The 64,217-nt window shown below is 46.2% G+C and overlaps 1 protein-coding gene across 1 annotated transcript; it reads left to right on the top strand.

Moving 5' to 3' along the window:
- Positions 1-18,429: 18,429 nt before the first annotated feature.
- On the top strand, positions 18,430-34,801 carry LOC138663589 (zinc finger protein OZF-like). Its single transcript, XM_069749849.1, has 6 exons — positions 18,430-18,556; positions 18,686-18,865; positions 18,950-19,073; positions 19,157-19,251; positions 19,450-19,540; positions 33,127-34,801. The coding sequence occupies exons 1-6, from the start codon at positions 18,479-18,481 to the stop codon at positions 34,119-34,121; spliced, it is 1,563 nt and encodes a 520-aa protein (XP_069605950.1). The 5' UTR covers positions 18,430-18,478; the 3' UTR covers positions 34,122-34,801.
- Positions 34,802-64,217: the final 29,416 nt, after the last annotated feature.

Raw genomic sequence — 64,217 nt, 5'->3', positions numbered from 1 at the left:
TCTGCTTGTCTTAACTTTAACTGCATCTCTTGTGCAGCGAAGGAGGATCTTACCTTCGCCGCCTCAGCTTCTGCTCGGGCGAGGGTGACAGACCTTTTCGAGGAAGACTTGCTAGAGCGGTTTGTTTGAGACCTCGTCCTGACTGAGGATGCTCGACTTGCAGACATCGTGTGTCCGTTTCCAGGCTGTAGGACGTCTCAGAGCAGGTAGGAATGACTTCAGCGTAGACTGAGACGTGTAGCGCTTGGCGGGCAATATGGCGGCCGCTGCGGTATCTGCAGGCTGTGCGGTGAGGTACAAGCGGCTGTGTAAGTGGTCTTGTTATTGCTGGTGTCTAGCCTGGTTTTGCTAGCCTCCGCTGGTATTTAGCTTCTGTTTTACTGCTTGCTGGTATCTAGCCTGCGTTTTACTGGCCTCCGCTGGTATCTAGAATCCGTTTTACTGCCAAGCTGGCGTCAAGGATCCGTTTTACTGTTCTGTCTTCATACACGTTGATACGGTGTGTGATCCGACATACGGCATAAACCACTTCTGTCTCCCAAATAAGCAGACTGTTCTCTGTGGTCTAACTTGTTTATTGGTAAACATGAGCGCGGTAAAACTATAAGAATACAAATGATTTGAGTAAGTATTGGGCAAATAATAACATGACTGCAACTAACAGGGAAAGCATACAGGATGATGCAACTTCTATAATAGCTACATACAGCAGGTAACTGAAATCACATTTCCTGTGTACTGGCTGCTATACAGTTAATCACACTCTGTACAACATTACATAGCAAGAACAGGGATAATGGTCTTACCGGATAATCTTAACCGGAATGGCAAGTAAGTGAGGTAGTTCAACACAGCAGATTAACACGTGTGTCCAGGGAAATACACAGAGAGAAAATGGAGTTTCCCCTTCCCATGATACCTTGGTGAATCCCAGAATGCAACACTCTAATAGTTACTGAAAAACACAGGTAATAAATTTAACCACCACTAGGTGGTGCTATAACACAGCAAAACCAAAACTATGGTATTAAACCTTTTAAAAGCTAGACACGAAGCCTGACCTTCGCTAGAATGGGCAGAACAGTGCCAGCAAGAGTCTAATCGGACTTCAACCCTAGTTGGGGTTGAGTTCGCTGACTACTTGCTCGCCTTCTATGTGCGGTACCGCGATCCTGTGACGCAACAGGATCGCTTCCTTCACGCTGGGTGAAGTTTAACCCACGTGTGTATACTTATGAGTACCGCCATATAGTCCGTCATTACTTGGCAGCAGGTTCCATCTCTGCACGGTGGACCCCGGGCTGCGAACGCACCATACACTATCTGTCTTATTATTTGGTGCGTTCCGCTAGCCCTAACACAAACAATGTGGCTATCCCAAGATGGTCATTTCTACCACATTTCAGCGGGCTCGACAACAAGATCAAGCCTCATTTCTTTCTCCGCGTATTCGTGAACATGAGTCCCGGCCCCAAATTCATCACTGATTACAATAACAGCTGGCACCAGGTAAGGAGTATATTATCTAGGCATCGGCCAATCCTCTCCACGGATGGCCAGACTTCTGCAGTAATAAGTACACAACCTCTCCTTACAGCCAGAAGAGCACCTAACTTACCGGATCTCTTCACCAGGAGCAATTTTTCTCGGCCCACTTACAAATTGAACAGGGGGATTATATTGAAGGGATCTTTCCCATGTGGAGACTGTAATGTCTGCCCATTTATCATACCGACACAGAATGCTTTTCATAATCCCCTCAACCTATGGAAAAATTCCCTAAGATCCTTCATCAATTGCAAAAGCAAAGATGTGATCTATGTGCTCATTTGCCCCTGTAATAAGGTGTACGTAGGGCAGACTTCACAGGAGTTAAGGAAAAGGGCCCAGAAACAGATCTCTACCATCCATTTTGCTGCAGCGGATCAAAGGAAAGGCAAGGCACTCACCCCTGTGGCTGCCCACTTTCTGTCTGCACATAGGGACACCGCATCCAAGATCAAGTTCGTGGGTGTACAGAAAATCACTTATAATAGCAGAGGAGGCAGCAACCATAAACACTTGCTCCAGGTTGAATCCAGATGCATATTTGCATTACAGTCTGTCTCCCCAATGCGGCTCAATGAGTAACTCCTATTTACGGGCTTTTTGGGCTGATTAGGGGTATCTCCAATTTTATTTTTACCTTTATTCTTTTTATCTTTCATGTATTCTTTTCTTTGGCTACCTGGAATCTGGTTATATGGAGACCTCATAGTTCAATTCAGAAGACAGGCACTTTCCATGCGAGTTTCATGGCATCTTCCGGAATTGTGAATCTACAATAAGCTTCATGTGATTCATGACCTTTTTCTCTCCCACAAGCTTGCCTTTCTCGGCCTCACAGAAACATGGCTAACACCCTCTGACACCGCCTCCCCTGCTGCGCTGTGTTACGACTGCCTGGAGGAGTGGGTCTTCTCTTTTCTTCAAACTGCACCTTTAACACAATCCCACCTCTTCCCTTCTTTATCCTCCCCTCTTTTTTTCTTCAAACTGCACCTTTAACACAATCCCACCTCTTCCCTCCTTTATCCTCCCCTCTTTTGAAGTCCAATCTGTCCGCATCTACTCTCCCTCCAACCTCCAAGTGGCCATCATATACCGACCTCCAGGCCCGGCCACTGCCTTTATTGACAAATTCTCCAGCTGGCTTCTTCACTTTCTCTCTGCTGACATTCCCACCTTCACCATGGGTCACTTCAACATCCCCATTGATACCCTTCAGTCAGCCTCCAAACTTCTGTCCCTTACTTCATCTTTTGGACTTACTCTGTGGTCCTCCACAGCCACCCACACAGATGGACATACCCTAGACCTGGTCTTCACCCATCTCTGCTCTCTATCTAACTTCATCACCTCCCCTCTCCCTCTATCCGACCACCATCTGCTTACCTTCTCATCCCTGTCCTCCTCACCGGTCACCCATGTCCAGCAACATGCGCACCCCCGCAGAAACCTCGCACATCTAGACCCTTGTGCACTCTCTGACTCTATCCTACCACTGGCATCCATATCCTCACTCCACGACACAGACAGTGCCACTGTTTTCTACAATGCCACTCTCACATCAGCTATTGACACGGTTGCTATTAACACTACTAAAAAGCTCCGGCAAGTGTCCAGGGTTGCAGAGTGACGTTGGAAGAAAACACTCGCAAGATGACTTCACTGCATTCAAACAGGCAACACTCTGCTCTCACCTCTGCTAAACAGGCCGACTTCACAACCCTCATATCTTCCCTATCCTACAACCTCAAACAGTTATTCAAAACATTTAACTCCCTCCTCCGCCCCCACTGCCCCCTCCAACCTCCCTCATCTCTGCTGAGGACTTTGCCACACACTTTAAAAATCAGACAAGGCAAGTCTTCATTGTTCAACCACCACAACCCCTTTGTATACCAGACCTATGCCCAAACCCCATAACCTCCCTCTCCAAGTTCACTGAAGGGGGGCTTAATTGTCTCCACTCCAAATCGCACCTCACCACCTGTGCGCTCGACAACATCCCATCCCACCTCCTCCCCAACCTCACCACCACACTTATCCCATCCCTAACCCACCTCTTCAACCAATCACTAACTTCTGGCACCTTCACTTCTGCTTTCAAACATGCCACAATCACGCCTATCCTTAAAAAGCCAACCTTAGATCCAACTGCTATGTCCAGCTATCGCCCAATATCGCTGCTCCTATTCGCTTCCAAACTCCTGGAGTAGCACGTCCACACTGAACTTTCCTCCCACCTCTCATCTAACTTGCTCTTTGACAATCTACAATCTGGTTTCCGCCCCCATCACTCAACTGAGACAGCCCTGACCAAAATCATTAACGACCTACTTACAGCCAAAGCTAATGGACAATACTCTGTACTCTTCCTTCTAGACCTGTCCTCTGCTTTCGACACAGTTGGCCACTGCCTCCTACTACAGATCCTCTCCTCCATTGGCATCAAAGACCTCGCCCTATCCTGGATCTCCTCATACCTTTCCAAGTGCACTTTCAGCGTCTCCCACTCCCACACTACCTCCTCATTCACCCTTTCTCTGTTGGAGTCCCCCAAGGCTCTGTTCTAGGACCCCTACTCTTCTCAATCTATACACTTGGCCTGGGACAACTCAAAGTCTCATGGTTTCAAGTACCACCTTTATGCTGATGACACTCAGATCTACCTTTCTGGCCCAGACATGATCTCGCTGCTGTCCAGAATCCCGGAGTGTCTATCAGCTATATCTTCCTTCTTCTCCTCTCACTTCCTCAAACTCAACGTGGACAAATGTGAACTCATCATCTTCCCTCCATCCCATACATCTTCCTTACCTGACCTATCTATCGCAATTAACGACATCATGCTATCCCCCGTACCGGAAGTCCGCTGCCTCAGAGTAACCTTTGATTCTGCCCTGTTTTTCAAACTGCACATCCAAGCTCTGTCCACCTCCTGTTGCCTCCAGCTCAAAAATATCTCCAGAATCCGTCCTTTCCTCAACCGTCAATCTACTAAAATGCTTGTGCATGCCCTCATCATCTCCCGCCTTGACTACTGCGACATCCTTTTCTGTGGCCTCCCTGATAACACCCTTGCACCTCTCCAGTCCGTCCTTATCTCTGCTACTCGACTAATTCATCTCTCTCCTCGCTATCTCTATTATATATCATATACTGTATATAATGTTAGAAAACACGGCACTCAATAGATATGGGTAATGGTGGTGCTCAAGTAGGGTGTCCACCCCGTAGAATATAGATGAATAAACTTGGCACTCATTGAGTGCCAAGTTTATTCATCTATATGCTGTATATATATATATATATATATGTATATATATACATATATATATATATATATATATGGCACACATATATATATACACACACTAGATGGTGGCCCGATTCTAATGCATCGGGTATTCTAGAATATGGGTGCCATGATAGGCAGCTGGCGAGACCAATCAGCGACGCGGGATTTCCGTTACGGAAGTTGCAGACAGAAAGAAGTACCCCTTAGACAATTAGATATATAGATATACACACACTTATACTGTATATACACACACATACACTAGCTGAAGAGCCCGGCGTTGCCCGGGCATAGTAACTCACTGTGGTTAGTTATAACAAACTACACTGCTCAAAGAAAGAAAGGGAACACTAAAATCCCACATCCAAGAATATCACTGAATGAAATATTCCAGTTGTAAATCTTTATTCATTACATAGTGGAATGTGTTGAGAACAATAACATACAACATACAACATAACATATAATATACAACAGAACATACAACAGAACATACAACATACAAAATACAACAGAACATATAACATACAACAGAACATGCAACATATAACATACAACAGAACATACAACATACAACATACAACATACAACATACAACATATAACATACAACATATAACATACAACATATAACATACAACATATAACATACAACATAACATACAACATAACATACAACATAACATACAACATAACATACAACATAACATACAACATAACATACAACATAACATACAACATAACATACAACATAACATACAACATAACATACAACAGAACATACAACAGAACATACAACAGAACATACAACAGAACATACAACAGAACATACAACAGAACATACAACAGAACATACAACAGAACATACAACAGAACATACAACAGAACATACAACAGAACATACAACAGAACATACAACAGAACATACAACATATAACATACAACGTAACTGTACATACAACAGAACATATAACATACAATACATACAGTACGTTCATACATTACATACAATACATTCATATAACATAGAGTACATACTCACCATCACCTTGTCACCTTGATCCCCGAAGCCAGTGTCACCTGTAAAAAATATTAAAATAACAAACAATATACTCCCTGTGTCCGCAGATATCCAATTAAAACGAGTGTCCCACGACGATCTCCCATGGAGAGCAGTAGCATCAGCTGATGTGACCACTCTCCAGGGGCTCCAGGAATACAATGACGGAAGATATCCTTCCGCACTGTATTCCTCCGCCACTGTAAAAAATAGTCCCTAGTCTCACTTTTGGCACTGCTGTGTGAAAAAGTTCCCACGCAGCAATGCCATAAAGTGAGACTCTGAACTCAGGTAACCTCTTTCAACTTTGACTTTCGGCCGGACCTGAGCTTTGCTACGGACGTTTTTCCTTCTCTTTCAAACGCAGTCATTACTTTGGAGACAGTACCTCTTGACACGCCCAGCATTCGGGCACTTTCTGTTACACTAGCGCCTGCCATACAAGCACTAACAATTTGGCCTCTTTGAAAATCCGAGAGGTCTGCCATTGGTATCAGGTTCTCATCAATGTTCATACAATTATGCAAAACAAACAGATAATTTACATACACATACCACATAACACAAATAATCAATTACAAAACATTACCATATGTCACGGTTTGCATGTTTATCACATGTTCGAAGATTATGATGCCAAAACGTTAGGTGTTTCAATTTTTTTGTCCAACCCCTGTATATCCATCTATCTATAGAGCTATCTATTGATCTATAGATCTATCTATCTTTCTGTATGTCAACGCCACTTGGAGCTGTCTTAGCAGCTACTTAAAGGTCAACGACAATCTATATTATACCAATAGGAACCCTTTATGTACTAAAGATAACACAGATAAAATATAGCTTTTAATTAATATACCAATTAAAACCATGCCACAAATACAACCAGATAAACACATAAAACACATAACCGTGCACTCTGGGATAACCCTGCCAAACAATACCTCTTAGTACTGCCTACCTATCAGTGGAGGTTGGCACCCTAAACACAGATACGAGATTGGCGCCCCCACTCACCGTCGGCTGTCCCTATGTCTCCTAGTATGGATCCTAATATAGGTGTCACATACAGACCAGCACTTACACTAGACAGGAAAAAGATAGGCAGACTAACTGGCTGATTGTATATATCTATATATATAATTGTCTAAGGGTTTTTCCGTCTGTCTGTCTGTCTGTCTGTCTGTCTTTCTGTCTGTCTGTCCTGGAAATCCCTGCTCTCTGATTGGTCGAGGCCTGGTGGCCTCGACCAATCAGAGACCGGCACAGCATCGACGTAGACATCCAGCGTCTCTGATTGGTCGAGGCCGCCAGGCCTCGACCAATCAGCAACGGGCACAGCGACGATGATGTCATAAAGGACGTAGAAATCCCGCGTCTGATTGGTCGAGGCCGCCAGGCCTCGACCAATCAGCAACGGGCACAGCGACGATGATGTCATAAAGGACGTAGACATCTCACGTTTCTGATTCAGCGACGGGCACAGTATCGACGTAGATGTTATAATGGTTGCCATGGCGACGATGATGTCATAAAGGTTGCCTCGACCAATCAGCGACGGGCACAGTGTGCCGCGAATTCTGGAATCATCATTGTCCATATACTACGGGGACATGCATATTCTAGAATACCCGATGCGTTAGAATCGGGCCACAATCTAGTATATATATATTTATGAAATAATCATATATATAAACTAGGTTTGTGACAGGGTGAGATACACGGACTAAAGACCAACAATGTGCATAACAAAAAAGTGCTTGTGTATTAAAAATAGGCCTCACTACCTCTGTACCCTACTGCTGTGCAGCCTGCCTAGCTGTGGAGGTTGGCACCCTACTGGTCAGCGGAATGGCGCCCCCACTCAGCGACGACTGGCCCTGGGAAGCCCTAATATTAAATCCCAGCCTGATAATGATCAGACACAGATGTGTAAATACACAAAAATGGCAAGGCACAAAAACATATATAGCTGCAGGGAGAAAAAGGAAAAAAAAAAAAAAAAACCCTTATCTTCAGCCGAAGATAGCCTAGTGCTTAGATATATGCATGGTAAACAGAGGGTGAGACCGATACTTATCAGTGTTGATATTTCATACGCCTCTACACGTTTCACCCCAACGGATCATCAGGAGGCCTTGATATGTAGATGCTGCATGGAATCATGCTTGGTGCACTTATATACATGTCTTAATGAGCTTACTAATAATGGGGCGGTGTGAGCATACCAAACAACAGAGCATGGGACACCGCCATTTTGGAGTAGTCCTAATATGATAGAGGGATACCTAGAGCCTATAGACTAATTGATGGCCGCTGCCTGTCATCGGAGACATGTTAGGGAGCATGCTATAGTGTGTAAATTAGCCCCTACCATAGCGTTCTGCTCCATACAGGCAGGAAGTCGCAGTGTGCATTGCAAAAAAAAAAAAAAAAAATGGCACACCAAGCACTCAGACTCACAGGGAGGAGGGGTGTGTACGCTATCCCATATGTCACCGGTGCCTGCGCACAGGACCCCAGAGTCAACAAATTACACTCACCAGTGCCGAACAGCAACGTCACCCGGCCATCCCACCACGAGCCCACACAACCACTCATGCGCAGATGGGGACAAACCAGCGTGACCGCGCACCCCCTCACCAGCGGCGTGCGCATGGGCATGGCCGTTTCCACACCGCATGCGCCAGGCACCTCCAGACACGGGATTGATGCTGGAGGCATACTATACAAATGCGCAACCACGCACGCGCGGACAGCGCGAAGCCAAAACCATGTAAACGGCATAACATCTACCGCGCACGCGCCTACCGCTACGTGTCTCACAATGGTGCAAGCATAGCTCATAGGTCCTGCCAGTGCAGAATACTGTGTGCACAGACACAGCCAATGGCCGCATTGCTGATAGACAGCCATACTACTGAAGATATAGCATACCCCACATAGGGGGAGGAAAAGAAAGGGTTAAAGGCAATACATTAATACCTATCACTTTATTATATATGGACGTATTCCTACCAAAAAGATGATGTACAGCTGCTTTAGTATGGGACAGTTGTAATTATATACACCGCCAAAGATCAAGCATTTAGATGACCGGAATATTCAGCCCTTTTTCTGCACCACCATGTATATAGTATATATCAATACAATGCATATAATATCAGATACTATACCCACATGACAACACATGGGATTTGATATATAGTAGATGGCCACAGTCAATACTGTCTATCCCTGTGAACTCACAGGGTGTATAATGGTGGCATGGTCAGCCACGATTTAGTTTGTCGGTGCCCAGAGACTTAGAAAACGAAAGACACCAATACTAGAGTCTCACACAACTAAGGGGAAGAGAGCATGGGTATATCAGATCATAGGAAGCATGTATATGAGACATATTCATTGAGGCCTAATGGGGCCAAACAGTTGACCCGATGGATCCAGGCACATTCTTTCTGTAATAGAAATCGGTCGAAGTCACCACCTCTTGGGTTCGGTGTATATACCTCAATGATGCTGAAAGTTATTTCATGAACATTACCACCATGTTGGTCATTCATGTGTCTTGCTACCGGGGTGTCACGTTTGTGCTTGATATCGCCTATGTGCTCCCCTACACGCCTCCTAAACTCCCTCCTCGTCTTACCAACATAGTCCATAGGACAACTGCATGTAGCCATGTAGATGAGCCCACTTGTCTTACAGTTAGCAAAGTTACGTAGATAGAATTTTTTGCCAGTTACGGAACTAGTCACAAATTTCCCTGGTTTCATAAATTTACAGTTAACACATGCTCCACATTTGAAAAAACCACACGTCCTACGGTCCAGCCAGGTACCTTCTGGGGTAGATCTCTTAAAGTGGCTATGAACCAGATCATCCTTCAGAGACCTACCTCTCCTGTAAGTGATCAGAGGCCTGGGACCCACCCATTTGTTCAAATCAGGGTCAGATGTCAAAATGTCCCAGTGTTTAGCCAACACTTTGGCCACTCTCTCATTCTGACTGTCAAAGGTCCCTATGATTCTAGTCTGGTCAGGATCACTGGCTGCGGGTCTACTGCATGATTGTAAGAGAGTACTTCTATCCAAAGAAAGGGCATGTTTGTATGCCGCTTCAATAACCCCTCTGGGGTAGCCCTTTTCCAGAAATCTCATCTTCATATCTCCTGATTGTTGGATGAACGTTCCTATCTCCGAGCAGTTCCTTCTCAGCCTTATAAATTGGCCCCTGGGGATACCACGTTTTAGGGCTCTGGGGTGATGGCTATCCCATCTTAATAGGCTGTTGGTACTAGTGGGCTTCCGGTAGATTTGTGTGCTAAGGCACCCATCCTCGTTGCGGGGGTGCGCGGTCACGCTGGTTTGTCCCCATCTGCGCATGAGTGGTTGTGTGGGCTCGTGGTGGGATGGCCGGGTGACGTTGCTGTTCGGCACTGGTGAGTGTAATTTGTTGACTCTGGGGTCTTGTGCGCAGGCACCGGTGACATATGGGATAGCGTACACACCCCTCCTCCCTGTGAGTCTGAGTGCTTGGTGTGCAATTTTTTTTTTTTTTTTTGCAATGCACACTGGGACTTCCTGCCTGTATGGAGCAGAACGCTATGGTAGGGGCTAATTTACACACTATAGCATGCTCCCTAACATGTCTCCGATGACAGGCAGCGGCCATCAATTAGTCTATAGGCTCTAGGTATCCCTCTATCATATTAGGACTACTCCAAAATGGCGGTGTCCCATGCTCTGTTGTTTGGTATGCTCACACCGCCCCATTATTAGTAAGCTCATTAAGACATGTATATAAGTGCACCAAGCATGATTCCATGCAGCATCTACATATCAAGGCCTCCTGATGATCCGTTGGGGTGAAACGCGTAGAGGCGTATGAAATATCAACACTGATAAGTATCGGTCTCACCCTCTGTTTACCATGCATATATCTAAGCACTAGGCTATCTTCGGCTGAAGATAAGGGTTTTTTTTTTTTTTTTCCTTTTTCTCCCTGCAGCTATATATGTTTTTGTGCCTTGCCATTTTTGTGTATTTACACATCTGTGTCTGATCATTATCAGGCTGGGATTTAATATTAGGGCTTCCCAGGGCCAGTCGTCGCTGAGTGGGGGCGCCATTCCGCTGACCAGTAGGGTGCCAACCTCCACAGCCAGGCAGGCTGCACAGCAGTAGGGTACAGAGGTAGTGAGGTCTATTTTTAATACACGAGCACTTTTTTGTTATGCACATTGTTGGTCTTTAGTCCGTGTATCTCACCCTGTCACAAACCTAGTTTATATATATGATTATTCATAAATATATATACAGTATATACAATCAGCCAGTTAGTCTGCCTATCTTTTTCCTGTCTAGTGTAAGTGCTGGTCTGTATGTGACACCTATATTAGGATCCATACTAGGAGACATGGGGACAGCCGACGGTGAGTGGGGGCGCCAATCTCGTATCTGTGTTTAGGGTGCCAACCTCCACTGATAGGTAGGCAGTACTAAGAGGTATTGTTTGGCAGGGTTATCCCAGAGTGCACGGTTGTGTGTTTTATGTGTTTATCTGGTTGTATTTGTGGCATGGTTTTAATTGGTATATTAATTAAAAGCTATATTTTATCTGTGTTATCTTTAGTACATAAAGGGTTCCTATTGGTATAATATAGAATCTTTCTGTATGTGTAAACATTATTCTTCAATGGAGTATGTAAATGAAGAGGTTGGACAAGAAATGACATCACAATTCTTTTTTGTTAAATAATAGATCTTTATTTAGCTTATAAAAATGCATACAAATCCGCCTGAAAAAAAAAGCATGAAAATCCGCATAAAAAAAAACGCATCAAATCTGCGCAGATTTTTACCAGCGTTTTCTGCCAAGAGATGCAGAATCTGCGCAGAAAATTCCACAGGCAAATCTGCAGTGTGTGCACATACCCTTAGGATCCAAAAATCAGTATCTTACATTATGTAACAGTCAGTATTTCTCTATATGTCGTCCCTCCGCCTGTTTACCGCTGTTCTTCCTCCCCTTTTCTCTCCTTGCCTTTCCCATTCCTTTTCTTCCTCTCCGCCTCATAAATGTTTTATATATAAGGTATTATATATGTACCGTAACCCCTTCCCCTCACATATCTTGTGTAGACCAATCTTTTCATTTTTCCCTTTTTCCAATTTTCCTTAATAAACCATATTCCCCCCTTCTCACCCTTTCCACCCTGTATTTTGCCTCTATCTTTCATCCCTTATATTTCTCTTTTTTTGCTTTTATTTTGCTCTTGTCTGTGTCTATATTACTGGGTATTTATAATCTGTCACCTGCTTATTTTACCCAATTTATTTAAAAAAATCCTTAATAAAAACTACTATAACATAGACCCGCTGTGCCCCAAGGACGCGGCTGATCTGTGCGGTTTTGGGGCTTTTTTTTCTCATCTTCTATGTGGAGCCAAAAAAAAACGTAGGTAAAAAACTGCAGAAACTTTATTAAGTGCAGAATCAAAGCTTTTTTGTACCATAAGAAGCACATTAAAAACGCGGCTTCACTTCTGCTCCAAAAACGCATCAAATAAGGGGGAGAAGATTGTTATTGTGAAGTTTAGTGCGGATCCTGCAGAGAACAAAAGACACAGCATTTCTGCAACGTGTGAACACGGCAGTACAGACACAAAACAGCAGAGCGGTGGGTGGGGCTGCCTAACATAGGACCTGCCGGCACAGAATAGGCTGGGGAACCTAATCTCTGAAGGACACAGCAGGGTTATATTCCTGTAGAGACTGGCCAATCCTGCCATAAGGTCAAATCGAAGCAACATGCTGAGAAGCCGTGCGGTGACCATAGTGAGTAGGGAGGCGCTGAGAGGGCAGGTGAGGTACCACTGTGACACCTGGTTAGGAGCCCACTCAGATGTTTCCCCCCTGAGCTGAACCCCTCGCTGCGCCTCAGAACAAATGTAATATTATCTTCACAACCGAGTGATAAAGAAATCAGTGACAACTGTGGGACAAAAATGCCCATTACACCCTGAGATGACTTCCCTGGTGGGTACAGTGTCTGAAATGGGGTCACATTAGGGGGTTGTATGTTGTTCTGTGTACGGCATCAATAGAGGGAGAAGCGGAGATCCTCTTATCACTGGGATCCCACTCCACTCGCTCCTCACACTCAGCAAGTGTCTGCACTGCGGCCTATATACCCGAAGCATCACACCCGGCTCCGCTCTGTGCGCAGCGTACACCCAGTACCTCTATTATATACAGTCAGCTCTGTACACACACGGCTCTGCTCCGTACACCTCGTACACACATTGCTCTGCTCCATACACACACGGCTCTGCTCCGTACACCTCGTACACACATGGCTCTGCTCCGTACACCTCGTACACACATGGCTCTGCTCCGTACACACACGGTTCCGCTCCGTACACCTCGTACACACACAGCTCTGATCCGTACACCTAGCACACACACGGCTCTGTTCCGTACACCTCGTACACACACGGCTCCGCTACATCCACACTGTAAACCCCTCCTGACCCCACACAGAAACGTTCCCTCATCCAGAACCATGAGAACCAGCACAGCAAAGTCCTGCATACACTGAGGCCCCTGATCATGTGACCCCTGACTCCTCCCCTCCTGTGACCTCATCACAGGTCCTGTGCACACAGAACAGCCATATATGTAATGCGGATCTGCAGGTGGAGGTAGGTGCTGGGCAGCGTCGAACTGGAGCACCTTGGGCCCTCCAGAGAAAATCATTCTTGGGGCCCACAATGTAGCTACATAGAAATAGATACAAGACCACCAATTGTGCTGTAAAAAGCACTAATATCAGGGTATAATATAAGGTAGTTCACGTCTTAATTATGTAGCAGGGGTTGGGGTAGCCCCCTCACAGAATATAATTTAGCCCCTCATAAAATATCATGCAGTCCTCTCATAGAATATAATGCAGCACCCCACAAAATATAATGCAACCCCCTCAGGTATAACGCAGTCCCCACCATAGAATATAATGTAGCACCCTCATAGGATATAATGCAGCCCCCCTTCTATAGTATAATGCAGCCACCACAGAACATAATGTAGTCAACTGAGAGAATGCAGCCCCCCCACAGAATATAATGCAGCCCCCCATAAAGTATACTGTTGCCCCCTCACATAGTATGATGTAGCCCCCCATAATATAAGGTAGTCCCCTGAGAATAATGCAGTCCCCCCACAGAATATAATGCAGCCCCTCTCCACCCCCATCGTTGTCCTCATCACCAACACCATCATTGCCTTCTCCCCCACCACCCCTATCATTCTCCCCCACCACCTCCATCACTGCCCATTCCACCACCTGCATCATTACCTCCTCCCCCACCATCATTGTCCATTTATCAACTCCATCATTGCCTCCCACCACCACCATTGCCCATCACCTCCATCATTGCCTCCCCCCACCACCATCATTGCCTCCCCCCACCACCATCATTGCCCATCACCTCCATCATTGCCTCCCCCCACCATTGCCTAGGATGCTGGGAGGTGAGCTGAGCTGCTCTGTGAGTTCTATGTGCCTGCGTGTGTGTATGTGTGCGGTGCTGTGTGTGTGTGTGGTGGGGTGTGTGTGCGCGGTGCTTTGTGTGTGTGTGTGGTGCAGCTTTACATGTGGGCAGTATTAGCTGCACCCTGCGGCTAACGCTTCCCGCTTTTAAAGAGAAATGGTATTCACGCCTCTCCACGCCCATAGGGGCGTGGGGAAGCGTTAATATTCATTTTGCTTTAGCAGCGGGGACAGGATCCTGTCTCCAGCTGCTGTTACTGGCACGTGGGGGGGCCCCCTTGACTCAGGGTCCCCATAGCCACTGGCAGGGGACCCCTGGAGCAGTGGGGGCCGGCCCTAGGCAGCTGCTGGCCAGTATGCCAGCAGGTTCAGTGCCTGTGCCCACCGGAGAATCCTCCGGTTCTCCGGTGGGCCAGTCCGAGCCTGGTGCTGGAGGTTCCATTATTCTCTATGTGGAGTGCGGCTCTGCGGGTGGAGGTCGGTGCTGGAGGTTCCATTATTCTATGTGGAGTGTGGCTCTGCGGGTGGAGGTCGGTGCTGGAGGCTCCATTATTCTCTATGTGGAGTGCGGCTCTGCGGGTGGAGGTCGGTGCTGGAGGCTCCATTATTCTCTATGTGGAGTGCGGCTCTGCAGCTGGAGGTCGGTGCTGGAGGCTCCATTATTCTCTATGTGGAGTGCGGCTCTGCGGGTGGAGGTCGGTGCTGGAGGCTCCATTATTCTCTATGTGGAGTGCGGCTCCGCGGGTGGAGGTCGGGGCTGGAGGCTCCATTATTCTCTATGTGGAGTGCGGCTCTGCGGGTGGAGGTAGGTGCTGGAGGCCCCATTATTCTCTATGTGGAGTGCGGCTCTGCGGGTGGAGGTAGGTGCTGGAGGCTCCATTCTCTATGTGGAGTGCGGCTCTGCGGGTGGAGGTCGGTGCTGGAGGCTCCATTATTCTCTATGTGGAGTGCGGCTCTGCTGGTGGAGGTCGGTGCTGGAGGCTCCATTATTCTCTATGTGGAGTGCGGCTCTGCGGGTGGAGGTCGGTGCTGGAGGCTCCATTATTCTCTATGTGGAGTGCGGCTCTGCGGGTGGAGGTCGGTGCTGGAGGCTCCATTATTCTCTATGTGGAGTGCGGCTCTGCGGGTGGAGGTCGGTGCTGGAGGCTCCATTATTCTCTATGTGGAGTGCGGCTCCGCGGGTGGAGGTCGGTGCTGGAGGCTCCATTATTCTCTATGTGGAGTGCGGCTCTGCGGGTGGAGGTAGCACTAGAACACACGGCACTCAGGGCTTCTTGGCGGTGCTCAAGTTAGGTATCCAACCCGTCAAGTATAAATAACAAAATACTTGGCACTCAGGAGATTGTGTTGCAAGATAAGAGATTAGTTTATTCAGTGCATCCAGTTCCAACTGTCCAACTTAAACGTTTTCGGTCTTTAACAGACCTTCATCAGAAGTAGTATTTTTTGGAACACTGGGAGCTCAGAGGACATCGGCGCTGATCCGCAACGGTCGCAGGGTGCCCGGGACTGATCAGTCCCGGGCACCCTGGGACCGTTGCGGATCAGCGCCGATGTCCTCTGAGCTCCCAGTGTTCCAAAAAATACTACTTCTGATGAAGGTCTGTTGTTAAAGACCGAAAACGTTTAAGTTGGACAGTTGGAACTGGATGCACTGAATAAACTAATCTCTTATCTTGCAACACAATCTCCTGAGTGCCAAGTATTTTGTTATTTATACTCTGCGGGTGGAGGCTCCACACCAGAACTGTAGCAGGTAAAGACCCCAATACCCACAGGTGTCCCTTCTAATTGGGGGGAACCTCTAATAATCCTCGGACAGTTCTGACAAACACGGAAAAGTGCCCCTTTATGGAGGTGACAGAAAGTCTGTTTAGTCACTTTAGCTTCATAGTATCAGCTCTAATCCAATGGTGAGAGAGCGATTTACCCTGAAGAGTCACAGATTGTGGGGGTGTTATAAAATGTTATATTTAGGGGGTTTTGTGTTGTCTCCTTATAACAATCACAATGGTTTTGTTCCTTTTCCGCTGATAGATACAAACGACCCATCTATGAAAGACGGGAACCAAGGAAACATGTATTACTCTCATAGTACGGGGCCCCTTTATTGCCCCCACACATAGTGGCGTAACTTGAAACTCATGGGCCCCTATGAAAAAGCTTCAATGGGGCCCCCAAATATTTTAAATCTTTAATAGCAATAGTCTTTTTCTATTGGCCAAAGGGACTTTTAGGGCCCCCTAGGTTCCAGGGCCCGGGTGCGATTGCAACCCTTGCACCTGTTGTAATTATGCCCCTGCCCACACAGTATTGTCGGGAATCATTCATATAGACGGCCGGTGGTGATGGAGTCAGTGATTGAATCTGGCCAAATATGTGTCTAGAGCCGTAGTAGAAGATGAAGATGTCGTCCTCATCATGAAGTAGTTATTTCTCCTGTCACGTGTAATGAATATCTCCTGCAGTATTGCTAATGCCGATTCCAGTGTCGGTAAATGAGACGAGAATTAGCGTTATGGAAGATGAGTCTATGAGAAACGTATTCAGCTGCCGACTCCGAGGGAGAAACTGCTTGTTGTCTGTGACCGAAAATATATAGGTTTTATTAGTAGATACGATACGATACACTTTATTGATCCTGGGGGAATTTACGGTATTACAGCAGCAATACAAACATCAGTACATAAAATATTAGGACACGAATCTTGCACAAGTATACCAACATTACATAACAAATGAATGAGGGTAGTTCAGGTATATAAGTCACTGTTAACTGACATTAGTACACCTGCAATCAGTCATTATTGTCTACCATCCTTAAGGTACCGTCACACTTAGCGACGCTGCAGCGATACCGACAACGATCCGGATCGCTGCAGCGTCGCTGTTTGGTCGCTGGAGAGCTGTCACACAGACCGCTCTCCAGCGACCAACGATGCCGGTAACCAGGGTAAACATCGGGTAACTAAGCGCAGGGCCGCGCTTAGTAACCCGATGTTTACCCTGGTTACCATCCTAAAAGTAAAAAAAACAAACACTACATACTTACCTACAGCCGTCTGTCCTCCAGCGCTGTGCTCTGCTCTCCTCCTGTACTGTCTGTGTGAGCACAGCGGCCGGAAAGCAGAGCGGTGACGTCGCCGCTCTGCTTTCCGGCTGACCGACGCTCACAGCCAGTACAGGAGGAGTGCAGAGCACAGCGCCGGGGACAGACAGCTGTAGGTAAGTATGTAGTGTTTGTTTTTTTTACTTTTAGGATGGCAACCAGGGTAAACATCGGGTTACTAAGCGCGGCCCTGCGCTTAGTTACCCGATGTTTACCCTGGTTACCAGTGAAGACATCGCTGAATCGGTGTCACACACGCCGATTCAGCGATGTCTGCGGGGAGTCCAGCGACCAAATAAAGTTCTGGACTTTCTTCCCCGACCAGCGACATCACAGCAGGGGCCTGATCGCTGCTGCCTGTCACACTGGACGATATCGCTAGCGAGGACGCTGCAACGTCACGGATCGCTAGCGATATCGTCTAGTGTGACGGTACCTTTAGGAAATTATTATACATCCCCATAGCAGTAAGTACAAACGATTTCCTGAATTTCTCCTTCTTACACCTTAGTAGATATCAGGGAAAAAAAAGAATGTTGTAATCTAATAAAATACCATTGGTGCGTGGGTCCCCGCCAGTCTCTGTATTTTCTCGTCATTCTTAACAAACTTGTAATTCTTACAGCTAATCAGCTGCTGAAGCAGTGAGTAACATAGCCAGTGATTGGGAGCATGGAGGAGATGTGATAGCAATTTAGCTTATGTTCCAGTCCATACAAGACAAGAGAATACAACATCTACTGTACAAGTACTATCTCCTTCCTTCCCTTATTATCTCCAGTAATTGTATTATTACACAGGATTTTTATGATATTACAGCGGCTCATCTTCTTCTCATTCAGGTCTCTACAATATCGGATCCTCTCAGTGAAGATCTTCTATATAAGAGAATTTTCCTGATTTACCCATCAAAGATGGATATGGACAGAGACAAGATGGGGGAGAGGATATTACACCTCACCCTAGAGATCCTCTTCCGGCTTACTGGAGAGGTGAGAGATTCTGATGACGTCACATTACATCATTCTTATCTATGGGAATAACAGATGGACAGAACTGGAGAGGTGAGGACTCTGGAAATGTCTGTAGTGAGATTTATTAATGTGTTTCTCCATAACCAGGATTACACAGTAGTGAAGAAGACCTCTAGTGAGCGCTGTCAGGACCCTGTGTCTGAGGGATGGGGAAGACCCCTGAGCCCAATCACAGGGCTTCCACCTCACCCCCTGATACATGAGGACATCAATGACCAGAAGGTCCTAGAACTCACCTACAAGATGATTGAGCTGCTGACTGGAGAGGTGACACTGCTGGGCATGCTGGGACATTATACAGAAACGCTATGAAGGGATCGGGGAGATGATGGTATCATTGTATGTTGTCAGGTTCCTATAAGGTGTCAGGATGTCTCCATCTATTTCTCCATGGAGGAGTGGGAGTATTTAGAAGGACACAAAGATCTGTACAAGGACATCATGATGGAGGTTCCCCAACCCCTCACATCACCAGGTAATAGACAGGACTAAATACACACGGCCTATAATTATCTGTATGTAAAGAATGAATTCAGTCCCTGTATGTGTTTCCTCCAGATCTATCCAGTAAGAGGACAACACCAGAGAGATGTCCCCGTCCTCTTCTTCCACAGGACTGTAAACAAGAAGATCCAAATGTTCCTCAGGATCAGGTAGATGGAGAGAATGTGTCATGAGATCTCCCCTATGATGTGTAGACGGCTGTGAAGGTCTTGTGCTCAGTCTTGTTTTATCCACCAGTATTATATGTTTTATACTTGTGTAATGAGAACGGTGGAGATGGCAGGATTAGAGCTGATCATAGATGTGACTTCTCCATCTGTCTGTGACTTTTACAATATTTGTTTCAGAGTGAAGACCTGACCCATATTAATACTAGAGAGACATATGTGAGGGGTGATGAGTGGTGTAAAGAGGAGATTCCTACATATGACTACCCAGGTGAGTAGGAACCACTAAATGCAGAGAAGTCATAGATTCTTCTCAGTCACCGGCTGTGGCTGCTTTATCGTGGTGTAGTCCAGCCGTATCACAATCGTGTGATTACCATTTTGCCTTAAGACCACAATATTCTCCATCCGAAAAAGTTGAAATTACTTTGTGAAATTATGAAAGCCCCTGACCGTTATCTGCCCAGATCTGTTAACTAAAAAGTCAAATTACAACGTACGTAGAATGTGCTGACAAGTTAGAAACTCACTTGAAGAAAATATGATGGGTCTGTAAGAGAAAGCGGAGGGTAATGATGCTGTTGGCTTCCTAAATCCCTGATATCTTATTGGATGAATCTCCCTTCTCTCCCCTTCTGGGCTGCTGAATGTGCTCATATGGTCCCTACTTGACCAGGTCCAGTCTTTCTGGCCAAACTTCACTTTTATTATCGACAACATTAAATGTGCAGTGAGGCCAAGTGTGAATTTCTGTACAATAACAGCAGAGTTTCCCTTTATCTTAACTTTTCATATTATTTTATAACCGACTAAAAAGAATTTCGATCAACTATTCAAAAACATTACACTTGTCCCATGATATATCTCTAAGCTGTGTGTGGCTGATGGTTGTAATATACATTTATTAATGCTTGCAGGAGATGTGTTGGCTCAAGCCCTGGTTTCATGGATTCACTCCATGTCAAATTCCATTATGTTTTCAATCCTAAGGAATTCAGATTACTGCACAATCTCTCCTGAAATGGGGAGCACTAATACTTTCTCTACTCTCCTCTTCTGGTCAGAACTCTTTGTAGCTCTGTAACTCCCTGATAGTCTTTAGCAAAAGGTCTCCTTTTACCTCTTCCAAATACCCGAAATCTAAATTTAAGACACTTCGGCTCTGCATTATTGTAAAGCGTTATGTTTGACTATCTAATATTTCTTCATTTGATAGAAAATATTGGCCCTTACGATAGTTTAGATTGCCAAGAGCCAATGAACCCCAAAAAGGTTTCACCGCTAGTTACTCATTTTTTTACTGATGAAGATGGTTGAGTTTGATCATTCCAGTAGATGTGTTCTTGACTATGGTCACAGATTTTGACTACAGTAGTTGGTGCCCAAAATTTTCTGATTTACGGCAACCACTTCCTGCAGCCAGTTTTGTGTTCCTAATCAGGCCCCATTTTTCAAATCTGTGTCACTTTGTGATGATAACTTTGAAATTCTTCACGAAATATAAGCTCCAATTTTTTTAATTTTCACAAATGGTAATAGCAAAAAGATGACTCCTACAAATTATTTTCCAACTTCCCTTGAATCTGACAATACCTTATATACAGTTATACGCTACTGTCTGAACACATGGCAGGGTTTAAGAATGGAAGGAACGCCTATTAGCTGCTTGATTGCAGATCTTGCAGAAATAATTTGCAGACACAATGTATTGGAAGCGCTGTTCGTGATCACCTGGCACCTCAAAAGATGGCCAGTATGAACAGGCTTGCTGCTATCTACTCCATTTTCCTGATGCCAGGGATTGTCTTGCTCCCCACCCTTTAACCCCTCTAAATTGATCTGGATTTACACAGAGACCCTGATGCTTGGCATTCAGTGTTACCTGTTGTACTGTGGAGTGAGATGACAAGAAGAATAGTCATGTAGTAGGGTCACAACCAGGAAGGCAGAGAAAATACAAAATCAGAAGACTCAAGAATACTCTGTAAACGAGCAGGGGTCACAAGAGGAATCAAATATACAAACCTGGAGCTGAGCACAGAGGACTGAACCAGAGGAGAACAAGGCTGTATGTGGCAGGTTCCAGCAATATGCTTCAAGCTTCAGTAGAGTGTGGTGCTTTCCTATTGTCTGAAGTATGGAGCAGATTACTCCAGCTGAACAGCAAGCTAATCCATAAATCTAGACTGAATGGTATAACTGGTCCCAGGCACCCTAATCGTAGTGGCTGTACAGAGCCTGTGCCTCCCAGAGCTTCAGGTTCCGACGTCTCCTCCATTACCAGCAACACCTGCAAAATGAATAAGGCTGCACCTGGTGACAGAAGCAGATGTCGCAGGAGCAGATCCCAAAGAAGATGGGACACACCGTTTGCAGAAGCCCTAGTATGACAAAAGAGCAGAAAACCAGAGCAGTAGAAATCTTCATAAAGTGACAAAATTTGGGAAATTATAACCCTCGGTGAATTAATCTATAGGAGTAGTGACTTTTGATTCCACAGGCACTTTCTGGAAATTAGCACACAGTGGATGTTGAATTGAAAATTGCAAACATACCATTTTATGACCCAACACATAGTGCCCAGATTGTGCTCCAGGAGGCACATACACCGTAAATTAAGTGGCTTCCACTCACTATAGCAATGCCAAATATATGGATGCTAAATGTGGTTTGGGCACACTACAAGGCTCAGAATCGAGGGGGAGACTTGACTTTGAGCGAACAGTTATTGCTGGTTTGGGTTATGGAAGCCATGTTGCTTTTTAAGAGCCTTTTAGCCGCTAATAATGTGTAAACTTTTAATTTCTCCAGTCATCTTCCACGATGGCATATGGAGGTTGCCTCTTTGCCCTGATGGGGGACAGGAAACACAGAGAGGTTAAAAGGCCCTCCCACCTCCCACTTGCAAGTGTCTTTCCTGTTCCCCATGGGGCAGGAAGACGTCTCTGTGTGCTGTGGTGGCCGGCGACTGCAGTACCTTGACAGGCAGAGCCTATATTGCCGGGCAGCAAGTGGTCACTCCTCGCCTCCGCCAGGCTGCTCCCATCGTCCCCAGTTGGGTGGCCTCTAGTGATGAGTGAATATACTCATTGCTCAGGTTTTCCTGAGCATACTCGGGTGGTCTCCGAGTATTTGTGAATACTCGGATATTTAGTTTTTGTTGATTCAGCTGCATGATTTACAGCTTCAAGCCAGCCTGCGTACATGTGGGGGTTGCCTGTTGCTAGGGAATCCCCACATGTAATCAAGCTCTCTATCAGCTGTAAATCATTCTACTGCGGCAAAGAAAACGAAGTCTCCGAGCACAAACAAATATTCGGAGATCACCCAAGCGTGCTCAGGAAAACACAAGCAACAAGTATATTCGCTTTTCTCTAGTGACCTTGAGACCCCCTCCTGGACTTCCCACGCTCCCAAGAAGGCAAAGCAAGCCAGAGATCCCGACCGGGGGTCTCCCTGAGCTTCCCCAGTTTTCTCCCCCCTCCATACGTGTGGCTTGTTGTCCCGGAAGTGACGTCAGCACGCGTCACTTCCGGGACTTTGCGTTCCAGTGGAGCGCATCTGAACTTCCAGCCAGGAACAGTGCTTCGTGCTCGTGGATGCCGCACCACCTGCCCATGGACCCAGGAGGGGGAGGGGGAAACAACTCACGCTGGGGGGCAAGGGCCGGCTATCGACTGCCATAAAACCTGCCCAAAGTCGCCACAGAGGTAAGATTATCCTTCAGCATGGAAGGCAATTCATGCCCTGCGTCTGCATAGCCCAGTGCTGCCCCTGCCACAGTAAGTGTATGCAGGGATGGGGTCCTCATTTACATAATTTAGGGGGTCCTTCTTGTCTGACACCTCTCTCCCTCTCGTTCCAGGGAGACAAGTCTACCCCCAAAGCCACTATTAGGAAAAAACGTTCCATTTGTAATATAAAACTACCCTTACTATGGGATAAAAAGCTCTGCCAGTCATGCATCAACAAAGTAGTCAGAGCAGAGCAACTCTCCCTTTTGGAAGAGATTAGCTCACTGGTCAAGCAGGAGGTGCAGTCTTCCTTGGCGGCTTTTACCCCTCCACCCTCACCACCCCCTTCTCGAGGGAAGAAAAGGAAAATAAAGGTTGAGGACTCTGAGTCTGAATCAGACCTATCCTCGTCCCCTGGTAGACCGGTGTCACCATAGGCCTCTGAAGCCAGAAAATATCTCTTTTCCTCAGAGTGGATTGAGGAGCTGATATCTGCAGTACTCAGCACTATGGGGCTGTAAGAGGAATCAGAGCCTCAGTCCAATCAGGACCAGATGTTTGGTGGGCTAAAAACGGGATAACATGTAGGGTTCCCGGTGCATGCTAATATACTTGACATGATTTGTCAGGAGTGGGATATGCCGGAAAAACGCCTCCGCACCCCCTCAGAGATGAAACACAGATTCCCCCTAGAAGGTGATTCTGTTAGATGGGATATTCTCAAAGTCGACGTACAGGTGGCAAGGGTTGCAAAGAGAACCGCACTCCCATTTGAAGATTCTTCGCATTTGAAGGATCCAATGGACAGAAAAATGGAGAGTCTCTTGAAGAAGTCCTGGAAGACATCTATGGTTGCTTTAAAGGCTAACATTGCTTCCACCTGCGTAGCTGGAACCCTCTCCCGCTGTTTAGAGGAACTAGAAACTCATATCCCAGGGTACCTCCAGGGGTGAACTCCTAGACTCACTGCCTAGCCTTCTCAGGGCTACTAGGTTTTTAGGGTATGCTTCCATGGAATCCAATCGGAGTTGCCACTAGGTCACTTGGGCAGTCCAAGTCGGCTAGGAGAGCTCGCTGGCTCAAGATGTGGTTTGGTGACATCACCTCCAAAGCCAAGTTATGTGCCATACCCTTTAAAGGAGAATGTCTTTGGGCCTTCCCTAGACGAGATCCTAGAAAATGCCACCGATAAGAAAAAAGCCCTCCCGGTACAAAAAAACCCTAAAAAATGTTTTTTTCATGCCTCACAGCCTCAAACTTCCCCGAGGGAAAGGGCAAGTCCAGGAGGTGGAGCTATGCAAAAGCTGGGGGGGAAGAATATTGTCATCCCCCAGCAACAGCAGTCCCAACAAGAGAAACGATGACTTCGCCCTGGTGCAGCGGAGACTCTCAAGATATGTACATCAGTGGCAGAACATCACCAGTTGTCACTGGGTCCTCAATATCATCAAGGAGGGCCTATTAATAAAGTTCATCTTCTCCCCTCCACGGGGTCTGAAAGTCCCTTTCCTTCCAACCCCAAGAGATCAAACAGTGCTGCTAGTAGGTCTCAGAGGCCTTGTAAGATCAAACGTGATCTTCCAGGTTCCAGAGTCGGAATTGGGTCTGGGCCACTACTCTCGACGGTTTCTGGTAGCCAAACCCTCAGGCGAAGCCCGTATCATTATAAATCTGAAGGGACTGAACCAACATATAAGATACCGCAGATTCAAAATGGAATCCGTAAGATCAGCCATTCCGTTGAGCGGGCCTCACTTCTTTATGTCGACCATTGACTTTTAAGACACCTACTTCCATATTCCAATCCACCCGAGACACAGAAAATATCTCAGGTTTGTGGTACAGGTAGGTCGGCAGGTGGAACACTATCAGTTCTGTTTGGAATCTCCTCAGCGCCTAGAATCTTCTCCAAGGTAATGGCAGAAGTAGTGTCCTTTATCTGGAGTTGAGGCATCTGTATAGTGCCTTACTTGGACGACTTGCTGCTGGTAGCCTCCAACAAGATGGCCCTGGAATCTCATGTATCAAAGACCCTCGATATTTTAACATCTCTGGGGTGGATCCCGAACCTGAAAAAGTCTCAGCTACGGTCCTTGTGACAAAACACTCTGGGATCGCCTTTGCTGGGGTCAAAGGACACGTGGTTTGTGCATTGAATCTGAGGCGTACAGCAGGTTTCTGAGCAGGCTGACCTCAGGTCAGATTTATTAACGTGAAAGCAACACAAAAAACAAAACATAAAAATAAACCCTAGCCTGTCCGGCACTAACTAAACAAATACGTTGCTATCTCAACAACTGGGGGGGCTTCTCCCACCCAGCTAACATCATACAGATCTTGAGCAGAGCTCTTCACTCACGTTTGTCTCACACAGGCAGGCAATCTGTGTGCCCCAGGCAGACACTGGAAACACCCAGCTGGTCATCTTTTATTCCTGCAATCATTAACCCATTAGCACCCTGAAGATACTGAGTGGCCTAATTCACATAGGACAAACACCTGGGCGAGATATACCTGCCTCCATCTACCACACCAGCATGAGTCTTACATATCCCCCCCCCCCTTGCTCAGACCACTCCGGTCGAGCAAGAACACTTTTGAAACAGTGCACTCGGGATAGGGCATCGGCGTTCCCCATCTGCACCCCAGGTCGGTGCTCCACCGTAAAAGAGTAAGCCTGCAGGGCAAGGAACCACCTGGTTACCCGACTATTACGGTCCTTGTGGAGGTGCATCCACTTGAGAGGGGCATGGTCTGTGACCAGCCTAAACTTCCTACCAGCCAGGTAATACTTGAGGGAGTCGAGAGCCCATTTAATGGCTAGGCACTCTTTTTCAACCACGGCATACCTCTGCTCATGTACATTCAGTTTCCGACTGAGATAGAGGACCGGGTGTTCGACTCCGTCCCTCACCTGGGAAAGTACAGCTCCGACACCAGTATCAGAGGCATCAGTTTGTACCACAAACTCGCTGCTGAAATCAGGAGTCACTAGTACGGGCTGAGAGCACAAAGCCCGTTTCAGGCTGTGGAAGGCCTCTTCAGCAGCTGAGGTCCATTTTACCATGACGGAACCCTTCCGCTTGGTAAGATCCGTCAAGGGAGTAGCCATGGCTGCAAAATTGGGTATGAACCGGCGATAATAGCTGGCAATCCCCAGGAAAGCCTGCACTTGTTTCTTGTTCACTGGTTGTGGCCAGCCCTGAATTGCCTGTATTTTGTCGATCTGGGGTTTAACCACTCCTCGGCCAATCACGTAGCCCAAGTATCGGGCTTCTTCAAGCCCGATGTGGCATTTCTTGGGGTTTGCCGTTAAACCTGCATCTCGCAGGTCATCAATTACTGCTTGTACCTTCTGGAGATGAGTTTCCCAGTCCATGCTGTAAATTACGATGTCATCCAGGTAGGCAGAAGCGTACTGTCTGTGAGGCCTCAAGACTCGATCCATCAATCTCTGGAACGTTGCGGGAGCTCCGTGAAGTCCAAACGGCATATAGACATACTGGAACAGACCTTCCGGTGTAGCAAATGCCGTCTTCTCTCTGGCCGCCTCGGCCAGAGGAATCTGCCAGTACCCCTTTGTTAAATCCAGGGTCGTAATGTATCGGGCTTTACCAAGCCGGTCGATCAACTCATCGACCCGGGGCATAGGGTACGCATCAAATTTAGAAACTGCATTCAGTTTCCTAAAGTCATTACAAAACCGGATGGAGCCATCCGGTTTAGGTATCAACACAATTGGACTGGACCAGGCGCTGTGTGACTCCTCAATGACTCCTAAGTCCAACATTTCCATCACTTCCCGGGAGACGGCTTCACGGCGGGCTTCCGGAATCCGGTAGGGCTTCACATGAACAGTGACGCCAGGCTCTGTGACAATCTCATGTTTCACCAACTTTGTCCGGCCAGGTTTTTCGGAGAAAAACTGTCGGTTCTGTAACAAAAATTGCTTAACCTCAGATTTTTGTCGTTCTGAGAGAGTCTCAGCAACCTGCACCTCTGGTACAGTAGGTGAACAAACCGGACGGGGCAGATCCGCCGTTAGGGCAGAGCGGTCTTTCCAGGATTTTATCAGATTCACATGATAAATCTGTTCCGGTTTTCTCTTACCCGGCTGGTACACTTTATAGTTCACTTCACCAACTCTTTCTCGGACCTCAAATGGGCCCTGCCATTTCACCAGGAATTTACTATCCACCGTAAGGATTAGGACCAACACCCTATCGCCGGGTGCAAATGTACGGACCTTAGCGCCTCTATCATAACTTTGCCTCTGGGCTCCCTGGGCCTGTAACATATGGTCCCTAACAATGGGCATGACAGCGGCAATATGATCCTGCATTTGTGTTACATGGTCGATCACCGTTTTAAAGGGAGTGACTTGACCTTCCCAGGTTTCTTTTGCGACGTCCAGCAGTCCCCGGGGACGACGGGCGTACAACAGTTCGAAAGGCGAAAATCCTGTGGAAGACTGGGGAACTTCCCTAATGGCAAACAGCAAATAGGGTCACAAGTAATCCCAGTTCTTCCCATCTTTGTCTATCGCCTTCCGGAGCATCTGTTTTAAGGTTTTGTTGAAGCGCTCAACCAGGCCATCTGTTTGAGGGTGATAGACAGACGTACGCAACGGGTCTTTTTGTAAGAGCCTGCAGAGCTCCTTCATTACCCTCGACATAAAGGGAGTCCCCTGGTCGGTGAGTATCTGTTTTGGAATTCCCACCCGACTAAACACTTGTACCAATTCCTTGGCGATCGTCTTGGTAGCTGTGTTACGCAAAGGGACGGCTTCCGGGTAACGAGTGGCATAGTCCACGATGACGAGGATATGTTGGTGCCCACGTGCGGATCGGGGAAGGGGCCCAACCAAATCCATCCCAATTCTCTCAAAAGGGACCCCGATGATAGGAAGGGGTACCAAAGGGCTACGGAACTGAGATTTAGGGGCCGCGATTTGGCACTCTGGACAGGACTCACAATAGTTACGCACATCACAATGTATTCCAGGCCACACAAAACAATGCAATATCCTTTCTGTGGTTTTCTGTACCCCCAGATGTCCCCCCATTATATGTCCGTGGGCCAAATCCAGTACCTTCCGCCGATAAGGTTTGGGTACCACTAACCGTTGCACTGTGTCTTCCCCTTTTTTTTCTACCTGGTAGAGCAAATCATTTTCAAGAACCATATACGGGTACGCTAGCCTAGTGTCAGGTTCTACGGGTACCCCATCTATCATTTTTACATTTTTCCTAGCCGGAGTCAGGGTAGGATCTTTCATTTGCTCGCTGTGGAAGTCATCCACCTGGACTCCCAAATCTGGCAGGCAGGGTGCCGGATGGCTGTCTGCCTCCGCCTCTCGCTGAGGTTCCTCAGTTTCCTCTGTTTCCCCCGCCATGACGGAGAAGGGGTACTGAAGGTTAGATTCACTAACCTCCCCAGCAACATCTTCCTGTGGGGTCTCCTCTAGGGACTTGGGACCTCCAGATGGCATGGGAGAAGATTCACGGGTACAGCTACCGTGAAGGAGTAACTGATTCTCCCACAACTGCCAGAAATAGGGAAAATCCCTGCCCAGGATTACATCATGTAACAATGCGGGAACGAGTCCCACTTTGTGCTGCACTGACCCATAGGGAGTAGAAATCCATATGACCGCTGTTAAGTACGAGCGGGTGTCACCATGCACACACGTCACAGAAAACTTGTCAGACGGACCAGACGGAAGTGCCACCAGACTAGCTTTCACCAGAGTCACCACACTTCCAGAGTCTAGTAATGCCACAACATTTTTCCCATCAACAGATAATTCACACAGGTGTTTCACTGTATCATTTTGACCCGCATTCACACTCACTAGCTGTGTAACCAAAGACATGCGTTTTCTAGAGTCTATAACGTCGCACTGCATGGGTTCAGCGGTAACAGGACAGTTCGCAGAAACATGACCCTTCTCATGGCAGCGGAAACACCTAACAGGTCCCCTACTGAGACTACCGTCCAATACTCTTGGTCTCGGAGTGCGAGCAGTCCCGGACTCCTCCCCCACAGTTTTAAGCGATTTTCCTTCACCCGTGGTCCCTGGAACAGTCTTACCGGTTCCACGAGGAGGAGGCACAGTCCGGGGTTTGGCGGTGTCGTCGGGAAGTCCTTCTGCCACGGAATAACGCTCGACCAACTCCACAAGTTGATCCGCTGTCGTGGGATTTCCTTGGCTTACCCACCTTTTCAGCGCTGGGGGTAGTACTCTCAGGTACTTGTCCAGGACAACCCGCTGGATTATTTCGGGTATTGTCAGTACCTCGGGTTGCAGCCATTTCTTTGTCAAGTAGATCAGGTCGAACATCTGAGACCGCGCTGGTTTATCTTGCTGGTATGTCCACTGATGTACCCTCTGTGCACGGACAGCCGTCGTCACACCCAGCCGGGCCAGGATCTCAGCTTTCAGCTTCTCAAAGTCCTGAGCGACCTCCGGGTCCAAATCATGGTAAGCTTTTTGGGCCTCGCCGGAGAGAAACGGGGCAATCAAATCGGCCCATCGTGCCTTCGGCCACTTCTCTCTCAATGCCGTCCGCTCAAAAGTTGTCAGATATGCCTCGACGTCATCTTCTGCAGTCAGCTTTTTCCAGTATCGACTCACATGGATCCTTCTGGACTCTGCTTCCGGGTCAGCGTCAGGCATGCTCACCAGGCGCTGCGCCACCTGTTGGAGAAGTTGGCGGTCTGCAACCGTCATGTCCAGTAACTCCTTCAGCTGTGCGGCCATCAAGCGATTAGCTTCGTGCTGTGCGGCAGTGGCCTGCTGCTGTACGGCAGTGGACTGTACTAAGGCTTTCACCACGTCTTCCATGCTGTCGCCTGTGCCACGGTATGCCCGCGTTCTCCACCACAATGTGACAAAACACTCTGGGATCGCCTTTGCTGGGGTCAAAGGACACGTGGTTTGTGCATTGAATCTGAGGCGTACAGCAGGTTTCTGAGCAGGCTGACCTCAGGTCAGATTTATTAACGTGAAAGCAACACAAAAAACAAAACATAAAAATAAACCCTAGCCTGTCCGGCACTAACTAAACAAATACGTTGCTATCTCAACAACTGGGGGGGCTTCTCCCACCCAGCTAACATCATACAGATCTTGAGCAGAGCTCTTCACTCACGTTTGTCTCACACAGGCAGGCAATCTGTGTGCCCCAGGCAGACACTGGAAACACCCAGCTGGTCATCTTTTATTCCTGCAATCATTAACCCATTAGCACCCTGAAGATACTGAGTGGCCTAATTCACATAGGACAAACACCTGGGCGAGATATACCTGCCTCCATCTACCACACCAGCATGAGTCTTACAGTCCTCCAAAACCAGGAAATTCCTGGGAGTACTCATGAACTCTGCAAACAGATGTCTTTTCTTTCCAGAAGACCACCTTCTGACCTTAATAACAAAGGTCAAGAGGTTTAGAGACATGAGGTCCCCTACACTCTGAGAAGGCATGTCGGTCTTGGGCTTCATGACAGCCTGCATCCAATCGGTAGCCTGGACTCAGGCCCACTTCAGAGTCCTTCAAGCTCATATTTTAGGGAACTGAAAGGGCCAGCCCAGTACTCTAAACAGAAGGCTACACACGCCAGGACGTGTAAGAGCTTCCCTGGTATGGTGGATAAATTCCAGAAACTTCCACAGAGGTGTGAGCTGAACTCAGGTCCCGCTAACTACAATTACATCAGATGCCAGAAGGAGGGGCTGGGGAGCCATGATAAACAATATCCCGTTCCAAGGACTCTGGGACCAGACAACAAGAGGAAAGTCATCCAATTTCAGAGAGTTAAAAGCTGTAGCGGAAGCCCTTCTGGCAGCAGGTCGCCTGATCGCTGGACAACACATCCGAATATATTCGGACAACATGACTGAAGTTGCTCATGTCAAGCATCAAGGCAGTACAAGGTTCAACAACCTAAAAAGTATTTCCGCTCAAATATTCTGCTGGGCCAAAAAACACCTACTGTTGCTGACAGCAATTTATTTGAAAGGCTCTTACAACACCCAGGCAGACTTTCTGAGTCACCAAGACATCCAGCCGGGGGAATGGAGCTCGAACAGTCGGAGCTTCAAAATACTGGTAGACAGGTGGGGCCTACCAGAAATAGATCTTTTTGCATCTCGCCAAAACACGCAGATCGAAGCCTTCTCCCTAAACACCAGAGACAATTCCTGGGGAGTAGATGCTTTGTCCCAGAATTGAGACTTTCACTTGGCCTATGCGTTCCCATCAGTCCCGATTCTTGCGACGGTTCTACGGAAAATCCAAGAAGAACGGACCCCAATTATCTTGGTAGCCCCATTATGGCCAAGAGAAAGTTGGCTCAACTTGATAATTGATCTACAGGTGGACGGCCCTGTCCAGTTTCCAGTAGAAAACGACCTCCTCTCACAGGGGCTCATTTATCACTTGGATCCTCAGAAGTGGAACCTAGCAGCTTGGTTACTGAGACCCAGGTACTGAGAGCCAAAGGGCTGTCGAACCCAGTAATTGCTACTCTACAAAGGTCCAGAAAGCCAGTAACCAACACTATCTACAATAAGGTCTGGAAAAAAAATTTCATCCTTCTGCCTCCCTAACCTACCAGATCCCCTTAGCGCAAATATGTCACAAATACTAGATTTTCTACAAAAGGGCTTAGAGATCAGCCTTAGGCCTAGCACCCTAAAGGTCCAGGTCTCTGCTCTCAGTTCTGTTTTTGACCAGGATTATTGCTGGATCAAGAGGTTCATGATATCGGCCCTCAGAATGAACCCTAAGAGACAGTTGGTGGTTTCCTCATGGGATCTTAACTTGGTGCTACAAGGGCTCACAGGTCCACCATTTGAACCTTTGTCTTCCTGTTCTCCTCAAAATCTTACTTACAAAACGGTTTTCCTGGTGGCTATAACCACTGCTAGGAGGGAGGGGAACTACAAGCTCTATCGATAAGGGAGCCCTATTTGTCAATTAGAGATGATTCCATAGTCCTTCATCTCGACCCTTCTTTTCTTCCAAAGGTAGTCTCTGAATTTCACCGTTCACAGGAAATCGTCCTAATCATCCTTCCAGTAAACTCAAAGGAGGAAAAATTCCACACTCTCGATGTCTGACGTATTGTTCTACATTACTTAGAGCAAACCAGCTCTTGCAGAATTGATCAGAATCTGTTTGTCCACCTGTCTGGTCAAAACAAGGGGAACAAAGTGGCAAAATGCACTATCTCTAATTGGATAAAAAGAGCTATAGCAGAAGCATATCTTGTTCAAAATAAATCTCCCCCAGCTGGGGTCAAGGCCCACTCAATCAGGTCCACATCAGTCTCCGTGGCAGAAAGGCCAGGCGCATCTGCAGACCAGATCTGCAGGGCGGCGACATGGTTGTCTCTACACACTTTCTCCAAGCATTATAGATCGGACGTATTGTTCAATAAAGATCTAGTCTTTGGCCGGAAAGTACCCCAGGCCGTTGTCCCACCCTAGCGCCAAATTTTTTCGTATTCCTCCGTATGCCGTCGTGGAAGGTGACTAGAGAAAATAGAATTAGACTTACCAGTAATTCAATTTCTAGGAACCTTCCTCGAAGACGCTAATTTCCTCCCTATATTCCTGGATAAAAATCTGGGATTCAGAAGGTAAATCAGTGCTATGGCTTTCAGTTATAAGTCAGTGGGAGGGCCTTTTAATCTCTCTGTGTTTCCTGTCCCCCATCAGGGCAAAGAGGCAAACTCTGTATGCCATCGTGGAAGGTTCCTAGAAACCGAATTACCGGTAAGTCTAATTCTATTTTTTCCATTGACAGATGATGGACCTGAGTAGAGACTTGTTTTTTTGTTAATGAGTGGAAGTTTTTATTGGTATTATTTTTTACCTACATAACATTGTTTTGTGGCTTTTTATTCCATATTTGGGAGACAGAATGAACAAACCATTGAACACCACGATCTACTGGTTCATCCTATGATGTTTTCTATTAGACTGTGAACTGTCATTGTCTCAGTGAATAATTCATTATTTTACATAACTTACCATTTTTACAAACAGTATAAGTAGAAATGTTAAAACATGAAAAATCAAGAATATTTTATTCAAAAATAGGTTTTATTCTTAGGAGATGACTGTACGAGGAGATCAGAGGGACAGCTGACATCGTCAATTTTTAAATCTGATGATCTTGAGATCCCACAGGATACAATTGAAGTGACTGCCATTAATCCAGACACACCATCATCTCTTCACAGCAAAGATCTGTCATTTGATTCTTTGAAACAGTTCCTGTCGTCTGATTCATTACCGACTACTAAGGAAAATCAAATTCACAAAGTAAACCTTAAAAAACAAACTGCTCTGAATGCAAAGAAGCCATTTTCACATTCAGAATATGGAAATATTTTTCCCCTCGAAAATTCTTTTCTTAAGATTCACACAGCAGGGAATAGATTTTCCTGTTCAGAATGTGGGAAATGTTTTAACCAGAAATCAACCTTGGTTAAGCACCAAAGAACTCACACAGGGGAGAAGCCATTTTCATGTTCAGAATGTGGGAAATGTTTTACACAGAAACCAAACTTTGTAAAGCACCACAGAACTCACACAGGGGAGAAGCCCTTTTCATGTTCAGAATGTGGGAAATGTTTTAACCAGAAATCAATTTTAATTAAGCACCAGAGAACTCACACAGGAGAGAAGCCTTTTTCATGTCCAGAATGTGGGAAATGTTTTAACCAGAAATCACATTTTGTTATGCACCAGAGAATTCACACAGGGGAGAAGCCTTTTACATGTTTAGAATGTGGGAAATGGTTTAACCGGAAAACAAATTTGGTTATACACCAGAGAACTCACACGGGGGAGAAGCCTTTTTTCTGCTCAGAATGTGGAAAATGTTTTACAGATTCATCAAGTCTTATCAGACATCAGAGAACTCACACAGGGGTGAAGCCTTTTTCATGTTTAGAATGTGGGAAATGTTTTAACCGGAAAACACATCTTGATAGACACCAGAAAACCCACAAAGCGTTGAAACCTCTTTCTTGTTCAGAATGTGGGAAATATTTTGTGATGAAATCATCACTTCTTAGTCACCTGAGCAATCACACAAGGTAGAAGCCTTTTTCATGCTCAGAATGTGAATGTTGTAGCTGAAAAAAATGCACCTTCTTAAAGAGTTGTCAACTAACTCTCAATATCCTTGCCAGCGCTGTTCCCAGCGGTGTCGGAACTCGCATTCCCAGGGCTCATGTGAGGTTGTTACATCACACGAGCCCTGCACCCAATCAAGGCCAGCTTCACTGTTCCGCTTTCAGACGTGTTGAACATCAACAGGAAGCCAGGGGTTTGGATGCTCTCTAATTTCCTTTTAATGTTTGATTTTTTTCAAAGTTGGTGACAGTGATACCATCACTGATTGGGCGCAGGGCTCACATTACATAACAACCTCATATGTTCCCTGGGTGCCAACACCTCTGGAAGGGCATCTGTATGGGAGGTTTGTATAATTGTTTTTATTTTAACAGGATGAAACCTGAGGAATGAGAAGGGGTGTATATATATCTATAATATAACGCTGGGAGCGTTACTCTGTCGGAAGCCTTTATAGACTGCGCAAGCGCCGGCGCAGTCTGGACCCCACAGAGTGACGCTCCCAGGAGATCACGGTATGCGTAAACACTGAACGCACACCGCGATCTCCACCGGAGAGGCAGGGACCGTGGACGCGCCAGGAGTGTAAGTATTATATTCACCTGTCCCCCGTTCCAGCGCTGCGTGCGGCTCCGTGTTCCGGGTCCTCTGCCTGTGACGTTCAAAGTTCAGAGGGCGCGATGACGCGCTTAATGCGCGCCGCCCTCTGACTGAACAGTCACAGCCACAGGAGCCGGAACACGGAGCCGCACGCAGCGCTGGATCATGGCCAGGTGAATATAGCAAGTGCTGGGGGGCCTGAGCTAGCGGCGATACCGGCACCTGACCCCCAGAGCGCGCCGATGTCCCCCCCTGCTCAGGCCCCCCAGCATTCGGCCCCCAGCGACGATAGGTGAGTATGGTATTTTTTTTTTTTTATATATATCGCAGCAGCATACGGGGCATATACAATGGAGCATCTTATGGGGCCATCAACCATAATGGAGCAGTGTACGGGGGCATATACTATGGAGCATCTTATGGGGGCCATCAACCATAATGGAGCAGTGTACGGGGGCATATACTATGGAGCATCTTATGGGGCCATCAACCATAATGGAGCAGTGTACGGGGCATATACTATGGAGCATCTTATGGGGCCATAAACCTTTATGGAGCAGTGTACGGGGCATCTTATGGGGGCCATAAACCTTTATGGAGCAGCGTATGGGGCATATGGATGGAAGCAGCAAATTACAGAACGGTGGCGCAGGATGGGAGCAGCACATGATAGAATAGGGCAGCACATGACAGAACGGGGGTGCAGGATTGCAGCAGCACATGACAGAATGGGGGCGCAGGATGGCAGCAGCACATGACAGAACGGGGGTGCAGGATGGGAGCAGCACATGACAGAATGGGGGTGCAGGATGGAAGCAGCACATGAAAGAACGGGGGCGCAGGATGGGAGCAGCACATGACAGGATGGGGGCGCAGGATGGGAGCAGCACATGACAGGATGGAGGTGCAGGATGGGTGCAGCACATGTCAGAATAGAGGCGCAGGATGGGTGTAGCACATGTCAGAATGGAGGCGCAGGATGGGTGTAGCACATGTCAGAATGGAGGCGCAGGATGGGTGCAGCACATGTCAGAATGGAAGCACAGGATGGGAGCAGCACATGACAGAATGGAGGCGCAGGATGGGTGCAGCACATGTCAGAATAGAGGCGCAGGATGGGTGTAGCACATGTCAGAATGGAGGCGCAGGATGGGTGTAGCACATGTCAGAATGGAGGCGCAGGATGGGTGCAGCACATGTCAGAATGGGGGCGCAGGATGGGAGCAGCACATGACAATGGGGGCGCAGGATGGGTGCAGCACATGACAGGATGGGGACGCAGGATGGAGCAGCACATGACAGGATGGGGACGCAGGATGGAGCAGCACATGACAGGATGGGGACGCAGGATGGAGCAGCACATACCAGGATGGAGACCATATACCAATATAAATGCTCGCCACCCGGGCATAGAGCGGGTTCAATAGCTAGTATATGTGTATATATGTGTATATATGTGTATATATATATATATATATATATATATATATATATATATATATATATATATATATATATATATATATATATATATATATATACATATGTGCCTTGCGAAAGTATTCGGCCCCCTGGAACTTTTCGACCTTTTCCCACATATCTTGCTTCAAACATAAAGGTACCAAATGTAAATTTTTGGTGAAGAATCAACAACAAGTGGAACACAATTTTGAAGTTAAACTAAATTTCTTGGTTATATTAAATTTTTGTGGAAATTCAAAAACTGAAAAGTGGGGTGTGCAATATTATTCTGCCCATTTAACTTAATACTTTGTTGCGCCACCTTTTGCTGTGATTACAGCTGCAATTCACTTGGTGTATGTCTCTATCAATTTTGTACATCGAGAGACTGAAATTCTTCCCATTCTTCCTTGGCAAACAGCTCGAGCTCAGTGAGGATTGATGGAGATTGTTTGAACAGTAGTTTTCAGCTCTTTCCACAGATTCTCGAATGGATTGAGGTCTGGTCTTTGACTTGGCCATTCTAACATCTGGATACATTTATTTGTGAACCATTCCATTGTAGATTTTGCTTTATGTTTGGGATCATTGTCTTGTTGGAAGACAAATTTCCGTCCCAGTTTCAGGTCTTTTGCAGACTCCGACAGGTTTTTTTTCAAGAATGGTCCTGTATTTTGCTCCATCCATCTTCCCATCAATTTTAACCATCTTCCCTGTCCCTGCTGAAGAAAAGCAGGCCCAAACCATGATGCTGCCACCACCATATTTGACAGTGGGGATGGTGTGTTCAGGGTGATGAGCTGTGTTGCCTTTACGCCAAACATATTGTTTGGCATTGTTGCCAAAAAGTTCGATTTTGGTTTCATCTGACCAGAGCACCTTCTTCCACATGTTTAGTGTATCTCCCAGGTGGCTTGTTGCAAACTTTAAACAACACTTTCTATGGATATCTTTGAGAAATGGCTTTCTTCTTGCCACTCTTCCATAAAGGCCAGATTTGTGCAGTGTACAACTGATTGTTGTCCTATGGACAGACTGTCCCACCTCAGCTGTAGATCTTTGCAGTTCATCCAGACTGATCATGAGCCTCTTGGCTGCATCTATGATCAGTCTTATTGTTTGAGATGAAAGTTTAGAGGACGGCCGGGTCTTGGTAGATTTGCAGTGGTATGATACTCCTTCCATTTCAATATGATCACTTGCTCAGTGCTCCTTGGGATGTCTAAAGTTTTGGAAATCATTTTGTATCCAAATCCGGCTTTAAGCTTCTCCACATCAGTATCACAGACATGCCTGTTGTGTTCCTTGGTCTTCATGATGTTCTCTGTGCTTCAAACAGAACCCTGAGATGATCACAGAGCAGGTGCGTTTATTCGGAGACTTGATTACACACTGGTGGATTATATTTATTATCCTTAGGCATTTAGGACAACATTGGATCATTCAGAGATCCACAATGAACTTCTGGAGTGAGTTTGCTGCACTGAAAGTAAAGGGTCCGAATAATATTGCACGCCCCACTTTTCAGTTTTTAAATTTCCACAAAATTTAAAATAACGAATACATTTTGTTCAACTTCACAATTGTGCTCCACTTGTTGTTGATTCTTTACCAGAAATTTACATTTGCCATCATTATGTTGGAAGCATGATATGTGGGAAAAGGTTGATAAGTTCCAAGGGGCCAAATACTTTTGCAAGGCTATATATATATATATAATTAGTTATTTGCAAATTGTAGAAAAACATGTAACAGACAGTCGTATGATTAAATGAAAAAGGGAAATTACTTTAGAACTTACTGTATTTTTTGGTGTATAAAACTCACTTTTAGCAAGAAAAATAATCTTACTAATAAGTAATAGGCAGCTTCCTTTAACGGAGAGCAATGAGACAATGTCCTTCATGATCACTGAACGACCTGCTCTTCTTCCTCCAGCTCCACACTTATCTAGCTGATTGGTGCAGAGCAGAAGTGATACTGACACCTGCACAGAGGCTGCACTTCCTGAGTGAGCAGCTGATGGACCTTCCACTCAATAAGCTCAAGGACCTTTCAGATCATGTAATCAATCACATGAACTGGAAAGAACTGCAAATGGGGTAATGTGTATGTGTATGCAAATGTGTGTATGTAACTGTGCATACACAGCATATGTAAATATGTGTCTGTATCAGAGCTGTGTATGTAAATGTGATGAGAAGCAATTACCGGTGTGAGAACCAGCACTGCCAGGTATTACAGGAAGAATTCCAAAGATGAGATTAGGTGAATAGAAAGCAAACTTTATTTAGCTACTCGTTTAGGGGCCCTAAATGGCTCCTTCATCAGGCAGTGTACAATACGTGCAGTGAAGTTGTATGTAAATAAAACATATGATGCAGAGAAACACTAGCAATAGATTTATTACTTCCATATTCTACATTGTACATTAAAATGTGTAATATTCACCCTCCACTTTACACCATCAGGGAAGATTTCTTTTAAACTATACATTTTTATTTAGAAATAGAATGTCAACTATTACAACATAATAACAATAAAATCATTGAAATTCGACATGACAATCGTGTTCAGTATAATTCTTTAGTCATCCTGTTTACAGCGACACAAGATAACTCCTTAATCCCCAGTTGTAAATGGTTAAGGGGGTGATTACAATAAATCTGTATTTAAAGTTATATTCTGCATCTGATATTTCAAATTTATATCATAAGTGTTCAAACTAAGACACCGCCAAATATTCAATTTTTTGAGACATTGCAATATATTATTGTTAGATGAGGCTATTGGTTTTTCAGGTAAGCAATTTTCATTAATCAATGCGGTGATTTCCGCCACCATATCCAAGCCCTTTACACTTCCTGCCGCCTTCAACTCAAAAATATTTCACGGATCCGTACATTCCTAACCCAAGAATCTGCAAAAACCCTAGTCCATGCCCTCATCATCTCCCGCCTCGACTACTATAACCTCCTGCTCTGTGACCTCTCCTCTAACACTCTCGCACCCCTCCAATCTATTCTAAACTCAGCTGCCCGACTAATCCACCTGTCCCCCCGCTATTCCCCAGCCTCTCCCCTCTGTCAATCCCTTCATTGGCTCCCCATTACCCAGAGACTCCAGTACAAAAGCCTAACCATGACGTACAAAGCCATCCACAACCTGTCTCCTCCATACATCTGTGACCTCGTCTCCCGGTACTTTCCTACAGGCAACCTCCGATCCTCACAAGATCTCCTTCTCTACTCCCCTTTTATCTCTTCTGTTGTGAATTCTGCTCTTGGGCTCCCTCTGGTGGTTATGAGTGGTAGTGCTGCTGTCTGTGGATCGCAGCATTTATCAGGTGTGTTCACTTTTTGCAATTTGGACTCAGCTATTTAGTCCTGCTTGATCCTTTAGTCAGTGCCAGTTGTCCATTGTTTTTGGAGGATTCACATCCCTTTCTGGTCTCTCCTGTTTGCTGTGCTTTTCAACAAAGATAAGTCCTGGCTTTGTTTCTGCTGTCCACATGCTGTGGGCCTTATAGTTCAGTGCATTTTCATGTTTTGTCTTGTCCAGCTTGTCTGTGAAAGGATTTTTTGCAGCCAAGCGGTATCTCTGGAGATGCAAATATACCCTCCATGTCTTTAGTCAGATGTGGAGTTTTGTATTTTCTGTGGTGGATATTTTCTAGTGTTTTAATACTGACCGCATAGTTCTCTGTCCTATTCTTTCTTTTTAGCTAGTAAGGCCTCCTTTGCTAATCCTGATTTCAGTCTGCGTTTGTCATTTCCCTCTCCTCTCACAGTCAATATTTGTGGGGGGCTGTCTATCTTTTAGGGATTTTCTCTGACGCAAGATAGTTTTACGTTTCTATCTTTAGGGGAAGTTAGTCCTTAGGCTGTGTCGAGGTGTCTAGGGAGTGTTAGGTACATCCCACGGCTATTTCTAGTTGCGCTGCTAAGTTCAGGGTCTGCGGTCAGTACAGGTACCACCTTCTCCAGAGTACGTCACATGCTGCTCCTAGGCCACCAGATCATAACACTCTTCTTCCCACAATCGCATACAAGATTTCTCTCGCGCATCACGCCTACTCTGGAACGCTCTACCACAACATATCAGAATCTCTCCTACCATCGAAATCTTCAAAAAGAACCTAAAGACCCACCTCTTCCGGCAAGCCTACAACCTGCAGTAACCACTGATAGACCAGACCGCTGCACAACCAGCTTTACCCTCACCTACTGTATCCTTACCCATCCCTTGTAGATTGTGAGCCCTCGCGGGCAGGGTCATCTCTCCTCCTGTACCAGTTGTAACTTGTATTGTTCAAGATTATTCTACTTGTTTTTATTATGTATACCCCTCCTCACATGTAAAGCGCCATGGAATAAATGGTGTTATAATAGTAATAATTATAATTTAGGGGTCTTCCAATAGCTCGCTATTGTAAATCTTGATGTAATGGTAATATGTACAATCACTGCATGTATTTCATAGTGGAGTATATCCCAGTCAATGGCAACTAGTGCTTGTTCTTTAGTTCTGATTATTGGAATACCACAGATTTGAGTTATTAGATGATTGCTGGCTTCACATAGATGTCTGACGTTATTCCAGTTCTACCATATGTGCAGCAAACCTAGTCTGGTGTCTGTCATGATTCCAATGGCAGGGAATCACAAAAGGACAAGCACCAACGAGCTCTAGGGTGATGGAACCTGAGCTGACCGCGACCCTAAACATGAACACACAAATAACAATAGCCGGGGAACGTGCCTACGTTGATCCTAGACGTCTCGCACCTGCCGAAGATCTAACTTCCCCTATTAGAAGAAACACAGACCTCTCTTGCCTCCAGAGAAATACCCCACAGAAATAGCAGCCCCCCACATATAATGATGGTGAAATGAGAGGAAGGCACATACACAGTATGAAATCAGATTCAGCAAAATGAGGCCCGCTAAAACTAGATAGCAGAGGATACAAAAGTAAACTGCGCGGTCAGCAAAAAACCCTTCAAAAAACCATCCAGTAATTACTTGAACTCATGTTCCAACTCATGGAACATGAGGAGCAATTACAGCCCGCTAGAGCAACCAGCAGCAAAGAAACAATTATATGCAAGCTGGACAAGACAAAAATAAATCAAAACGTGGAACAAGAAAATCAAAAACTTAGCTTGTCCTGAAGATTACTGAAGCCAGAAGCTGAGGTAACAAAACACTCTGATAACCTTGATAGCCGGCGGGGAAATGACAAGAAAGCCCGGTTAAATAGGAAACTCCCAAATCCTAATAGAACAGGTGGACACCAGAGACAGCAGAACACAAATCACCCAGTACCATCAGTAACCACCAGACGGAGCCCAAAAACAGAACTCACAACAGTACCCCCCCCTTGAGGAGGGGTCACCGAACCCTCACGAGAACCACCAGGGCGACCAGGATGAGCCCTATGAAAAGCGCGGACCAAATCATCAGCATGAACATCACCCCAAGAATTATCCTCCTGACCATAACCCTTCCACTTGACCAAATATTGGAGTTTCCGTCTGGAAACACGAGAATCCAAGATCTTCTCCACAACATACTCCAATTCTCCCTCCACCAGCACCGGAGCAGGAGGCTCAGGCGAAGGAACAACAGGTACCTCATACCTCCGCAACAACGACCGATGGAACACATTATGAATAGCAAACGATGCCGGGAGATCCAAACGAAACGACACAGGGTTAAGAATTTCCAAGATCCTATAAGGACCGATGAACCGAGGCTTGAACTTAGGAGAAGAGACCTTCATAGGAACAAAACGAGAAGACAACCACACCAAGTCCCCAACACGAAGTCGAGGACCCACGCGGCGACGGCGATTAGCAAACTGCTGAGCCTTCTCCTGGGACAACTTCAAATTGTCCACCACATGACTCCAAATCTGATGCAACCTATCCACCACCATGTCCACTCCAGGACAATCAGAAGGCTCCACCTGACCAGAGGAAAAACGAGGATGAAACCCCGAATTACAAAAGAAAGGAGAAACCAAGGTAGCAGAACTAGCCCGATTATTAAGGGCAAACTCGGCCAGCGGCAAAAAGGTAACCCAGTCATCCTGATCAGCAGAAACAAAACACCTCAAATAAGTTTCCAAGGTCTGATTAGTTTGCTCCGTCTGGCCATTCGTCTGAGGGTGGAATGCCGACGAAAAGGACAAATCAATGCCCATCTTAGCACAGAACGTCCGCCAAAATCTAGACACAAACTGGGATCCCCTGTCAGAAACGATGTTCTCCGGAATCCCATGCAAACGAACCACGTTCTGGAAAAACAGAGGGACCAACTCAGAGGAGGAAGGCAACTTAGGCAAGGGTACAAGATGAACCATTTTAGAAAAGCGGTCACACACAACCCAGATGACGGACATTTTTTGAGAGACAGGGAGATCCGAAATAAGGTCCATGGAAATGTGCGTCCAAGGCCTCTTCGGGATAGGCAAAGGTGACAACAATCCACTGGCTCGAGAACAGCAAGGCTTAGCCCGAGCACAAACCTCACAAGACTGCACAAAAGAACGCACATCCCTAGACAAGGAAGGCCACCAAAAAGACCTGGCCACCAAGTCTCTAGTACCAAATATTCCAGGATGACCTGCCAACGCAGAAGAATGGACCTCAGAGATGACTCTACTGGTCCAGCTATCCAGAACAAACAGTCTCTCAGGCGGACAACGATCAGGTTTACCCGCCTGAAACTCCTGCAAAGCACGTCGCAAGTCTGGGAATACGGCCGACAAAATCACCCCATCCCTAAGGATACCAGTGGGCTCAGAATTTCCAGGGAAGTCAGGCACAAAACTCCTAGAAAGAGCATCCGCCTTCACATTCTTTGAACCTGGCAGGTATGAAACCACAAAATTGAAACGAGAGAAAAACAGTGACCAACGAGCCTGTCTAGGATTTAGACGCCTGGCAGACTCAAGGTAAATCAGATTTTTGTGATCAGTCAAGACCACCACACGATGTCTAGCACCCTCCAGCCAATGACGCCACTCCTCAAATGCCCACTTCATGGCCAAAAGTTCCCGATTACCCACATCATAATTCCGCTCAGCGGGCGAAAATTTTCTAGAAAAGAACGCACATGGCTTCATCACCGAGCAATCGGAGCTTCTCTGTGACAAAACCGCCCCCGCTCCAATCTCGGAAGCATCAACCTCAACTTGGAAAGGAAGCGAAACATCAGGCTGACGCAACACAGGAGCAGAAGAAAACCGGTGTTTAAGTTCCTGAAAGGCCTCCACAGCCGCAGGAGACCAATCAGCAACATCAGCACCCTTCTTAGTCAAATCCGTCAAAGGCTTAACAACACTAGAAAAATTGGTTATAAAACGACGATAGAAATTAGCAAAGCCCAAGAACTTCTGCAAACTCTTAAGAGATGCAGGCTGCGTCCAGTCACAAATAGCCCGAACCTTGACGGGATCCATCTCAATAGTAGAAGGGGAAAAAATATACCCCAAGAAAGAAATCTTCTGGACTCCAAAGAGACACTTTGAGCCCTTTACAAACAAGGAATTAGCCTGCAGGACCTGAAACACCTTCCTGACCTGCTGAACATGAGACTCCCAGTCATCAGAAAAAACCAAAATATCATCCAAATACACAATCATAAATTTATCCAGATATTCACGGAAAATATCGTGCATAAAGGACTGGAAGACTGAAGGAGCATTAGAAAGTCCGAAAGGCATTACCAAATACTCAAAATGGCCCTCAGGCGTATTAAATGCGGTTTTCCACTCATCACCTTGCTTTATTCGTATAAGATTATACGCACCCCGGAGATCAATCTTAGTGAACCATTTAGCCCCCTTAATGCGAGCAAACAAATCAGTCAACAAAGTCAAAGGATACTGATATTTTACGGTAATCTTATTCAAAAGACGATAATCTATACAAGGTCTCAAGGACCCATCTTTCTTGGCCACGAAAAAAAAACCTGCTCCCAAAGGGGACGAAGATGGACGAATATGTCCCTTTTCCAAGGACTCCTTAACGTAATCCCGCATAGCAGTATGCTCTGGCACTGACAGATTGAACAAACGACCTTTAGGAAATTTACTACCAGGAATTAAATCTATAGCACAATCGCAATCCCTGTGAGGAGGAAGCGAACTGAGCTTAGGCTCCTCAAAAACATCCCGATAATCCGACAAAAATACAGGAACCTCAGAAGGAGTAGATGAAGCGATAGAAATCGGAGGTGCATCATCATGAACCCCCTGACATCCCCAGTGTTATGGCTGGCAATCAGGCAACACAGCGTGCAGTAATCAGCGCACATACAGAGATCTGGCAATAACCAAAAACAATAGGACGAGCTCTGAGACGTGGAATCTCTGTAGACTGCAGTACCTGATCTATCCTCACACAACTATAAGCAGCAGTGGATTGCGCCTAACAACTACCTATGCAACTCGGCACTGCCTGAGGAGCTGACTAGCCTGAAGATAGAAATACAAGCCTGACTTACCTCAGAGAAATACCCCAAAGGAATAGGCAGCCCCCCACATATAATGACTGTTAGCAAGATGAAAAGACAAACGTAGGAATGAAATAGATTCAGCAAAGTGAGGCCCGATATTCTAGACAGAGCGAGGATAGCAAAGAGAACTATGCAGTCTACAAAAAACCCTAAAACGAAAACCACGCAAAGGGGCAAAAAGACCCACCGTGCCGAACTAACAGCACGGCGGTGCACCCCTCTGCTTCTCAGAGCTTCCAGCAAAAGACAATTGCAAGCTGGACAGAAAAAAACAGAAAACAAACTAGAAGCACTTATCTAGCAGAGCAGCAGGCCCAAGGAAAGATGCAGTAGCTCAGATCCAACACTGGAACATTGACAAGGAGCAAGGAAGACAGACTCAGGTGGAGCTAAATAGCAAGGCAGCCAACGAGCTCACCAAAACACCTGAGGGAGGAAGCCCAGAGACTGCAATACCACTTGTGACCACAGAAGTGAACTCAGCCACAGAATTCACAACACCCCAGCTTAACACAGACATTGTTTTCCAGTCAAGGACTGGATTATGAGTTTGTAACCATGGCAGACCAAGTACTAGAACATCATGTAAATTATACAACACCAGGAAGCGAATCACCTCCTGATGAACGGGAGTCATACGCATGGTCACTTGTGTCCAGTACTGAGGTTTATTCATATCTAAAGGTGTAGAGTCAATTCCCTTCAAAGGAATAGGGACTTCCAGAGGCTCAAGACTAAACCCACATCGCTTGGCAAATGACCAATCCATAAGACTCAGGGCAGCGCCTGAATCTACATAGGCATCGACGGAAATGGATGATAATGAGCAAATCAGAGTCACAGACAGAATGAACTTAGACTGTAACGTACTAATGGCAACAGACTTATCAACCTTTTTTGTGCGTTTAGAGCATGCTGATATAACATGAGCAGAATCACCACAATAAAAGCACAACCCATTTTTCCGCCTATAGTTTTGCCGTTCACTTCTAGACTGAACTCTATCACATTGCATTGTCTCAAGTGCCTGTTCAGAAGACACCGCCAAATGGTGCACAGGTTTGCGCTCCCGTAAACGCCGATCAATCTGAATAGCCATAGTCATAGACTCATTCAGACCCGTAGGCGCAGGGAACCCCACCATAACATCTTTAATGGCCTCAGAAAGGCCATCTCTGAACTTTGCAGCCAGGGCGCACTCATTCCACTGAGTAAGCACTGACCATTTCCGAAATTTTTGACAATATATTTCTGCTTCATCTTGCCCCTGAGAGAGAGCTAATAAAGCTTTTTCAGCCTGAATCTCTTGGTTAGGTTCCTCATAGAGCAAACCCAATGCCAGAAAAAACGCATCCACATTAAGCAACGCAGGATCCCCTGGTGCCAATGCAAATGCCCAATTTTGAGGGTCACCCCGCAGGAAAGATATAATAATCTTAACCTGCTGAGCAGGGTCTCCAGAAGAGCGATATTTCAAAGAAAGGAACAGCTTGCAATTGTTCCTAAAGTTCAGAAAACTAGATCTATCTCCAGCAAAGAACTCTGGAATAGGAATTCTAGGTTCAGACATAGGAGCATGTACAACAAAATCTTGTATATTTTGAACCTTAGCAGCAAGATTATTCAAGCTGGAAGCTAAACTCTGGACGTCCATGATAAACAGCTAAGGTCAGAGCCATTCAAGGATTAAGAGGAGGAAAAAAAAAAAAAATCAGCCAGGCTGCAATTAGGGCTAGGCAGCAACCTCAGAGGAGAAAAAAAAAAAAAACTTCCTCAGACTACTTTTCCTCCTACTTCAGCCCAAACATTTTGTGGCCGGCTATACTGTCATGATTCCAATGGCAGGGAATCACAAAAGGACAAGCACCAACGAGCTCTAGGGTGATGGAACCTGAGCTGACCGCGACCCTAAACCTGAACACACAAATAACAATAGCCGGGGAACGTGCCTACGTTGATCCTAGACGTCTCGCACCAGCCGAAGATCTAACTTCCCCTATTAGAAGAAACACAGACCTCTCTTGCCTCCAGAGAAATACCCCACAGAAATAGCAGCCCCCCACATATAATGACGGTGAAATGAGAGGAAGGCACATACACAGTATGAAATCAGATTCAGCAAAATGAGGCCCGCTAAAACTAGATAGCAGAGGATACAAAAGTAAACTGCGCGGTCAGCAAAAAACCCTTCAAAAAACCATCCTGTAATTACTTGAACTCATGTTCCAACTCATGGAACATGAGGAGCAATTACAGCCCGCTAGAGCAACCAGCAGCAAAGAAACAATTATATGCAAGCTGGACAAGACAAAAATAAATCAAAACGTGGAACAAGAAAATCAAAAACTTAGCTTGTCCTGAAGATTACTGAAGCCAGAAGCTGAGGTAACAAAACACTCTGATAACCTTGATAGCCGGCGGGGAAATGACAAGAAAGCCCGGTTAAATAGGAAACTCCCAAATCCTAATAGAACAGGTGGACACCAGAGACAGCAGAACACAAATCACCCAGTACCATCAGTAACCACCAGAGGGAGCCCAAAAACAGAACTCACAACAGGTGTCTCCACTTCTCCAACATATAGTGGAGAAAATAAATATTTGATCCACTGATGATTTTGCTACTTTTCCCACCTATAGAGAGGTCTGTAATTTTTATTGTAGGTACACTTCAACTGTGAGAGACAGAATCTAAAAATCAGAAAACCACATTGTATTATTTGTAGGTAATTAAATAGAATTTTATTGCATGAAATAAGTATTTGATAAAATAGAAAAACAGATCTTAATATTTGGGTCAGAAACCTTTCTTTTTAATTAAGAAGGTTTCCTGTAGTTCTTGACTAAGTTTGCACACACTGCAACAGGGATTTTGGCCAACTCTTCCATACACACCTTCCAGATCTTTCAGGTTTTGGGGCTGTCGCTTGGTAAGATTGAGTTTCAGCTGCCTACCAATATTTTCTATGGGTTTTAGGTCTGGAGACTGGCTATGCCACACCAGGACCTTGAAATGCTTCTTACAGAGCCACGTCTTAGTTGCCCTGTGGGGTGAGACAGCATTTAATCTGAATTATCCAGATGTATTATTTCAGTAAGCCCTGGGATGTGAGTTAGAGTTCTTGTGAGAATGAATGTTGACTCATTCTCATTGATTTAACCCCTTTCTGACCTCGGACGGGATAGTATGCAGCGCCCCAGAGACCTGGTCGTTGCAGGAATGTCGCTCTGCCACTAAGGCGAGTGATGGTACGTCTGATGGCACTAAAGGAGTTCACCTGACCAGGTATCACAGTCACACACTACACTTCACACTCCGGCCACTAGGGGGAGCAAAAGGTTCTATTTATTAGGCCACTCCTCACACTTTGGTAAAACTGGGTGTTGGATAGGAAGTTAGTCAGAAGCTGGCTGGGTTTTGTCCAGGCAACATCCCGTGGCAGGGGGTGTTGCGGGGAAGATTCAGAGGGGTCTCTGTCAGGCGTGGGAACCTGGCAGTGACTTAGCGACAAGGACAGATCATTACAGAGCCGCACCTGCACTACCTTGCGGCGGCATCTAAAGAAAGGACATGAAGCAAATTATATTGTGGAGAAGTGAGAAACGAGATCAAAGCATAAAGGAGAACCAGTAGGAGTCGTGCCCCGAGATCGGCAACATCCTACTGAGGCGCGTAGCCGGTGGCCAGAACGCCAAGGAAGTAACTGACTCCAAGCATTACTTCAAACAGAGGCAGGACAGTTGATTACAGGTTGGGTGTCTAACATGCATCAGCTAAGAAGACATAGGGGGCAAGCGTGGAGAGGGGCGTCTCTAGGGTCCCAGAATATCTCCGAGCTTTCCCGTCAAACGGGTGCGTCCTAGCCATAACAAACAGGGGGACAAAGCAGAACATCAGAATAGAAACGACAGTTGTGAGGACTATCCCGAATGCTCAGCAGGGAAGGACTGCAACACACAGGCGCTAGTTGGTAGGCACTGATTTCCACCTGCAAGGGGAGCTCTGGATGTGCCTTCGGATCGGCCGGTCTCAGCCAGCCCTGTTAACAGTGCTCCGGATTGAGGATCCTGAAGTCACCAGTAAAGAGACTGCAACCCTGTGTCCTCGTTATTAACTGCGCCTCACACCATCGCCACCTACACCACTGGGAAGCCCTGGGGACCTACTTCACCTGTGGGAAGGTATACCATCTAGCTGCTATCACATCACCCCCAGCGGACCCCAAGCAGCATCGGTCACTCTGACCAAATACCACAGGTGGCGTCACAAACACCTAACAACTTCTACCACCCTTTCATTGGGCGCCCCTTAGCAGAGTCACGGACCGGGTCCAGCCACCGTGACAATCCTAGGACTGAGACAGAGAGGACCAGTACCGAGAGAACCTGTGGCCCTGTGTCTGGGGCGTTCCAAGTACATCTGAGGTCATCCCCTGCTTTAATGCGGGCTCCGGCGGTGAGCCCTCATCAAAGCCGGGACATGTCAGCTGTTTTGAACAGCTGACATGTGGCCGCAATAGTGGCGGGTGGAATAGCGAGTCACCCGCCACTATTAACTAGTTAAATGCCGCTGGTTGTTGATGCTGGATTGCTATGAGCGCCACCCTGTGTTCGTCGCTCATAGCAATGCTGTAATTCTACTACATAGGGGCGATCTGAGCTTCGCTCCTATGTAGCTGAACCGTTCGAGTTGTGCCAGCTTCTGGTCTCCCATTGAGGCTATTGAAGCATGGCAAAAGTAGAAAAAAAATGTTTTAAAACATATGAAAAAGATATAAAAGTTTAAATCACCCCCCTTTCGCCCCATTCAAAATAAAACAAAAAAAAAATCAAATATACACATATTTGGTATGGCCGAGTTCAGAATCGCCTGATCAATCAATAAAAATAAGGAGTAACCTGATCGCTAAACGGTGTTGCAAGAAAAAATATTGAAATGCCAGAATTACGTTTTTTTGGTCACCGCGACATTGCATTAAAATGCAATAACGGGCGATCAAAAGATTTTATCTGCACCAAAATGGTATTATTAAAAACATCAGCTCAGGACGCAAAAGCTAAGCCCTCACCCAACCCCAGATCATGAAAAATGGAGACGATACAGGTATTGGAAAATTGCGCAATATATATTTTTTTAGCAAAGTTTGGAATTTTTTTCACCACTTACATAAAAAAGAACCTAGACATGTTTGGTGTCTATGAACTCGTAATGACCTGGAGAATCATAATGTAATGGCAGGTCAGTATTAGCATTTAATGAACCTAGCAAAAAAGCCAAACAAAAAACAAGTGTGGGATTGCACTTTTTTTGCAATTTCACCACACTTGGAATTTTTTTCCCGTTTTCTAGTACATGTCATGCTAAAATCAATCATGTTGTTCAAAAGTACAGCTCGTTCCCCAAAAAATAAGCCCTCACATGGTCATATTGATGGAAAATTTAAAAGTTATGGCTCTGGGAAGAAGGGGAGCAGAAAATAAAAATACCCCGGGTCATGAAGGAGTTAATGTTCAATGACTGCCATTTGTTGCCTGGCTGCCGATTAGCTATTGTATCTGTCCTGATATTACAGTCCTAGTATTCTACTATCTTTGGGATGTTGATGACCCATTGGTGCTCTGCAATATGAAGGACATTCTATGCATGTTGTTTGAATAATCCCAGTGGAGAAAAATGACCTATCGCCTTTACGCAACCTGTAGTATATTAGAGTAAAGAGACTGTAGAAACAAACATGAGAGAAATTACTTTTGGAATAATAATTACTTATTATGTGAATTATGTTATGAGAAAATCCGTTTATGGGAGCCGCCATCTTGGGATTGGCAGCTCAGCGTGCTGTGTTCTAATGAGACATGCCCCAGATTTCAGGCTGGTTGCTAGACAGCGCCTCGGGTCCGCAGCTGTTTAAATAACCCTAACAGCTCATTTCCCAAACTGTACCGTTATAGAAACACAATAAGTGTATATAACGGGGCTTCATTCTATACTGTATATACTGTGTAGACCACTATAAACCCCCACTAAGCCTATTAAAGCAAAAAGGGAAATCAAAGAGTATATTGGACTAAAAAATATAAATTGTATTAACAAAACAAAACATTAGGATGAAATAAGAGTATCACCGCTAATGCAGGGAAACACAGGAAAGCAAAGAAACAGTATCACAAGTGCACATCTATATATAATTGTCTAAGGTCCACTTCTGTCTGTTTGTCTGTCTGTAACGGAAATCCCGCGTTGCTGATTGGTCGCGGCCGGTTGGCCGCGACCAATCAGCGTCAGGCACAGTCCGGCCGAGAATTGGCCCCTCCCTACTCCTCTCCAGTCAGCACCCACATAGTGTTCACGGACTGCGTTATACTGCGGCATAACGCGGTCTAATGCAGTCTGTTAACGCCGCCATTAACCCTGTAAGTGGGACCAACATTTTACTATTGATGTTGCCTATGCAGCATCAATAGTAAAAACATGTAATGTTAAAATTAATAATAAAAAAATTATATTCTCACCTTACGCCGTCTGCAACAGCCTTTATCACTCCTCACGACACTCCGATCCCAAGAATGCATTGCGGCAATGACCGGACATGACGTAGCAGTCTTGCGAGACCGCTACATCATCACGTGTTATTGCCGCAAAGCATCACTGGGACTGGAGCGTCGCGAGGAGCAACGCTAAACACCTGGGCTGGAACCGGAGGCCACTGGAAGGTGAGTATCTAACTATTTTTTATTTTAAGTCTTTTTTTATCAGGGATATGGTGCCCACATTGCTATATATTATGTGGGCTGTGTTATATACTACGTGTGCTGTGTTATATACTGCGTGGGCTGTTATATACTACGTGGCTGTGTGCTATATACTACGTGGCTGTGTTATCTACTGTGTGGGCTGTGCTATATACTACGTGGGCTGTGCTATATGCAATGTGGCTGTGTTATATACTGCGTGGGATGTTATATACTGTGTGGGCTGTGCTATATACTACGTGGGCTGTGCTATATGCAATGTGGCTGTGTTATATACTGCGTGGGATGTTATATACTGTGTGGGCTGTGCTATATACTACGTGGGCTGTGCTATATACTACGTTGGTTGTGTTATATACTACGTGAACTGTGCTATATACTACATGGGCTGTGCTATATACTACGTTGGCTGTGTTATATACTACGAGGGCTGTGCTATATACATCGTGGCTGTGTTATATACTGCATAGGCTGTTCTATAATCTGGGTGGGCTGTGCTCTATACTACGTGAGCTGTGTTATATACTGCAAGGGCTGTGCTATGTACTACATGGGCTGTGCTATATACTACGTTGGCTGTGTTACATACTGCGTGGACTGTGCTATATACTACGTGGCTGTGCTATATACAACGTGCCTGTGTTATATACTGCATGGGCTGTGTTATATACTGCGTGGGCTGTGCTATATACTATGTGGGCTGTGCTATATACTACATGGGTTGTGCTATATACTTCGTGGCTGTGCGATATACTATGTGGCTGTGCAATATACTACGTGACTGTGCTATATACTACATACATATTCTAGAATACCCGATGCGCTAGAATCGGGCCACCATCTAGTTAATAATATAGTTAAAGTATAATTATATGGAAAGAACCATTTGAACAAATTAATGACAGCTGCACGGCAAAAGAAGGATTAACATCACTTCAATTTTGCCTAGTATAAGGGAATTAGTCTCTAGTGAGAGAATAGAGGACAAGCATGCTGAGGTATAGATGGCTAGTGCTATATACAGTGCGCATGGTGCATAAGTAAACACATCAATAAAGTGCAAATGTTGAGTAACTACTTACATTTTTTGTACAGTAACAAGATCCCCTGGCTTTCCACCCCTACGCGCGTTACGCCGCAGCTTCGTCAGGAGGTTGTTTTTTTTTAGTGATTTTAGTTCTCTTTATTTACCGTATATACTCGAGTATAAGCCGAGATTTTCAGCCCAAATTTTTGGGCTGAAAGTGCCCCTCTCGGCTTATACTCGAGTCACGGTGGGTGGCAGGGTCGGCGGGTGAGGGGGAGAGGGTGCTGAGGCATACTTACCTAGTCCCGGCGCTCCTGGCGCTCCCCCTGCCGTCCCACGGTCTTCGGGTGCTGCAGTTCTTCCCCTGTACAGCGGTCACGTGGGACCGCTCATTAGAAAAATGAATATGGACTCCACTCCCATAGGGGTGGAGCCGCATATTCATTTATCTAATCAGCGGTAACGGTGACCGCTGATAGAGGAAGAGGCTGCGGCACCGAAGACCAGCTGTCCGGGAGAAGGAGCGGGACGCCGGGAGCAGGTAAGTATCGCATATTCACCTATCCCCGTTCCACACGCCGGGCGCCGCTCCATCTTCCCGGTGTCTCTCCGCTCTGACTGTGCAGGTCAGAGGGCGCGATGACGCATATAGTGTGCGCGGCGCCCTCTGCTTGATCAGTCAGTGCAGAGAGACGCCGGGACGAGACGCTGGGAGCTGCAAGCAAGAGAGGTGAGTATGGCATTTTTTATTTTTTTATTGCAGCAGCAGCAATGGCACAGCTTTCTATGGTACATCAATGGGGCAATAATGAATGGTGCAGAGCACTATATGGCACAGCTATGGGGCAATAATGAACGGCGCAGAGCACTATATGGCAGCTATAGGGCAATAATGAACGGTGCAGAGCACTATATGGCACAGCTATGAGGCAATAATAAACGGTGCAGAGCACTATATGGCACAGTTATGGGGCAATAATGAACGGTGCAGAGCACTATATGGCACAGATATGGGGCAATAATGAACGGTGCAGAGCACTATATGGCACAGCTATGGGGCAATAATGAACGGTGCAGAGCACTATATGGCACAGCTATGGGGCAATAATGAACGGTGCAGAGCACTATATGGCACGGCTATGGGGCAATAATGAACGGTGCAGAGCACTATATGGCACAGCTATGGGGCAAGAATGAACGGTGCAGAGCACTATATGGCACAGCTATGGGGCAAGAATGAACGGTGCAGAGCATTGTATATGGGGCACAGCTTTATATGGATCATCTATGGGGCAATAATGAACTGTATGGAGCATTATATGGGGCTCCTGATTCAATATGGATATTCAAAAACACTTAACCTACTGATGTCTCAATTAATTTTACTTTTATTGGTATCTATTTTTATTTTTGACATTTACCGGTAGCTGCTGCATTTAACACCCTAGGCTTATACTCGAGTCAATAAGTTTTCCCAGTTTTTTGTGGCAAAATTAGGGGGGTCGGATTATATTCGGGTCGGCTTATACTCGAGTATATACGGTACTTTGTAGAAATGCCATAACTTCCTTACTGCTGTTATGCACAGTTTGGCGTTCCTTTGCTATGGCTTCTCTGGAACTTCTAAAAAATTATTTTCTATTTTGGTCAAGATCCTCTTTAATCCGGATCAGCCAAGACAAAGAGTGGACTGTCTTCACATAGAAGGTTTTTGTTTTAGGATGAAACACCACAGATTTAATTATGGGATATTTGTTGATATAGATTATGCATATCAAATTTTATATACTTTTTTTCATTTATTATGTAAAAATCTATTTCACATTTTAGTGTATCTTTTTATTTGTATGGTTGTCACATTTATAACACTTTCACGTTTGTGGTTATGTACTAATTATAATATTATAATTGTTAGATTGTATCGCTTATTATCATGGTTCTAATGTAATATTCTAAATCACTTTAGCACTCATACATAGCATCCTTCTTCACTTTCTTCACTTCAGTCATGATTTTTGCCCTTATCAATTTTTCACATTTTTATATCATTTTCACATAATTAGTGTGGGTTATTAATTTTGACATTATTCACTTGTCAGCAAACCCTCGTAATTAGGGCCCTTCATCTAGACTAATCTTTTATCTATTATTATTATTTCTACCAATAATAGTGTTCATATGAATGTAATAGGCTATATCCACTCCCTGTCATGATAAATATTTAGGCTTTGATTTCGGCACATTCCACACAATTTTTATTAGATTTGGGGTTGAGGCACGGATTGTTACCTTCCAAAACATCCTGATGCACAAAATCCCCCAATGAATTTATCTGGTTTTGTGTGGGTCCTTTTAATAAGGATCGTCCTGGTGCATGAATTCCTCACAGGGTTTATCAGGTCTCGTGCGCATGCCCGGATCTGTCTCCATTTGGAGCTTCCTGATGGCTCGCTTGCGTTCCATGAGCGCAGGAGGAAGTGTCCTGTTAGATAGTGGTTTCACATCCGCGCATGCGCTGGCAGAGACCTGACGTCACCTAATATATGGCACTTCTAATTGGAAGCCGGTCTCTAACACGATCTCCGGGGCTAACTTAAAGGGAACCTGTCACCCCGTTTTTTGAGATTGAGATATAAATACTGTTAAATAGGGCCTGCGCTGTGTGTTACAATAGTGTATGTAGTGTACCCCGATTCCCCACCTATGCTGAGAAATACATTACCAAAGTCGCCGTTTTCGCCTGTCAATCAGGCTGGTCAGGTCGGGTGGGCGTGGTGACATCGCTGGTTCTTCCTCAGCTTTACGTTGGTGGCGTAGTGGTGTCCGCATGTTGAGGTGACTAATCCACTGTGGGCACGTGAACAAGCAGCGCGCGATCTGCGCTGTCATCCCTTTCGTCGGTGGGGGCGGCCATCTTCCTGGGGCCGCGCGTGTGCAGATCGAGTGCTCTGCTGCACGGGGCTTCAGGAAAATGGCCGCGGGATGCCGCGCGTGCGCATTAGAGATCGCGGCGGCCATTTTCCCAAAGCCGAGATGCAAACTCGGCTTTGGGAAAATGGCCGCCGCGATCTCTAATGCGCACGCGCGGCATCCCGTGGCCATTTTCCTGAAGCCCCGTTCAGCAGAGCACTCGATCTGCGCACGCGCGGCCCCAGGAAGATGGCCGCCCCCACCGACGAAAGGGATGACAGCGCAGATCGCGCGCTGCTTGTTCACATGCCCACAGTGGATTAGTCACCTCAACATGCGGACACCACTACGCCACCAACGTAAAGCTGAGGAAGAAACAGCGCTGTGAACACGCCCTCCCGACCTGACCAGCCTGATTGACAGGCGAAAACGGCGACTTTGGTAAGTTATTTCTCAGCATAGGTGGGGAATCGGGGTACACTACATACACTATTGTAACACCCAGCGCAGGCCCTATTTAACAGTATTTATATCTCAATCTCAAAAAACGGGGTGACAGGTTCCGTTTAAGCCACGACTCCTGATGAAGAACACCTCCTGATAAAGCTCGGGCGTATTGTGCATAGGGGTGGCAGGCCAGGAGATCTTGTCACTGTACAAAAAATTTAAGTAGTTACTCAACATTTGCACTTTATTGATGTGTTTACTTATGCACCATACGCACTGTATGTAGCACTAGCCATCTGTAGCTAAGCATGCTTTCCTCTATTCTCTCACTAATTCCCTTATACTAGACAAAATTGAATAAGTGGTTTGAACCCTTCTTGTGCCGTACAGCTGTCATTAATTTGTTCAAATGGTGCTTTCTATATACTTATACTTAATTATTAACCCCTTTCTTACCTCAGATGTAATAGTACGTCCGAGGTCAGAACCCCCGCTTTGATGCGGGCTCCGGCGGTGAGCCCGCATCAAAGCCGGGACATGTCAGCTGTTTTGAACAGCTGACATGTGCCCGCAATAGCGGCGGGTGAAATCACGATTCACGCGCCGCTATTAACTAGTTAAATGCTGCTGTCAAACGCAGACAGCGGCATTTAACCGGCGCTTCCGGCCATCGGGCTGGAAATGAGCACATCGCCGACCCCTGTCACATGATCGGGGCTCAGCGATGCTTCTGGGAAATATTTTTCTTGGAAATCAACTGTTAATAAACATCAGAGGCATCACATAGGGGAGAAGACTTTTTTATGTTCATAATATTGGAATAGTTTTAATCAAAATTGAATCTTCTTAAATGGGTTGTCTCGTCATTCCTCATGTTTGCTGATGTTTGATAAAACTAAACTTCATTCCAAATGTAAAACTATACCCATAATTCACCCCTAAAGGTTAGTCAGTAGGTGACTAATAGAAAAAACATGTACCCCACAGTTTAGTATATAGGGAGAGGTGACATATACACACTCACTCTCCAAGCCTCTCGTTTCTACGGGTTTCATCGTCCTCACCAAAGGAAACAACCTAGGTGTTTTAGCCTCTGTTGGAAGAATACAGATCTGCTCCATTCACCATTTCTGAACCCTGGATATGTTTGGAGAAGCCAGGTTGTGATCTTCAGATCAACTGGCCTTGTACCTTGTATGGATTCAATAGACTGTCATCTTCCTACCCTTGCTGTTACCTCCTCACTGTGTGTGTGCCACAGGTGGAGTAACCGACCCTGGAATGTGAAGCCAGGTTGTGATTCTCGAATCACCTGGCCTTGTATGGACTGGCATCTTCCTACACTTGTCGTTACCTCCTCTCTGTGTGCATGCCACAGGTGAGGTAGTGACCCTGGAAGATCTGTAGTCACAGCTGCTATTATCCTGGCGAGTCAGTTGAAGGGTGAGACTCTGTAATGTGCACCACCTTGAGTACTGTGCTGGGACTGTTCTATATGTTATCTGCCTGTTTTATGGTTCAAAAAAGCTTCGCCACACTGTTTTACCCTCACCCTGTGTTTCCTGAGTAGCATTTTGCCCATGTTAAAAGGAGAGCGGGAGTTAGGTGAGACGATCCCTGGTCCATGCATTTCTGCTAGTGGGCGGCGCTCATAGCAATCCGGCAGTGACAACCATAGACTTCTTCTGGAGACCTCTGGTTGTCATGCCAACCCATCGGTGACCTGCGATCATGTGACGGGGTCACTGATGGGCGGGATTTCCGGCACACTTGCTGACATGTGCCAGCAAAGATGTGGCTCAGCGCTGGAGCCCATATCAAAGGGAAGGATTCCGACATCAGCGTACATTTACGCCTGATGTTGGAAATGGTTAAAGGGGATTTTTTTTACTGAGACAGAAGTGGTAATCAATCAGGTATACAACATACATAGCCACACTCACTCCACACGCTAATCCCCGTATATTAAATATCTAATATATATATATATATATATATATATATATATATATAATCTAATAAATACATACACTGCTCTAAAAAATAAAGGGAACACTAAAATTTCACATTCTAGATATCATTGAATGAAATATTCCAGTTGTAAATCTTTATTCATTACATAGTGGAATGCGTTGAGAACAGTAAAACCTAAAAATGATCAATGTAAATCACAACTACTATCCTATGGAGGTCTGGAGTTGGAATGATGCTCAAAATCAAAGTGGAAAATCAAATTGCAGGCTGATCCAACTTCAGTTGAAATGCCTCAAGACAAGGAAATGATGCTCAGTAGTGTGTGTTGCCTCCACGTGCCTGTATGACGTCCCTATAATGCCTAAGCATGCTCCTGATGAGGCGGAGAATGGTCTCCTGAGGGATCTCCTCCCAGACCTGGACTAAAGCAATCGCCAACTCCTGGCCAGTCTGTAGTGCAACTTGATGTTGGTGGATGGAGCAAAACATGATGTCCCAGATGTATTCAATCAGATTCAGGTCTGGGGAACGGGCAGGCCAGTCCATAGCTTCAATGCCTTCATCTTGCAGGAACTGCTGACACACTCCAGCCACATGAGGTCTAGCATTGTCCTGCATTAGGTGGAACCCAGGGCCAACCACACCAGCATATGGTCTCATAAAGGGTCTGAGGATTTCATCTCAGTACTTATTGGCAGTCAGGCTACCTCTGGTGAGCGCATGGAGGGCTGTGCAGCCCTCCAATGAAATGCCATCCCACACCATTACTGACCCACTGCCAAACCGGTCAAGCTAAAGGATATTGCAGGCACCAGATCGCTCTCCATGGTGTCTCCAGACTGTCACATGTGCTCAGTGTGAACCTGCTTTCATCTGTGAAGAGCACAGGGCGCCAGTGGTGCACTTGCCAATCCTGGTGTTTTGTGGCAAATGCCAAGCATACTGCAGTGTTGGGCTGTGAGCACAACCCTATCTGTGGACGTCAGGCACTCAGACCATCCTCATGGAGTCAGTTTCTAACCGTTTGTGAAGACACATGCACATTTGTGGCCTGCTGGAGTTCATTTTGCAGGGCTCTGGCAGTGGTCCTCCTGTTCCTCCTTGCACAAAGGCTGAGGTAGCGGTCCTGCTGCTGGGTTGTTGCCCTCCTACGGACCCCTCCGCATCTCCTGGTGTACTGGCCTGTCTCCTGGTAGCGCATCCAGCCTCTGAGCCACTTGTGGGGGTTGTAGAGTCCGTCTCATGCTACCACAAGTGTGAAAGCACAGCCAACATTAAAAAGTGACCAAAACATCAGCCATAAAGCATTGGTACGGAGATGTGGTCTGTGGTCCCTACCTACAGAACAACTCCTTTATTGAGTGCGTCTTGATAATTGCCAATAATTTCCATCTGTTGTCTATTCCATTTGCACAACAGCATGTGAAATTGATTGTCAATCAGTGTTGATTCCTAAGTGGACAGTTTGATTTCCCAGAAGTTGGATATACTTGGAGTTATATTCTGTTGTTAAAGTGTTCCCTTTTTTTTGAGCAGTGTATATAATATCTAATATATCTATTTCATAGGCACATCTTTACCACCATCATCTGGACCACCATCTGGACCACAACAGGTAACACTGCCTGTATTGCCCATAGCAACCAATCACTAAGCATCTATCATTTCACCAGAGCTGTTTAGAAGATGAAAGCTGATATGTGATTGGTTGCTGTGAGCAACAGTTTTCCTTGTAGACAATTGTGGTCAAGGCCACCATCAGGGCATTACTGCCCTGACTGGAGTATGGGGCCTGGTGGGCAGAGGCGGCCCACATTGGGCCCCATTTCATCTGCTCACCGGGACCCTACCAGCACGCTAAACCGGGCCCGTAGCGGCGCTGCGGCAGTTTAATGCTATTGACGAGTGGGTGCGGGCCCTCACCCGCACATCAATAGTTAATAGCCGCCTGCCAATCGGAGGCTGGCAGCTAACGTTAGCAGCAGCGCGAAAGTCGCCGGCGTCTGGCGTCATTGTCAGTCGACGGCGAGTGTGCGCTTCAGCTGCGTGGAGGGAGCTTCGCCGCAGGAGTGCGGACAGGTAAGAATTTGTTTTTTGTTTTTGCTTTTATTGAGCGCAGCGATCAAGGGGGCCCAGGGCAGACTGAGAAACACGGGGGCAGAATGCTGGACATGGGGACAGAATGCTGGACATGGGGAGGCAGAATTCTGGACATAGGGACCCAATTCTGGACACGGGGGGCAGAATGCTGGACACGGGGGGCAGAATGCTGGGCACGGGGGACAATGCTGGACACGGGGGACAGAATGCTGGACACTGGGGCAGAATACTGGATATGGGGGACAAAATGCTGGACATGGGGGACAAAATGCTGGACACGGGGACAGAATGCTGGACACGGGGGCAGAATGCTGGACACGGGGACAGAATGCTGGACACGGGGACAGAATGCTGGACACGGGGGGCAGAATGTTGGACACGGGGGTCAGAATGCTGGACACGGGGACAGAATGCTGGACACGGGGGACAGAATGCTGGACACTGGGGCAGAATGCTGGACACGGGGGGCAGAATGCTGGACACGGGGCAGAATGCTGGACACGGGGGCAGAATGCTGGACACGGGGGCAAAATGCTGGACATGGGGGCAGAATGCTGGACATGGGGGCAGAATGCTGGACACGGGGGGCAGAATACTGGACACGGGGGACAGAATGCTGGACATGGGGGATAGAATGCTGGACACTGGGGCAGAATAGTGGACACGGGGGGCAGAATGCTGTACATGGGGAACAGAATGCTGGACTCGGGGACAGAATGCTGGACACGGGGGGCAGAATACTGGACACGTTGGACAGAATGCTGGACACGGGGACAGGATGCCGGACACGAGGGGCAGAATGCTAGACATGGGGACAGAATGCCGGACATAGGGGACAGAATGCTGGACACGGGGACAGAATGCTGGACACGGGGGCAGAATGATGGACATGGGGAAAACTAAAATAAGCCCCTGTGGTAAATTGATAAGTCAGTAGCCTTGTTTGTGTTTTCATCACATTGGAGCAGTGGAGAGATAACTAAGAAGCCCCCCTGCACATGTGATAGCCATGCGCTGGCCAAAGGTCACCCCTGACCGTGACAAATTGTTGACGTCACGGTGGGATTCGTGACATATTGGTGGCAGAGCGGTGGGATCATAGAGCATTAGTGATCTGGTTTGAGTAATCATTCCTCTCACTAAAAACTTGCATAGTTCTTGGGAGGACTCTGCACAAATAAGTTTGGAGAACGAACTCAGTTTTTATTAGTCCTGAGACAATGTGTGTACTGGTAATTATGCCCTCCCTTTCTCTTCGTTTTTCTATCCTATCTTTTATTTGGCAAACATGGCTGCGAAAGCAGAAGCCTGGTACGCCCAGCAGAAGAAGGACACTCTTGTTGGGGTATGCACATATCATGGCCTGAACTCCCATGGCAAGTCCAAGGCTCAAATGGTCACTGAACTGGTGCAATTTGAAGCGGACCAAGCCTGGCCTCAGAGCCCAGGAGATATAGAAGCCAGCACCAGCGCAGGTGGTGGTGCTGCCGAGGTCCAACTGCTGAATGCTGGCCATACTTGCACCCAGGGGAGCGCGGACCTCCACCTGCAGCTGGCTCTGCAACAATGCTCTGCAGATGACACAGAGAGACATCTGCAGCTGGTCCTGCAATTCGAAGAGGCCCAGTGGGAGGCGGAGAGAGCCAAGCGGCAAGTGGTGCGGGAGTACCAGCTGCAGTTAGCCTTACTGCAAATGCAGGGGTCGTCCCAGTCCAGCAGTGAGCCCAGCAGCGCTCAGATACCGATGCCCCGGCCCGAGCACTTTCCTGTGATGGAAAAGTACAGGGATGTGTACACTTTTCTGCGGGCCTTTGAGAAAGCCTGCAGACAGTACCAGCTGCCTATGAAAGAATGGGCCGGATACCTGACCCCAGGGCTAAAAGCAAAGCTCTGGAGGCATTTGCTTCGCTTCCGCCAGAACAAGATGGTGACTATGAGGTCATCAAGCAGGCCCTGATAACCAAGTACCAGCTTACACCTGAGGTTTACCATAGAAAGTTCCGGAACCTCCTACGTGGCCCACACGACAGTTACAGCGATGTGGCGCATGGACTCGGGACTCACTTTGACCAGTGGACCCAAGGACTGTCAGTGACCACCTTTGTACAGCTGCAAGACCTGATGATCAAAGACCAGTTCTTACATCTGTGCCCAGCTGAGGTGCAACAGTTTCGTGATGGACAGAGAACCCAAAGACGTAACTAAAGAAGTGCAGATTGCCGATGCCTATGAGGCCAACCGTAGATCGGAAGTGCTGAAGCCAGTCACCACCAGCTGGAGAAGGGGTAAGCCTGCCACCAATGCCAGTGCCCCCGCCATCCAAAACACCAGAGGCCCTGTCCCTGTTTCCAACAGCATCAGACCTACCACCGACCCTCGCCAGTGTTTCGTCTGCAAGCGGACTGGTCATATCAGTCCCTACTGTCCAGACAAGCAGAAGAACCCCCCAGCCAAGGCTCCAGAGCCTAACGCAGCAGTTCTTTTGATGGGTGGGGTGGCTGGGAGGGTGTGTGACAACGTGCAGCACATCACCGTAGGGAGCCATGTTGCTACAGGCCTCAAGGACACCGGGGCTGTACAGACCCTCATCCGACCCGAACTGGCGGCCCCTGAAGAGATCATTCCGGGGAAAACCCTAACTGTCACCGGGATTGAATAACAAATCTGCAGGTGGTCGGGCATCTAGGAAATAGCGACCACAATATTGTACAGTTTCACCTGTCTTTCACTAGGGGGACTTGTCAGGGAGTCACAAAAACACTGAACTTTAGGAAGGCAAAGTTTGACCAGCTTAGAGATGCCCTTAATCTGGTAGACTGGGACAATATCCTCAGAAATAAGAATACAGATAATAAATGGAAAATGTTTAAGAACATCCTAAATAAGCACTGTAAGCGGTTTATACCTTGTGGGAATAAAAGGACTAGAAATAGGAAAAACCCAATGTGGCTAAACAAAGAAGTAAGACAGGCAATTAACAGTAAAAAGAAAGCATTTGCACTACTAAAGCAGGATGGCACCATTGAAGCTCTAAAAAACTATAGGGAGAAAAATACTTTATCTAAAAAACTAATTAAAGCTGCCAAAAAGGAAACATAGAAGCACATTGCTAAGGAGAGTAAAACTAATCCCAAACTGTTCTTCAACTATATCAATAGTAAAAGAATAAAAACTGAAAATGTAGGCCCCTTAAAAAATAGTGAGGAAAGAATGGTTGTAGATGACGAGGAAAAAGCTAACATATTAAACACCTTTTTCTCCACGGTATTCACGGTGGAAAATGAAATGCTAGGTGAAATCCCAAGAAACAATGAAAACCCTATATTAAGGGTCACCAATCTAACCCAAGAAGAGGTGCGAAACCGGCTAAATAAGATTAAAATAGATAAATCTCCGGGTCCGGATGGCATACACCCACGAGTACTAAGAGAACTAAGTAATGTAATAGATAAACCATTATTTCTTATTTTTAGGGACTCTATAGCGATGGGGTCTGTTCCGCAGGACTGGCGCATAGCAAATGTGGTGCCAATATTCAAAATGGGCTCTAAAAGTGAACCTGGAAATTATAGGCCAGTAAGTCTAACCTCTATTGTTGGTAAAATATTTGAAGGGTTTCTGAGGGATGTTATTCTGGATTATCTCAATGAGAATAACTGTTTAACTCCATATCAGCATGGGTTTATGAGAAATCGCTCCTGTCAAACCAATCTAATCAGTTTTTATGAAGAGGTAAGCTATAGGCTGGACCACGGTGAGTCATTGGACGTGGTATATCTCGATTTTTCCAAAGCGTTTGATACCGTGCCGCACAAGAGGTTGGTACACAAAATGAGAATGCTTGGTCTGGGGGAAAATGTGTGTAAATGGGTTAGTAACTGGCTTAGTGATAGAAAGCAGAGGGTGGTTATAAATGGTATAGTCTCTAACTGGGTCGCTGTGACCAGTGGGGTAACGCAGGGGTCAGTATTGGGACCTGTTCTGTTCAACATATTCATTAATGATCTGGTAGAAGGTTTACACAGTAAAATATCGATATTTGCAGATGATACAAAACTATGTAAAGCAGTTAATACAAGAGAAGATAGTATTCTGCTACAGATGGATCTGGATAAGTTGGAAACTTGGGCTGAAAGGTGGCAGATGAGGTTTAACAATGATAAATGTAAGGTTATACACATGGGAAGAAGGAATCAATATCACCATTACACACTGAACGGGAAACCACTGGGTAAATCTGACAGGGAGAAGGACTTGGGGATC

The sequence above is a fragment of the Ranitomeya imitator genome, chromosome 2 (genome assembly GCF_032444005.1).
Source record: "Ranitomeya imitator isolate aRanImi1 chromosome 2, aRanImi1.pri, whole genome shotgun sequence".
NCBI classification, from domain to species: domain Eukaryota; kingdom Metazoa; phylum Chordata; class Amphibia; order Anura; family Dendrobatidae; genus Ranitomeya; species Ranitomeya imitator.
This window is presented reverse-complemented; position numbering and strand designations above follow the sequence as displayed.

Excerpts from the sequence above, each read along its gene's own strand:
- LOC138663589 (XM_069749849.1), top strand. The coding sequence starts at position 18,479 with ATGGATATGGACAGAGACAAGATGGGGGAGAGGATATTACACCTCACC. Across the intron at positions 19,074-19,156 it reads CCAACCCCTCACATCACCAG|ATCTATCCAGTAAGAGGACA; the intron begins GTAATAGACAGG and ends TGTTTCCTCCAG. Across the intron at positions 19,541-33,126 it reads TCCTACATATGACTACCCAG|GAGATGACTGTACGAGGAGA; the intron begins GTGAGTAGGAAC and ends TTTTATTCTTAG.